This window comes from Lactuca virosa, chromosome 1 (genome assembly GCF_052849685.1).
Source record: "Lactuca virosa cultivar CGN04683 chromosome 1, Lactuca_virosa_CGN04683_v6, whole genome shotgun sequence".
In the NCBI taxonomy this organism is placed as follows: Eukaryota; Viridiplantae; Streptophyta; class Magnoliopsida; order Asterales; family Asteraceae; genus Lactuca; species Lactuca virosa.
The window spans coordinates 137,327,919-137,400,007 of record NC_136426.1 but is presented as its reverse complement, the minus strand read 5'-3'; the positions used below and the strand labels follow the sequence as shown (position 1 = coordinate 137,400,007).

Below are 72,089 nucleotides of genomic sequence, written 5' to 3'. Positions count from 1 at the left end.
TTAACCACACACGCTCCACTAACAGCTTAAACAAAGTGCAAAGTGTAATTTCATGGATTAGCACCTTATTCACATTTTCCTAAGTAACTAAGATTGGGAAATTATAAGTGTTTAGTTACTTAGTATTTATCATTATACTTATAATGAAGGGAGAATTATAGTCCTTGTCCTACCTGTTCAGCTAACGACCCTCCACCGATCAAGGAAGCGGTGAGTGAGAGTGAACACCCATTAAACTGCCATTTTATAGGCAGTAACCTTATACCCCCCTTATAGACCGGCGTCGTGAATGAGGCCTACTAATGGTAAGACGACTTGCTCTTATACATATAATATATTAAACCTTTAATATTATAATATTATAAGGGTGTATTTTAGACATTTAAAATACTTGGTGGTTTAATCTATTAATTAAACTAGACTTTTAATTTAATTAAACTCAAACCATATATTTATGGATTAATAATACTCTTTTAATTAAACGCTTTAATTAACTATTAATAAAGTCCATAAGAGTTAATTTTAACTATTCAACAAAACATCATAATTCCAATTATTAAACTCAAAATTAAAACCATTTAATTAATTGTTTAAGTTATGAACCCAAGAGTTTTAGAATTCAATTCTTTTTTTTTTCATAAAAAACTTTTCTCAAATTCCAAAACTTTAGGGCAAGTTTTGTAATTCTTGAAAACTTTTGGATTCCATAACTTATGGAATTAATGGTGTTTTATGATGAAACTTTCCATGTTCCATAACTTAAGAACAAGTTATGGAATTCTTTAAAACATTAACACCAAATTTTGTAACTCCATAAAAACTTTGAATCAAATTTTTTTTTTTTAAAAAAAAACTTTCATATCCATAACTTATGGAAGTTTCAAAAACCCTTAAGATCACAACTTTAAAAAAAACTTTTGAGCTCCAAAATTTTATGACAAAATATGTAACTCCTTAAAACATTTAGATCAAACTTTTAAAACTAATAAAATAATCATATCATTTTATCTTTTACTAAATTTGACCTAATTCAACTCATATAACAAATGATTCAAATTTTACAAATAATTCGTTTTTCACAAAACAAGTAATTATCTTAAAATTTGACAAACGTTATGTTTTTTTTTTCCTTTTTTTTCCAACTTGAAAATAAAACATTTGCATCAATATAACAGAAAACATAACATGGCTCTGATACCACTGTTGGGTTTTGAGCATTCTAACACTCCTATGGTGTACATGCAACCCTATAAACCTTGGATCTATGTTTTCTCTATTATACATGCAAATATTAACTATTCCAAGGTTTCATCCTAACTAGCATATTATGAAGCACCTATACTACAAAGTTCTAGTTAGATGACATACCTTTTGATGTAGCTTGATGTCTTCAAGCTTTAAGAGCTTAGCCCCAATAGTGTGGAAGCCTCAAATGGAATCACAAATCACCAAAACACCTTGGAAGAACTTGAGAGAATATGTATGCACACTAAAATCGGCCCACTCTTATTTTCACATACTTGTGCCAATTTTGTGAGCCAAGGACCCCTTTATATATTATGGAGGATTAGGGTTACATCCATGTAAACCCTAATACCCATGACCTTTCATTTACATAGGATCCATGGGTTAAAAGCTCCATGGACCATCCATGAAAGCTTAGCCCAACCTAAATGAACTTGGCCCATTCCATATATATAAGAGTCCATATTTAATTAGTTCTTTTTGATCACTTAATTAATTCTAAATTAATTCTTGATCAATACTAATTAAATAATATGATTCCATATTAATATATTAGAACTTATAATATATTAATATAAATCATAAATATACTATTCTCAAAAGACTATCCATATAAATTGTGCCGGTGAAGTGCAACCCAAATGGACCATGCCGAGTCGGGTCAAGTACATACCAAATATAGTTATGGACTTAGACATTAATCCAACACACGTAACTATCTCGATAAAAGTTTTAAAGTTATCTAGAAATGTTGCTAAAACTTTGGTCAGATCCATCCAAATACCAACCCTGCCAGTATGACATGCCAAAATTCTACGCAAATTTAATGTCATGTATGGAAAACTAAACAACGCTGCTCCGACTTCTAAACTTGCAATAACCAAGGATATCTTCCAAACTTGAGTCAAACTTGACGATAGGTTGACACATCTATTACACTTCAACTGGTACAAATTTATACTTCCAAAGAATTTCCGCTATTGATGATGAAAGAAATGACCAACAATCGAGGATGCATTGACAACTAATCCCATGATCGATTATACTACTAAACCAAAGCCCATGTGGAACTAAACACACCAACTCTGAAACTGACTGGCTGATCAGCAATTGCCCAACCTAAACTACAGATACCAATCTATACAACAAGCTAACAAATCCTTCAACAATCGATACTCATCCTGGATGAACCAAATGTCTCTTGACCTATTCCTATGAAACCATAAATCGAACAGATTGTTGATCCTCTAAGCAAAATATCCAAATCTCCCCCACTTAGAGTTCGAACAACCTACAAATGACATTACAAAAAGACTAAAACTCAAACCGGCTCACCCATATGCATAGCATCTCTGGCCCTTGGGATATACAACAAAAAACAAGATGATCTTCCATATTAAGACCAAGCAAACCCAAAGAGATTCTGAATCTCAGATGGAGACCTCGGGATTTCCCATCATAACCACCGATAATATCACAAATCCTATACAGATGCACAAGCAATAATTATGACAGTCCACTCATGGCACCGATTCTCTATCTAGAAACAATGGGTTATCAAATACCTCATCCACAAATCCCCAACCATCAATTCATCACGAGATTCATTCATATATATATATATATATATATATATATATATATATATATATATATATATATATATATATATATATATAGGTAGGTTCAAATGTGGATAAACAAATATTGTGTGCATGTAGGAATTAATTTGGTTCAAGTATTATTTAATTTTAATAAATAATTAATTAAATCATCTACCCTTTAATTTAGGCAAATTATTTTATTTAAAACCCTACTCCCTATTTCATCTACACCCACAAAATCGCCTCCTGCTACCATAGAAGATGTCAAGATCATCGGCACAAAATCGCCTCCCGCTTCCATCGAAGACAGGGCTCGTTCAATCGACACCTACCTCCTAAACCGCCCTACGCCAACGCCGCGTATCTCCAACCCGTTGATCGAGTCCTTCCTTCCGCTTACTTCTCCTCCGATCTGATTAATTTCACAGTTTTCGGAATTTCAATGTGAAAATATATTCGTTTCACAAAGGTAATCTCTCACTCAAATCAATTTCTAATTGCAGGTTTAAGTTTCTTGTTTCTTGTTTCTTTTTCTGAATTGTCTAATAGCAAAACAATCTTGGTTATTCCTTTTCTATGATTCTGATTTCTTCCCTTCGTTCACATCTTTACATAATTTTGAGTTTTGGTGTCCTTAATTTTTTCTTAAATGTACCAGTTGAGTTGATTCTTATATGCGTACACCTAATTCTTATGCATAGCAATTTCTATAGAATGATGTTTTTATGTGGATTTGTTTGTCTGTATATATATATATATACATAATGGTGTTTCTAAGTGTGTAGCTTCTAGTAATTGTGAAGTTTAAGTTTTTCTTAATTCAGCCTTTAAACTTAATTTCTAAACCACACGTTTTCTTGTTATTTCTATAATCTTATTCACATGCTTATTTCTGTTTTTTAATACATGTATTTGTTTACTCGTTAGTTGAAGATCTAAAGTCAAAGGAAATAAATTCCCTCCTAGGAAGAATGATAATGAAGATTCCTTTATGAATGACATTGTATTCTTATAGAATGAAGATTTTTTCAAGAATGACTTACTATAAAGCTTGTATTCTTATAGAACGTGGCAAAAATTCAAAAAATGACATTGTATTTTTATAGAATGTAACAGTAAAAATTGTTTTTTTGTTTATTTTTGGACCTTAGATTCTTCAATGATATTAATAATAGATGATTATTCATTAAGAATGTTGTTATTCTTCAACTCATGGTTCAAAAATTTGTTATTCTTCAAAATGTTCATTTAATATGAGTATGTATTCTTTCAAAATTTGTATTCAATCAGAATATGTATTCTATTAGAATATGTATTTTAAACTCTTGGTCCACATTCATTCCTACATCCACACAATACTTACCATCCATATTATAACCTAGCCACACACACACACACACACACATATATATATATATATATATATATATATATATATACAAAATGCATCACTCTCATAATCAGGATAAATTAAAGACAACAAAAGTTGTCGCTCCCGATTCCCTTCCCTGATCACCTGAAACCATCAACCAGCACCTGACCTTCTTATATCTAAGGAAGTAGACCCTTGGTATCATTATAAGGCATCCATACCACACCAATCCTCCTATGCCTTCCTATGTTGCCATATTGTCGCCAAAAACCACAGCCAACTAGACCCATGTTGGGTTTACATCCCAACTCTAAAAGTCACATGCCTTCTCACTCCTTCCTCCGAACTCGAAAAACTAGAAGGACATAACTCTCGCCATAGCTAGTGACATTCTATTCCATCTGCCAAGAACTCATCCTCTAGCCAAAATCCTCGATCTGATCACGACAATTGCTTCCTTATTGAGTCCTGCGAATTAATTGGCACTACTTGAGCAAGGCTCTCGAGACCTCAAAATCATCTAATTCACCTATGTCTGCACCATTTGAACCCAAACTAACATGGTCACTCAAGCCCAAACAATCACCAGCCTCATCCTTATCTAGAACAACCATAACCAACAGATTGTCAGATATAGTAACACTGTCACAAATCATGGTATCATCAAACTCCTTAGAATCCTCATGATTTCTCTCGATTCGAGTATGGATCTTATGCTTCCAGTAGTACAGGCCTAATAGTACCTTCCACACTTTTCCATACTTTCCTCAAGAATCATCCCGAGTCCTCTAAGTTATCTACCCATAATAATACTCCCACTTCCCGCTAAACAGCGTAGCAACCACACTAAATCACTTCCTAGGCTCTCCTAGGATGCCCCACCTCCCATGTCATCAGCTGCTGAAGAGCCCCTATTAATGTCAGCGAACCACTTCATTAATACAATTACATGCAACAAAAATTAAATAATCTTTCGACTAAAAGACTCAACCCTACAACAGTTAGACTCAGACAAGAGCTGCACAATAGAACCAAATCATTCACTCTAAGATTATTTAACCTTCGTAGCATGTATTTTAATATACTCATTTGATAGTTAACTCACGTCACTATGATTCCCACAAAGCACAAAGCAAGCAACATTCGAGCAGTGGAGTCACCTGGCACTAAGACACAATAAAATTAGGAAGATCCTCATACAAAATGTAACATCCCGTTTCAAATAGAATAATTAAATAATTAGTGGGGTGTTGGTTTCGGGAAGCCAAATGGCAAGAACTGAATCTCCAGGGGTTAAAGTGTAATTTTGGGACTTAATTCGTAAAGATTTTCATAAGTCAAAGGGTGTTTAGTATCTTTTGGATTGATCATGAAAGGATTTATGGGAGCAGGGGTTAAAAAGTAAATTATGGACCTAAGATGAAAGGATTTTGGAAAGGCGGGGTCTAATTGGTAAATTTGGGATTTGTTTTGAAAAGAATTCGTCATGGAGGGGCCATTTTGTAACTTTTGGGCTTGGATTGAAATAAAAAGGGAAAGGAAGGGCCGATAGTGTTATTATGGGAATAAAGCTTTAAGGGAGTCGGGTATATAAACCCGCTACCCTCTCAAACCCTAACCCTAGTATGTTCCATCCGTCACCTCTCCCCCTTATGCCTCCCATCGTCTGCCGTCACCTTCTCCTCTACAGTTTCCGGTGCCGCACCACCTTGTGACTCCCCAACCGCCACCTCCCTTCATCTCGTTTTTTCGATCAGCGAACGGCCAAGAATGACCGCAGGACTGCCGCCACCCTTATACCCCCCTCTCCAGCCGTCGTCGCTGGCCACTGTCGGGAAGGAAGAACCACTTGGGTGTTGGTCGTTGTTACTGCTCTCGGCGACGAATCTCCTCTCCTATCTTCTCCTCTCTGTTCTGTGTTGCTGCTACGCCGCCACTGCCGCTCCAGCCGTTGTTCCGATGTCACCATGTCGTTCAAGCGCCACCTGCCACCGCGAGAGTGACTATGCATTGGGTGGGTGATACCGTGTTATGTGTGTGTGTGTCTCCGTATCCGTGTGTGCTGTTGTTGCTAATTGGTGCATGTCGTGTGGGCATTTCTGTGGGCCGGAAAACCCGAGAAAACCCACCACGGCTGCCAACCGTGGTGGCTGACGCCGCTAGTTCTTTTCTGCCACCCTTAACCACCGTGTATGAGTGGCTGTGAATGTGATTCAGTGTTTGTATGCGTGTGTTTCACTTGTGAGGGATGTAAGATCGTTACTTGGCCAGAGATTTGAAGAAAAACCCTGCTGCCACCACCGTGAGGTGGTGGCTGCCACCATGAACCACCACCGGGCACCACAAGGGCGGCGGTGTGTATGTGTTATTTTATGAGGGTGTGTGTGTTATTTCGATATTATTGTAAATTGTATTGTAATCGGTATAAGAATAATAAAAAGGAAACTCAAAACCACCACCGTGAGGTGGTGGCTGCCGCCTCCTGCCGCCACCGGCCGCCGTGTCGGGTACCGATGTGCTTTGCCTTGTTGTGTTTGATTCGTTCGGGATGCTTGAAACCCTAATGGTCCTAGTGAAACCCTAATGGGCCTAATAAACCTTAATTGATCAAAGGACCTAGCTATTGGGCCTATTGGGCTAAGATGGGGTTGGAAACCCTAATTAGGGTTTAGAAAACCCTAATATTGGATTTATGGGCTTGGACTTATCGGGACCCAAATTTGGGCCATTGGAATGGAACTGTGTATTAAGCCCAATCACACCATATGATTTATTTAGAAGAGTGATGGACTTAATGAATTAAGTCCTTAATGGGTTAAGTGAGAAACAATTAACCCTAATTGTCATTTTATGTGAAACCCTAATTTTGGGATTGATCGGGACCGCACGAGAATTAATTATTAAACCTAAAATAATCATTGGCAAGTTAACCTAAGGCAATATTGGACTTAATGGATTAAGTCCTTAATGGGTTAAATCGTCATTTCATGTGGGAACCCTAATTTGACTTGGTCCTTGAGTTATGTCTTCCTATTGGGCCTTGGTGGTTGGACTATTGATGGGCTATCCAAGAACAAGTAAATAGACCAAAATAATTGGATGAGTTTTAGGGTAAGGCCCATGTGAAGGACTTGGGCCTAATTTGGAAAATTAGGCCATAGATGGGCCATAGTTTGGGCCTTTATGATTATGAAATATTGGGCCATTAGAAATGCCAAATGTTTGGACTGGACTAAATGGTTGGGCCTTTGAATAAGGCCATGTAAGGGCTTGGAACCAATTTGGAAAATTGGGCCATATGTTGGGCTTTGAGCCATAGTTGGACTTTTGGGCATTTGGAGTGTGAGTTGGACCTTAGGCTTGGAACCCAATTATTAATTGGGTGTTGTTTGATGTTGGCAGTTCGGGAATCTGTCAACCAGCAGCTGGAGCTTCATCCGCATGACTTCAACAGTGCCATGTGAGTTATGCTCACTTTATCAACAGGGTCTAAAGCACTAAGGCCGGCCCTTTATGGATTTGTATCCGGATTATTACATGATATGTTTATTGTTTTGCATCCTGGTAGTTAGGATGGTGATATGCTTATGCTTAGTGACCTGGTTTGGTCGGTAACCTGGTTATATGATGATGCTATGTTAGTGACCTGGTTTGGTCGGTATCCTGGTTATAGGATTATGCTATGTTAGTGACCTGGGTAGGTCGGTGTCCTGGTTATAGGATGTTGTTATGCTATTTGATCTGCTAGATCGGTTTGACTGTTATTATGATAGCGTATGATATGTATGTGCACATGTTTGTTTGATTGGGGGTTGGGTTGAGGCGGTCCTGCATTGTGCTGAAGGCCAACATACCCAGGGCGGACTGGATAGACTACAAACCCAAAAGGGTATGGTAGTCAGACCGAAGGCCCAACGAGCGGTCCAGATAGGCTGAAGGCTCATTATGCATGATGTTCTGGATTAGTTATATGATATGGTTATATTTGTATGGCGTTGGTATTTTGGGGGAACTCACTAAGCTTTGTGCTTACGGTTTCAGTTTATTGTTTCAGGTGCTTCAGATGTCTTGGCAGGGCGAAGGCGTGATCGTACACATCCCCGTGTTTTGGACTTATGGTTTCTGGGATACTCTGATATTAAACTATTTTGAAACATTTTGTAACAATTAATGGTTTATGGATCTTTGAAAAGGTTTTAAATTGACTTGATTTTTTTATGGTTGTTACACAAAATTCCTGACCTCTAGCCTAAGCATCTTGGATACACATTCATCTTGTCCTCACTCTCTCAAGAGTGGCTAATCATTCCTCATGCTGATCTTCTATGAATTGCTCCCACTCATGAAACTTCCACCAACCCTGCAACCACTCATGCATGTTAATCATACATAACGCTAGATCTCATAGACAATCAAATACTTGACTCTACCCTAAGCCCTTTATCAGACAAGAACATGAAATAAAGCTAAATAAAACATTCTCAGGTTATAGATGTTGGGTTTTGAGCAGTCTAACACTCCTATGGTGTACATGCAACCCAATAAACCTTGGATCTATGTTTTCTCTATTATACATGCAAATATTAACTATTCCAAGGTTTCATCCTAACTAGCATACTATGAAGCACCTATACTACAAAGTTCTAGTTAGATAACATACCTTTTGATGTAGCTTGATGTCTTCAAGCTTTAAGAGCTTAGCCCCAATAGTGTGGAAGCCTCAAATGGAATCACAAATCACCAAAACACCTTGGAAGAACTTGAGAGAATATGTATGCACACTAAAATCGGCCCACTCTTATTTTCACACACTTGTGCCAATTTTGTGAGCCAAGGACCCATTTATATATTATGGAGGATTAGGGTTACATCCATGTAAACCCTAATACCCATGACCTTTCATTTACATAGGATCCATGGGTTAAAAGCTCCATGGACCATCCATGAAAGCTTAGCCCAACCTAAATGAACTTGGCCCATTCCATATATATATAAGAGTCTATATTTAATTAGTTCTTTTTTATCACTTAATTAATTCTAAATTAATTCTTGATCAATACTAATTAAATAATATGATTCCATATTAATATATTAGAACTTATAATATATTAATATAAATCATAAATATACTATTCTCAAAAGACTATCCATATAAATTGTGTCGGTGAAGTGCAACCCAAATGGACCATGCCGGGTCGGGTCAAGTACATACCAAATATAGTTATGGACTTAGACATTAATCCAACAGTCTCCCACTTGGATAAGTCTAAAACTATTATTGAGTATGACTTCAAAACCTAACTGGCAATCGTAGCTCTTAAAGCCGCTGTCGAACTTTGACCTTGTCAATGACTTGTCCATTAGATAAGGGATCATATATTCCTCCATTCTAGATATCATATGGACTGAGACATGGATTATAATCATTTTCTCTGTCCATTTGTCGTTTTCCGATTTTCGATTTATGATGACTGACTGATTGAACAAATCAAATCAGTCCTGGCTTGGCCAAGCACTCACATGTGTCATCGGTAAATCATCGAGGGGCCCATAGATATCACTTTTATCCCGAAGGTAAAAGGAATGGATAAACTTCGACTCATATGGCTTGTTCTACTACTTGTTGAATCATACACAAAGACACGTTTTATAACATCGAGTTACCAAATGTGTTTTCGTGCAATCAATGTATAACCAACTCATAGTAACAACTCATATCTCTAGGTTTGAAGAATATAAGATATTATCGTCTCATGATCACTCGTGATAAAATCCATGAAGTGATTCAAATGAGCGCGGGTTGAATCCAATACTCAGAACTTATGAGCACTCATGAGTGTTGTAGCACCACTTTGTCCACCAACTTGGACCTCTACAAACCAACCCATGACAATCTTGATTCATATCTACTTCCAACATATGACCGACTGTGGATGGTTTGAATAACTTAATCATTCAGGAAGAGCGACTTAGTTATTCTGGAAGTCAAAACATGCGAAGTGAAACACAAGAATAAATGAATCAAATATGGTATCAAACCCTATGAATATAAATAAACACTTTTATTTATCACCATACTGATTACTCATTATTCATTGTTTCGGTTTTATCAACTTTATACTTGAATTAAAAACACTAGTTGTCCCATGCTCCAAGCATGTACACTATGTTTTTCTTAAACAATAGCTTTGCCATACACCAAGTATGCACTCTATGTTTGTCTATGATCCTTACTTTGTGAACTAGATCGATTGAACATAATTTCAATGATTCTCTTTTCACACTCCCAAATCGTTATCGAAAAAATGTAAGAATTCCAAATTCCTATCATTTATCGAAATCTGTTTAGCTTTTAAACTTATATGCACTGACCCTCTTGTAATGAATGTGTACAAAGTCACAAAACTTGTCAACAATCATTACAGGGCATTCCAGTGAAGATCAACTTCATGGAAATTAAGTCTCATATTCAAAGTACATAGCTTTGAACATGCTTCTTGCATTAAGTTTTTCTAATCTTACACAGATAACTTCCACCTATGGAGACAACTCCATATTCCCATTTTGACTACCCCTTCTGAATAAGAGTTGCCTCTTTTCAGATTAGGTCAATATGGTCCTTCCAAAGTTAACACTATACTTCCAACTGTCCTTGAGCAACCAATCTTTGGTAAAGCCTTAGATTGTCCTCGACAATTGCTTAATCACTTTAGTCATATCCAATTCTAGATATTTTCCTCTTAATGCCCCCGGGCATTTGGAAAATTTAGAAATGATGAATATTATAGCACATGCAATCGTTCCTGTACCCAAAGCAAATGGGACACGATTCATGATGTCTCACATAAAGACATGATTCTAGACCAGTCTTTTGCTACAATATTTTTTATTTGCCATGTTCTCAAGATTTGACTATGAACAGGGATGCCGTAATCATAATCGAATTTTGAGAACGCAATATATAGAATTTCCTTAAGTTGAACCAATCCAACATGAAATTCATATATATATATATATATATATATATATATATATATATATATATATATATATATATATATTCTTGACTAAAGATGATTAAAATCTCAATCTAAGCTTAAAATCTCACTCTAAGCCTTTTAGAATTGACATGAAGTATAATATCCTCTCCCTTAATTATAGCAAAACAACATTTTCAACCCCTGCAACCTCACGAATTGAAACTTTTGTTTTCTATAATTAACATTGCTAACTTGCAATACTTATCATAATTATCATGCTCCCACTAACATGATGATTATTAGCATAACACTCATGCTCCCACTAGCTTTGACATGTATCCAGAAAACAGTTGGACTTCTAGAAGTCAATACTTTATTGACTTTCTTACCAAAGTTCAGATTTCTGATACTAGATTGCTTTGATAAGACTTTATCAAAATCATAAACCTTATTTTAGACAGCTCACAGGTGTGTCTAAACAATTTCAGAACTATGAAAAGGGATGCCGTAATCATAGTCTCAATTGTTTAGATTTTTGCCATTTCTCATAAGTCCATGTTAGTGTGCCGGATAACCATGCACGCTCCACTTAACGACTTTGAGAATGCAAAGATTACAATTGCTATCTTACTTAAAATCTACTTGGTGGAAGTGTTTCCTCACCATCATTTTCATGAATCGGAGAGAAACCTTATGAACCTTAGATTTTATGGTGTATGTGTTCTTATCCACGTGAATTTGTCAAAACCATAATCACAAGACTAGGTTAGTGACAAATCCTAACTCATATGGATTGAACTTGTACAATCTTAACCTCTTGCCACCTGGCAGCACAAGGGCCTGCCATTGCTTCCAAGTAGTTATGCAAACAATTGAGAACATGTAGAACTCAAATGTTATAGCCAACTTAAATGGAATGGGCACAGAAATGTCAACACGATAGGTTATAAACCTCTAGTTGTGTGCTAGTGATGAAATACAAGTTTTATTCTTGATTAGTTCTTGAAATCATTTCAGGATCTTTTAGACTCCCACTGTCTTCTTGACCAATAAGACTTTCTTGCCAAATATTCAAGAAGTAGTGTGGATTCTTAATCAAGACAAACACTTCACACAATTGGCCTTAGTTGGTCTTTGTTTTATCCAAAACATCACAACTTACCAATTTCAAATGTACAAGAGTAGAAAACTTTTACTCTTACATTTGACAAGTGTTATAAACCTTCTTTAAGATGTGTCACTAAAATTACAATCTTGGAGTATGTCTCTAAGATTTGTTTTGGAACGAAGTATGACTCATCTTCTTGATTTGACCACTTCAACAATTCATGACTTCTCTTCTTAGCTATCAGAATGCACTTAGAGGATGAATTGTGATATGGTCTCATAATCTTTAAGATGACCATTAAACATGATACTAAAGTACTCTCCCATCTTTTCAGATTTGAGAAACGTTTATCCTTCTGCCTAATTTGATTCTTGTTATTCGTTCTGCTATACATTGGAACTTTTCCAATGTCTCAGACTTATACTTAAGCTTGTAAGTATAACCATATTTACTAAAATTTAGTAAATCATGACGAGTAGTCTTATCGATCTTTTGTGGTGGACTCTGATCAGTGCACAAGGATGTGTACTTGATCCCTTAGTCCTTCACTTGACTCGCATATACATGTGAACAAGGAACTAGTCTTAAATTTTTCCAAAAATGAAACTTCTCATTCATCATACTATACAACTTGCATGATTCCAAGTTTCGGTCCAATTGAAACTTGGGTGATGAGAATCTTTCCTTACTTGGTAAATTTAGACACTACCACAAATGAAAGAATCAAATTCATTTTTCCAATGTTGCTAGAAACATACAAACATCAAGTTTTCATAAATGCCATTGCAAGGAGATATAAAATAAAGTAAAACTTTTATTTATTTATAAAAATACGGAAAAACTTTTCCTTATAATGCAACTTGAAATGAAGACTATGCTATTACATGTTTCCTAGCAATCTATCATAACTCCTAAGAAGTAGCTCAAGAATCTGATCTTCAACCAAGCGATAGAAATCCATATTCGCGATCAGATTCAACATACTCTTTTCTTTAAGTTTCCTTCCCTTTGCTTGATCCTACTAAATATCAAAATGCAACCGAGTCACATTTTGTATTAAGAATCATCAACTGGTAACTTAATAGAGTTAGATAGTGGACCTACCTGAAGCAGAGTCAAACTGTTGATTCTTCTTTCTTTCAGGTAGCTTGGGCAGCTTCGCTTCCAATGCCCCTTTTCTTCACACTGAAAACATATAGACTCTTTGGGAATGGTACAAAAGGCTATTCCAGACTTAGACTTTCACTTTACCTTTCGGTCAACCGGGTTGACCAAGGCCGAGCCCTTTCCATTGGGAGGAGAAAGCTTTTCTGGACTTCCAATGTTACCATTGTCCATGTCCATGGAAATTTGAGAAATAGACCTTCCATCCATATTTGCTTGACTATTGCACCAAATCATTTCTGATTCAGCAACAATAAGAAAATAAGAAAGATCCATTAGGGTCATGTCGTGATCTGTCACATAGTAGTCTTTCTATATGACTCAGGAAGTGACTGAAACACCCAGTCAATAGCCAACTTCCTTGGGACAACGACACCCAACATTCTCAACCTGTCACTGTGTGACTTCAGTCCTAAGACATGAGTGCACACAGGACTTCCAATTTGATGTTTTATTGTGAGTAGGGATTGAGTGATCTTGAACTTTTCAAGTCTTTAAGCTTGTGGGTCAGAGAGAATAATTGGAGGAGGTGTAGGAAGAGAAGTATGACTTCCATGAGCCAAACTCGGGAAGTCATATTCATTAGGAAAGCTTGGTTTGGGAAGATCATTATTGTCTAAACCAGACATCAACAATGGGAGAAATTCACGTAAAGTTGATTTAAGTCCTTAATATAACACCCAATATGATATATTAAGGCTAGGACCCAACAAACTATTTTATAACTTGGAAGAGGGATGCCGTAATCCAAGCTATAAAATATTTGAAGGTAGGTGAATGACGATTCACCAATTTCCACCAAGATAAACGAAATGTATTATTAGGTTTTAATTGGTTTTGAAACTCCTAGATTCTTTTGAGATTCATTGAACTTTTCAATGGCATGTTTCAATCTCGAGTGTGCCCTTCAGGTTTTGTGACTGGGATGCCGAGGATCATAAAACAAGGTGTGAAATAACCATGCAAATATACTTGGTACCCTTAATATTTACCCCTCAATTGATGTGTCGGTTAACCACACACGCTCCAACGATACTATGATAAACATTAAGTTACCATTTGCCTACCTTGTTAAGTCCAGGTTAGTGTGCCGGTTAACCACACACGCTCCACTAACAGCTTAAACAAAGTGCAAAGTGTAATTTCATGGATTAGCACCTTATTCACATTTTCCTAAGTAACTAAGATTGGGAATTTATAAGTGTTTAGTTACTTAGTATTTATCATTATACTTATAATGAAGGGAGAATTATAGTCCTTGTCCTACCTGTTCGGCTAACAACCCTCCACCGGTCAAGGAAGCGGTGAGTGAGAGTGGACACCCATTAAACTGTCATTTTATAGGCAGTAACCTTATACCCCCCTTATAGACCGGCTTCGTGAATGAGGCCTACTAATGGTAAGACGACTTGCTCTTATACATATAATATATTAAACTTTTAATATTATAATAGTATAAAGGTGTATTTTAGACATTTAAAATACTTGGTGGTTTAATCTATTAATTAAACTAGACTTTTAATTTAATTAAACTCAAACCATATATTTATGGATTTAATAATACTCTTTTAATTAAACGCTTTAATTAACTATTAATAAAGTCCATAAGAGTTAATTTGAACTATTCAACAAAACATCATAATTCCAATTATTAAACTCAAAATTAAAACCATTTAATTAATTGTTTAAGTTATGAACCCAAAAGTTTTAGAATTCACTTCTTTTTTTTCATAAAAAACTTGTCTCAAATTCCAAACTTGAGGGCAAGTTTTGTAATTCTTGAAAACCTTTGGATTCCATAACTTATGGAATTAATGGTGTTTTATGATGAAACTTTCCATGTTCCATAACTTAAGAACAAGTTATGGAATTCTTTAAAACATTAACACCAAATTTTGTAACTCCATAAAAACTTTTAATCAAATTTTTTTTTAAAAAAAAACTTTCATATCCATAACTTATGGAAGTTTCAAAAACCCTTAAGATCACAACTTTAAAAAAAACTTTTGAGCTCCAAAATTTTATGACAAAATTTGTAACTCCTTAAAACATTTAGATCAAACTTTTAAAACTAATAAAATAATCATATCATTTTATCTTTTACTAAATTTGACCTAATTCAACTCATATAACAAATGATTCAAATTTTACAAATAATTAGTTTTTCACAAAACAAGTAATTATCTTAAAATTTGACAAACGTCATGCTTTTTTTTTTCTTTTTTTTTTTCAACTTGAAAATAAAACATTTGCATCAATATAACAGAAAACATAACATGGCTCTGATACCACTGTTGGGTTTTGAGCATTCTAACACTCCTATGGTGTACATGCAACCCTATAAACCTTGGATCTATGTTTTCTCTATTATACATGCAAATATTAACTATTCCAAGGTTTCATCCTAACTAGCATATTATGAAGCACCTATACTACAAAGTTCTAGTTAGATGACATACCTTTTGATGTAGCTTGATGTCTTCAAGCTTTAAGAGCTTAGCCCCAATAGTGTGGAAGCCTCAAATGGATCACAAATCACCAAAACACCTTGGAAGAACTTGAGAGAATATGTATGCACACTAAAATCGGCCTACTCTTATTTTCACACACTTGTGCCAATTTTGTGAGCCAAGGACCCCTTTATATATTATGGAGGATTAGGGTTACATCTATGTAAACCCTAATACCCATGACCTTTCATTTACATAGGATCCATGGGTTAAAAGCTCCATGGACCATCCATGAAAGCTTAGCCCAACCTAAATGAACTTGGCCCATTCCATATATATATATATATATATAAGAGTCCATATTTAATTAGTTCTTTTTGATCACTTAATTAATTCTAAATTAATTCTTGATCAATACTAATTAAATAATATGATTCCATAGTAATATATTAGAACTTATAATATATTAATATAAATCATAAATATACTATTCTCAAAAGACTATCCATATAAATTGTGCCGGCGAAGTGCAACCCAAATGGACCATGCCGGGTCGGGTCAAGTACATACCAAATATAGTTATGGACTTAGACATTAATCCAACAATAGAATCTTTGTTATGTACAACTATGATGCACACACTAAGCAACTACAATAATGATGTCAATTTCATCTAGCATATATGAAGTCTACCTAGGCTATCAAGCATCATACATCAGGAAATTATATCATGCAATTCCTGAAGATCCTTCGCCTATGACTAGCATGCAGTTCTATCATAATCATTATAAACAAGTAATAGTGTGGGTAACTTGGGGTATACTTTCTGCTCCGGCTGATCGTACACATCACATCCTTCACTGGTTACCTTTGAATTTTTTTTTTAAAACAACATTTGAGAACTATTTTGAATTTTTTTTACAGATCCTTAGTTTGAGTTTGGATTCACATGAATGCTCATCCAATTATCTCAAACCAGGGCTCTGATACCAACTTGTAACATCCCCAAAATCACGATAAAATTTTCATTTTTAAATTAAGAGAAACCATTGTTTTCAAACAAAACCCATATCAAAATCAAGTATCAAATACAAATATCCCCACGATCAATGTATCATAAATCTCTAAAACATAACATAGAAGGATGTGTACGATCACGTCTTCGTCTTGCCCGATCATCTGAAGTACCATGAAACATAAACTTAAATCGTAAGCCAAAGCTTAGTGAGTTCCTCTAAAGTACCACACACAACCATACAAAGAACAACATGCATACATGTGCCTTTAGCTTGACTGGACCGCTGCACCGGGCCTACAGATTATCTGGACCACTTTTAGAGCCTTCAGCATGACTGGAACGCCACGTCAAGCCTACAACCTATCTGGACTGCTCTTCGGGACTTCAGCCTGTTTGGACCGCCTCGCAGGCCTTCAACTAATCTGGACCTCCCTGGGTATCTTGGACTTCAGCATAAAGCAGGACCACCTCAACCCAACCGACCATAACACATCAACATATACCATAACAATCAATAGCCAGTAAATACATGTAGTCCTATAGATCTACCAGTCTAAAGCATATCCAACAATACAGGTAATCATAAAGATCTACTAGTCTAACGCGTATCAGTAATCATCAGGTAATCATACAGATCTACCATATATTCAACATAACATCAATCAATATACTAGGATATCAAATCCAGTGGGTCGAGGTACCTTCGACCCATAAGTACAGTGAGGAAAACTCACCTCTCAGTTTGAAACGATCGCTGAACAGGACACTGCTTCGACTATCAGCTCTAGCGGTCACCTATTGATTGGAACATGACCAAACTTAAGATATAATCAAAATACCCTTAGGTCAAAGTTCGTCAAACCCTGGTCAAAGTCAAAAAAGTCAACCGAGTCAACTTAGCTGAGTATGCTGGGCATACTCACCTTGTATGCGGGGGGGGGGGGGGGGGGGTACTCGAGTTTGACCAGGATCGGGGTGCTTACTGCGTACGCGCAACATACCATTTGGTATGCCCAGCATACGCGATTGTCGTCCATCCCTTTTATTAAGAGCTTAATCCTTTAAGATCTTTCGTTTAAATCCCAGATCTAGTCCTCAAATGTCGTGCTTAACCATAAAGTTTCCAGCTTTATGGTCGTGCATGGCTATTAAATGCTCAATACCAAAAACCCTAACTTCTTAACTCATTAAGATATCCTGACTTTTGCATTGAAGGGAACTAATGACCAAGACCACATTTTTACGCTTCTAAACCCTCTAAACGTCTGAAAGGACAACTTATATGAATTAGAGTAACCCATACTCATAATACCAAACTAATGGGACCAAAAGAACACAGATTCATGACCAAACAAGATCTATGCATAGTTTCATCGAGTTCAAAGCTTTTTACCTTCAAAGGGTGCCAAATGATGATGTAGTTCTGGATCCAAAGTGGTCCACTCTTCTAAGATGGTCTCTTTTTCTTTCTTCCTCCTTCAAGTTCACCAAAAACACACACAAATCTCAAAAATGCTTTCAAATGGATTAGGGTTCGCAAAGGTGTCGAAATGGGGTTTGAGGCTGATGAAAGAAAGAAGCCTTGAGAGTTAATGATGTTTAAATAGGGTCCAAACCCTAAAAATTAGGGTTTGGAATTTTGCCACGTACACCATGTGTACGCAATGTAAGACCAACGTACGCACCCTTTGCCCAAAAATTACAAAAATGCCATTGAGACTAAAATGCAAACAATTCTCATACTAAGGGCATAAATGAAAATCGAGATGTTACTATATATATATATATATATATATATATATATATATATATATATATATATATATATATATATATATATATATAATGAGAGTTGACTTATGAATTGAACCACCAATTGAGCCGGTTATTGTTCATTGGTTTATGCTAAAATAAAATCAACCTTCTAGACACCTCATCTCTTCCTTATTCTCTTCATTCTCTATGGAATCTTTACCTCATCGTCGGCAATCATTGTAAATAAAATCAAAATGTAGAAATGAATATTTTCTTTGTTACATAAAGAGGACAAGATAATTACCCAAATTCAAATATAATTGCAAGTCGCTTTATTGTTTAAAAAAGAAAAAATCAAATGATATCAAAATATAAATATATTTTTATATAAGGACTTTAATGTAAGAAAAATTAGGACTTAAATGGTAAATGTTGTCAAAATGTAAGAACATTTCCCAAATAAATATAGTTGAAAGAGGGAAATTGGGCATAAAATCGAAATCCACACTTAACCAACGACGACGAAGAGTGCAGAGCTGCAAAATCTTCTCGTCCTCCGGATCACCTATTCATTGCATTCCGCGAGGTAATCCTGTAATTTTCAACTGTGGTTCGTGTATGTTATAAAACCTAATCGATGCAGCATCTTCTGCGATTTTCTAGATCATGTCGTTTGGTGTTTTGGTTCGGTAAAGTTATTAATTTCGACGTTGATCGTCTTCTATTTGACCGAATGGGCAGTATGATATGCGATCTCGCCGAACTTTTTACTTAATTTTGTATCTCATTGGCTTACAGTAAAAGATCTTGCGAAATACCTTCAATTTTTGGAAATATACAGTTGGATTATATAATAAGTTTTTTAGATCTATGGGATTTTTTTACTGGATAAAATCCATAGGTGAATGATCCTCACGGCGTACTAGTCAATTTCCCATTGCAATTCAAGCAAAATAGCTTTGATGTGTCAACCAGTGTGCCAAATTCTATATGCTTTTCTTGTAAATCTCTAACAAATATATATGTCTTTTTGTTGCTCCAAATAAAGTTCAATTTGATCGAATTTTACTTTTCACAAATGGTTTAACATTGATGTTAATTTCCAAGTTGAAAGTAGCCTGTTAGACCTTAAAACACAAATTTCACCTCTTTAGGGAATAAAGAGGCGTCTTATTTTTGGCATCACTACTGAGATATGAATTTGTGAATCCGAACCAACAAGCTTGTGTCATGAATCATGATTCATGAAGTATATACATGTTGTTAGAGATGAAATTGATTTGTTGTATAGTTTTGACTCCTACCTTGTCTTTGATTTTGATCTTCTTTATGGAGTATATACATTTTCCATGAAATGTTAATACACATTCTCCCTTTTGTTTTCCAGATGCTGATATGCAGAGTTTGAATTAAGAAAAGGAAGAGTCCCATTTCTCCTTTTTTAAGGTGGAGAAGATCTAAACACTGAGATATAACAGGAATCATAAGAGATGTTTTCCCTGTTTTATGGACTTTGGAAATATCTTGTCAGCAAGACTGAGTTTCATGTACTGATTCTTGGAATCGACAAGGCTGGAAAAACAGTAATTTTTCACTATTCTTTCATTGATTACATACTTTAAAGAAAGTTATGCATTTAACATGTCTATTTACAATTTACAAATGATTAATACTTCATGTGTAGACATTACTGGAGAAATTGAAGACACAATATTCAAGTTTAGAAGGCCTTCCCCCTGATCGAATTGTTCCTACTGTTGGGCTCAATATTGGTCGAATAGAAACTTCAAATACAAAACTTGTCTTTTGGGACCTTGGAGGTCAGGTATTTACAATATAATCCTTACTCATGATGGAATTTACCAGTTAGGTCCCTTTTATCTCATACCTTAAAACACACAAAGTTTATTATTATTGCAATTCAAAATAATTGCTGTTCTTGTGACTGATGCTTGAGTTTTTATATATTCATAGTCTGGTCTTCGCTCAATTTGGGAGAAATATTATGAAGAGGCACATGCTGTTATCTTTGTAGTTGATGCTTCTTGTCCATCACGTTTTGAAGATTCCAAATCTGCCCTTGGTAAATATTCTTCTTTTGTATTTACCTGTTACCCTTTTGTGGAAAAACTAATGTTTGCTCTTTTTGTAACTTGAAATTTGTCGATGCCAGAAAAGGTGCTTAGGCATGAAGATCTGCAAGGTGCCCCTCTTCTAATACTAGCCAATAAGCAGGTAAATACACAATAAACAAAAATATATTAAATATTAATATTTATAATTTACAAATAAATTTATTTTTAGGATCTTGCTGATGCTGTATCAGCAGAAGAACTTGCTCAGTATTTGGACCTGAAGAAATTAGATGAAAGAGCTTATACATTTGAAGCTGTTTCAGGCTACGATGGGTAAGTAAAGTCAGCAATATTTTTATCTTTTTATTATAATTCAAATAATTTTTTATTTGTAAAATTAGAATAAATGTATTTTGTTTTTAAAATTTTATTGCAGGACTGGAATAACGGAAACTGTGAACTGGCTAGTAGATGTTATGGAAAGAAGTAAGCGGACTGAGATGTTGAGAGTTCGTGCAGGTGTTGCAAACAGCAGTGGTGCTTAGACAAGTTATACTTTTTTTAACTTTAAAATTTATGAAATGATTTATTTTGTGTAAAAAAGAAGTGATAACTTTGTTAGAATAGTGATATTTTGGGGGAAAAAAAAAACTAGAAATGATTTGAATCAAAAAGATAATAGGTTTGAATCTTTAATATTAAAAGTGGAGTTTTGTTTGGGATGGAGACTCTCCATAAACTTGAGTTGGATTGCTTGTTTATATATGAGAAAATGTCACTGTAACATATTAAAGTTATGTTTTTGGCTCGATTGGGTCAATATTTATTTGCACTACTGGTTATTTAAGTTACAAAATACCTCAAGTCATTTTTAACAATTTAAAAGGTTTAGTCGATAACAGATCTGACCTGGCATATGACATGGAAGGGAAGACTGTTAAATGAGGTCATGTCTACTCCACGTCAACTCATGATCTCCATCTACAAAATAGATCAAACCCTTGTTTGGACTACTATCGCTTTCCTTCTTACCAATTTTTGGTGAAGCTTTCAACCCTTATTCCCTCGACTTCACTTCACAAAACAATGTTGTCTTTGTTTTCATCCTCACAAAACTCTCTACTAGAGTTGTATAACTTCTGAGAATCCAACGGGGTGAAGACTCGCTGGTGCTATAAGCATGCAAAGGAACGAACCAATTGGAAATATGAAAATTCAGGGCGGAGATTTTGGAACTACCGCAATAGTTTGGTGATCACAATCTTCCTCCTTTGGTGTTATTCTGCAAGAAATATTAGATATTGTATGTTTTCTTTGTTTCGATAACCCTAACAAAACCCTTGGTGTGTAACATGGATTGAAAGAGATGATCTTGACATTAAAAATACAAACAAAGTTTTAAATAAATCAAAATCATAAAATACATACGTGTACATAGTGTCTAGTATTATTACAATGGTTTTGGTTGATGATTGTGTAATGTGTATAATATGGGTGAATATCGTTTTATAGTGGTTTTGGTTAGTGTCTAGTATTATTACAGTGGTTTTGGTTGATGATTGTGTAATGTGTATAATATGGGTGAATATCGTTTTATAGTAGTTTTGGTTGATGATGGTGTAATGTTATTATTATTATTATTTTACATTGTAGACTACCTTGAGAAAATGTGGGTATTTTCTGTGGAAATATGAGGAGCTAGAGGAAGGGTACTACAAAAGCTTAATCAGGACATTAAAGCAAAAGCTAGGACAGCAAGGAGGACATGTCTGAGTTAGTTGAAGATGTCGAAAACCCTATGGGACCCTGATCCCGCAGGACTCCATTTCTGTGTGGTGGTGTGTTTATAATGCTTTGGGGGTTCAGGGGTGGGTTTTACCCCTCGTTTAGTTTAAGGGCTGAGAGTTGCGCCCTGAATAGCTCGTGAGGCCTCCAAAATAATTACCACAAATCTAACTATTTTATTTAGACAAAATTGCAAAAATGGTCTCTGTGATATGTAAATTATTGGGGTATTTTAGTCTAAATCCTGATTTTTTTGGATTCATGGTCTTTTTGGAGTGGTTTGTATGTGAAAATAGTCAATCTGAAAATTGAAATGACTATAATACCCTTGGTATTTATTTTTCATTTTTCTTTCATTTTTTTTTTAAATTTACTATTTATTTATTTATTTTAACAATTAAAAAAATAATAGAGGACCCACCTCTCTCTCTTACACACCTAGTCGTCCATCGGCACCGAATGTAATTTCAGCCACCGCCACCATCAGTGGCAACCGCTCATCTGCCACTATCCACCATAGCAAAAGCCTAAACTTTCCAAAATCAAGAACCTACACAAGCTTCTCATAACTAAACTTCTGTTGAACATATACTACAACAGCAAGAAGAATTGCAGTTACAGGAATCCCAATATCCCCAAACTTTATATAAAAATCAAGATGCACGTTCACAAATTCATAATCCTCAGAAAAATATGGGTTCGAGATTGGGATTCAAATATAATCATAAACATGAGGAAAAAGTCGAATCACGGTTAACTCGATAAAAACTCAGAGCTTTCGAAACCCAAAACTTGAAAAAACCTTCCTCATCGCCTCCACCGCTATCTATCCTCTTGTCCCCTTCCCCAACGACTTACCCATTAACGCCACCACTCTTTCCATTGTTTCAACCTCTTTCTCAATCAAACCTTCTCTGCATTTACCCCCGACTGGAAAAAGCCAAAATCACAAGAAAAAAACCTACATAAAAAACAGAGAGAATTGAGAAGGGAGATGTGGTGGTCGAAGTGAATGTCAGTAGGGCTGTAGTTGGGTGACGGTTAAAGTTAAACTAAACAACACCGATTTAGGTTCTCATTGCGTTTCTGGATGAACCCGATTTGGGGTTTTTTTTACCCAATTCAAAACAGAAAGAAATGAGAAGTGAGATGTGGTGGTGGCCGGCAATCTCTTAACAGGAGGTGTAAATGGTGGTAGATAAACTTCCAATAGCAGTTTTTGATTGCATTCTTGGCTCTCAATCTTTACTTGAGCAACAAACAGTCAAGTAGTAGAGAAAAAAATTTGGGCCTTCAACAATTTTGTGAGAAGATGGTGGTCACATGTTGTTTTTGTGATGAACAGGAGGTGTAAATAGTTTGGCTTCAAAGTTGATGATCAGTGATGTAAATGGTTTGGCTTCAAAGTTGATGATCAGTGATGTTGATTTTATGATGATCAGTGATGTTGATTTTATGTAGATGGAGATGGGTTTGTTATACGCATCGTCTTCAATATGTGTGTGTGAGACTTATGTGTAAGTTTAAGTTGTGTGTCTTTTGTACAGAGAGAGAGATTGGGGTTGGGGGGGGGGGGGGGGGGGGGTTAATTGTTAAAATAAATAAATAAATATTAAATTTTAAAAAAAATAAAAGAAAAATAAAAAATAAATACCCAATGGTATTATAGTCATTTCAATTTTCAGAGAGACTATCACATACAAACCACTCCAAAAAGACCATAAATCCAAAAAACTCGGGGTTTGAACTAAAACCTCAAAAATTTACATACCACAAGGATCATTTTTGCAATTTTGTCTTTTATTTATAAAAATAAGGGTTTTTGTCATAGAGACCCTACTAACTTTTACAGTTGGTTTTAAAAGCCCATTATTATTTGATTTGGCCTTTATAGACCCCCAAATTCGAAATTTACCTGTCACTTTTACCACTAACATAAATATTTGACCTACTACTGGTTATAATGAATTGATAGTGTATAGGTGGACAATGTTGTCCACGTAGATTCACAGCTGGCAGCTGACGAATCAGCTTCATTAAGAAGCTAGTATGCATCCCCTAAAGGAAGACAACATCTACAAGATCGTATCCCATTTTTAACATATCTTTGTCTGCTCTCGAACCCTTAAGAAGCGATTCATCTTCATCTTCGATGACATACTCAGCCGGATCAAGCTCTACGAACGACACTGTTGTAGCTACTAGGAATCGTGATAACAACTTTTGTAATTGTCGTCATCCTCCAAAGGTCACCGTAGAAAGGATGTCGATGTTTGATAAGAATCCAGCTCGCAGATTTCGCAACTGTGTTGACTCTTTGGTAAGCATCTTCTTCTTTAGGGTTTGTTGCCTACAATGTGGAGTTATGGGTTATGAAATCTTGTGCGATAATGTCGAGGTTAGGGTTTATTGTTGTTGATACAATCGATAGTGGAAATGGGGGTGTTTTGGTTTGTGTAACTAGGTATGTATTTTTTGTAGGTGGAGATGGTGGCTGAGAAGTGTAAATACTTCAAGTGGATCGATGGTGAGCTGACACCACACTACAAGCATGCCTTTAACAATCTCAAGTATGAGTTGCAACTTATGAAAGACACCAGTTACACTGGCAGACTGGAGAGAAGGGTAGCTATGTTGAAGAACCTGAATGCTGAAATCATTGTTGCTAAAGACATTATAGATGGTGAATTTGCCATGACAGTTGAAGATAACAAACAGTTGAGTGGTGAATTTGAAGTTCAGGATTGCTATGATGGTGCTTGTGCTTCTTTTTGGTGTGTTGCTGATGCAGAAATCAAATGTGTTGGGATAGGGATGGTATTGTGATGGGGGATTTTTGGTAGTTTTTGGTGGTTTAGATGCTCTCCCTTTATGTAAACATTGTTTGGGAATAGGGATAGAAGACAACTGACTTTTGGTGGTTTGGATAGTTGTTGGTATTTGTAGGGATGTAAATTCCCATGTATTTTAACATACTTTTGCATGCCCACGTGCTTTTGTATTTAATGGAAACAAGCATCTTTCTGGTACTATACTTTTCATGCAGTGCATTACCTTTTACATATTCCAATTCACATGTGCACACCAGACAAACATAAAAGGTACCCTTGGTTAAAGTGGACCACATAAAAAAATGAACATAAAGGATCCACCACATGGCCGGATTTAAAGTGATTGGTAGTTTCGAAAGTACCATGACAATTGAATACTGCTAAGAAAGTACCATGGCATGTGATCTTACAACAATTACCCATAATGACAAAATACATATGCTGCATTCATGTGAAATTGTTAAAGGTTCAAAAGACACAAATATTCCCCATGAAGCAACCAACTTAACCTAGTACATAGAGGTTTAAAACACAACACATGTTCAAAATACACAAATCCCAATCCTAATCTATATCCATTGGATTTGTTGTTGAGCTGCCTTCACCATTCTTTCCACACACTGCTTTTGCAAGTTTGGTCTTCAAAATTCTCTCAGAAGGCTTTCTTGTTCTAACAGCACAACCCACGCCCCTTGAATTAACCTATACTACACAAAATTACCATATTACCCTTCAACTAAGATATTACTTAAAAGTGTATAAAGCATGGTGCAAAACATACCTTTTTTTACGACCATTCACTCCACCGCCTGACATTGGAACATCATGCAGTCCACTACCTTCACCTCCTACACCTCCATGCAGTCCATCACCTTCACCACCTACACCTCCATTCACTCATCATGCACCTCTTTCACCTAAAGAATCTTGTACAAGATCACATGTCAACTATTGCTTTGCTCAAATAACATCATTACAATTTACCTGGTTAGTCTTGCTTTTTTCACTTTGAGCCTAGTTGGCTTATTTGTTGATTTGCAAGTCACCTTGTTATGGCCAGGCATATCACAAGCACTACACACAATGGGTTTACCCTTCTTTGATACGTTGTGCTTCCCCATCCTCTCTGAGACATCTATCTTCCTTTTAACAACAGGTCTTCCAATCATCCTTCTTATTTGGGGAGGTAATGGTGGGGTAAATGATGTCTCTGGCCATATGTTACTACCATTCATAGGCAAGATATTATTCATAATTGTTTTATTGTAATTTGCCCTATAGAATATAGGATCGACAAAAGTCTTAACATCCCTATTAAGAAATAAGATTGTAGCAACTGAATGTGCACACCCATATCCATTCAGTTGTCATAACCTACAATAACATGTTCTGTTGTCAAGATCCACATCATAAGTTTGACCTTCATTTCAAGTCTCAAACTTGTTTAACCCACTTGGGAGCACTTGCCAGTACGTAGCTTCAATCTTTAAACCATTCAGCAACCGCCTAATGGCAGGATTTACCTCATTTGACCATTTTTTGTGTTTCAAGTTATACATCCTCTCCATGATATATAACCTCAGCTCCTCCAAAAAAGTGATAATAGGTTTCCTTCTAGCTTCCACAACTACTGCATTAAAGCTCTCTGAAAGACCATTCTACACTGCAGCACAAGCCCTGCCGACCTCATCAAATGCCCTTGACCAAGTCTTTGGATCCTTTTCCATCAAATAGTTATGGGCTTCTGGGCTTAGTTTTTCCATTTCTTTCATGAACACATTGAAAGACTGTGGTGTTGTTGCATTACAAGCCTTCCAAAAAAGGTTCTCAAATATATCCCCTACAAACATTTTCTTAAAGTTTGCAATAATGTGCCTGACACATTGTCTATGCTCAACACAAGGAAGCACCACCTTAACTGCCTCAATAAGACCCTTGTGTTGGTCAGACATTAATGTGAAACCATTGCTCATACCTAGTTCAAGATCATATTAAAGCAACTCCAAAAACCACATCCAATTTTCTTTATTCTTAACACACACTATTGCCCATGCAACTGGAAAGATGTGGTTGTTAGAATCTCTGCCCACGACACATAGTAACTCCCCAGTGCATACACCCTTAAGGAAACACCCATCTATCCCCAACACCTTTCTACACCCTTCTAACCAACCAGATTTCACATTAGCAAAACACACATAGAACTTATTGAAGTAATTCAAACCATCAGGCATGCATTGGACATCAATTTTTACTCTTGAACCTAGATTAGTTCTTCTAATTTCTTCCCCATAAGACCATAATTTTGCTTAATGCTCAGTTAGGGTCCCTTCAATAAGACTTATTGCATGTGCCTTTTTCCTTCTACATTGAATTAAACTTACCTGTATTCCAAACTTCCTTATGACCTCCAATCTCAATTGTCTAATAGTGATCTTCTATCTGTGCAAAATTTCCTTAGTATAATGTTCTCCTATCCATGAGTATGTGACAATAGAACCCAGTTTGTAGTTTCTAGCACAATTATGTTCAATATTCAATATATCGATTTGAAATAACACCTCCTGACTCATCTACGTAGCCCATAATATGAATGGGCAAGCTCCTTTACAACAACCCACCAACAACCTTTTACTGTCATTCTTCTTGAAACATAGTTGGTATCTATTCGCCACAGATTAGTTACATAACATATTTTTCAGTTGATTTGGACTTTCAAACTTCATCCCTAGAACAGGTACTTGCCCCTTCCATTTCAAATCAGGTTTGAAAATGGAATGGATCTCAACATCTTCTTTTTCAACTTCATTGTCACCAGTATCTCCTTCAGGAGGACATAAATTATTAAGAAAATTATGCCCACTTGTCTTTTTTAAGGGTGTGTTGTTATGGTCAATGACTTCATCTTCAAGACCTACATTGGGATGGGTTCCATCATAGACAATGTTTCCTTCATTTGTAGCTCCACCCTCATCTTCAAGGCCACTTTCATCTTCACTAACAACTAGATTCATGTCATCATCCCACCATTCCTCTATACCATTCCCATTATGATCAACATAAATTGAAATTTCCCCATACTCATACTCGGTATCTATAAATTGGGCATAATCCAAGTCATCTACAATGGGAGGAATCCCTCTAGATTAAGGATTGTTAGGTATGCAATAGTAAAGGTTTTCAAACTCTTCCCATTTATCTCTTTCAAGAAAAGAAAAACAATCCCTTACATCCATACCTTCCCAATCAACGCCAGTAAAGAGGAAGTGACTCCCACCAACATATCCAGAAGGATGTCGCACAAATACACCATTGTAGTGTAGATGGACTCTTAGATAGACAACTTCATTTTCGTTCTCAGCGATGCAAGAGTGTAATAGAACTCAGAGAGTATAATATCTTCGACAACAGCAATGTAATCTAAATAGTGGCTAAGATGGTTAAAACCCCTAGTTCGATATCTTCCTTCCTCTTATAATATACCACATACATACCAGGTAAAGAAAATAAAATTAAACATTTTGATGATTATACACTCTGGAATAACACACCTGCCACTATTTACAGTTGACTACCAAAGTCAAAGGCCACGTCATTTGTTTAACTGGCTAAATTAATTCAAATATCAATAATGGCAAAAGTGATAGGTAAATTTCGAATTTAGGGGTCTATAAAGGCCAAATAAGATAATAACGGGCTTTTAAAGCCAACCGTAAAAGTTAGTAGGGTCTCTATGACAAAAACCCTAAAAATAAATATTAGACTTAGAGTAACCATTATATATTGTATGTTTTGTATTTAATTAACTAGTGTAATATGTAAGCTTAACTGAATTCGGGGGCGGGACGAAAGAGGCTATTTTCACCCCTTTTTGGACCTATTGACATCCCTTGAGTTAGTAAGCCTGAGGAAAAAGGTTATGGAGATGGAGTTTCTCCTTTAAAAGGAAAATGCATAGGTTTAGAAGAAATTGGAGAAGCTTGTGAAGAAATTGGATGATTCCATGCATGAAGCTTTCAGGTTGAAGATTGTCATTGTGTGTATTGTGGTGGGTGTAGGTGTGTTATTTAGGTACTATAAGTTTAATCATTCAAGTTATAGTGTCGGGGGCGGGGTTGTAACAATGTGATTTTTCACCCAAAAGTTTTCTTTTATTTTAATTCATTTTTTATCAGAAAACGTTAGCGGAAGTCTTATAAATACATCATCAATAATAAATTAGAAAATCTTTTAAAAACAACCCATTAAAGTCCAATGTTGTAGAAATCCAACCAAAACAAATGTCAAAACCAAGTTAAAATGAAACATCACATGAAGTCTCAAACTGGTATCATCATCACTAACCAAAGAACTAAAACTACCCAAAGTTCCCAACCTCACCAGGCCATCAATATCAAGTTATTTGTACCAATGTAAAAGCCGCAACAACATGCAATCTCAAGCATATAAGCATGGAAACAAAAAAACACATACACCATGTCAAGTCACGTACTCACATCAATCCATGCAACATACATCGATAATTATTAACATATATGTATATACATTAATTAAGACATACTTTCATCGCAATTATTATTAATTAATTTTCTTCGCTTTAATTACTATTAATGTCCCTCGCTAACTAGGGTCTATTACATTGCTAACACTCTCCAAGAAAAGAACTTGTTTGCTACTAACATGACCTAGAGACCCAATGCACCAAGTAGGGTGCGACTCCCACCCGTAACACTGTCCCTGTGTAACATCCCAAAAATACTAAATAATTTTTTTTTAAGTCAACCAAAACCACCAATCATTCAATTCAAACCATCAAAAGTATGACAATGTGGAAAAATAGTTATCAAAGTACAATCCCAAAATCATAAAATGCTAAACAACGGTGGATGTGATGCAATCATGTCGGGCCCTTCCCTTTTGAACCAAAAGTACTTGGAAAAAATTTAAACATAAACCGTAAGCGCTAAACTTAGTGAGTTCCCCAAAATACCACATACCATACATACACATCATACATATCATCCTAAAGCTGTAACGGGTCTATTTCACCCATGAGTCCCTTCCGACTCCCTCAGTATCTTTCAACCGCTATGAGTCTATTTCACCCCTAAAACTAAGAATACAGTCATACTATGAAGAGTTACAAAGACAACAAACACATACATGCATATCAGTAGGTATCACAAAGACAACTATTATCCTACAACAAAATCTTGTAGGATGGCATTGGTGTCTTCAACCCACAAGTACAGTGAAGAGACTCACCTCAATCTGATGATAAACAAATCTCACACTCGAGCTGCTGCTACCACGACTCATCACACTGAACTTTACAAAAAGCAACCTTTATTAATAATTAGGGTAATAACCCATAACCAATGGTCAAAATCATATTCTATCTTACTAAGGGTAAAAGACCATTTTACCCCTCCCAAACTTGACCTAACTAATCATGGCCTAAAACCCATAATGAACCAAGGCCCAAAAATGGCCCAATAGACTTATGGGAGTACGCCATGCGTACCTCCCCATTACGCCTTGTGTACTAGGCTTCAAAAGAAAGGGAACTCCAGCTAAACCTGTTACGCCTTGCTTACCAAGAGGGTGCACCTGACATACACCTCTGTTGCCCAAAACTCACCATTAATCTCTTAATGCTTAAAGACCATACGCCCAACTCAAAAGATCTTAATCTTGGGAAGGTCTTAACTGATAAAGTCGACAACTTTAAGTTTTTTCATGGCTTAATAGAGCCCAAAACCAAACCCTAGGTCCATAAGTTCACTAAATGACCAACAATTCATGCATGTGTGGACCAGAACCCTCAAGATCCGATTTTTATGACTTAAAAACCTTAGAAATGGCTAGAAATGATGCTCAAAGGTTCTAGAGTAGCTTATGCTCACAATATCTAAAGCCATGGGACCAAAAACACATAAAGATTCACCAACAACCAAGATCTAGCAAATAAACCATCAAGGTAAGAGCTTTATACCTCTTAAAGCTTGCAAAGGTGAAGGAAAATATGGATCTACAAGCTCCAATCCCAACAATATTCTATAGTGTGCTTCTGCTTCTTACACAATGCTCCAAGAACACTTTAAAAGTCCAAAACAAGCTCTAGAAGGTTAGGGTTTTGAAATGACAGAAAGAGGGAGAGTAGAGGCTGGTTATGAATAGGCCTTCAGGTATTAAGGTGTTTAAATAGGGTCCAAACCCTAAAAATTAGGGGTTGGGACCTGCATGAGTACGCCCTGCATACTCAAAGGAATCCACAACCCATATTAAATGAGCTACGCCCAGTGTACTCATCAAGTATCCCCTACGTATGGACCAATTTGCAAAGAATTTATAATTTAAGCCATTAAGAAAAATAACTGGAACACGGGTGTTACAATTCTTCCCCACTTGAATCAGACTTCATCCTCGAAGTCCGCCGTGACAAACAACCCATGGTAATACCCCCTTATCTCCTCCTTAGGTTCCTATGTCCACTCAGAGCCCTTATGGTGTTGCCATTGCACCATCTCTAATCCCACCTCCTTTTTCTCAGGGTCTTGGTCTTCCTATCGAGGAATGCAACCAGTCTCTCTATGTAGTTCAAGCGCTCATCCACCTAAATATCCTCCAATGGCACCACTACGTAATCATTGGCCAAACACTTCCGTATCTGAGAGACGTGAAAATTTCTATGAATCTGACTGAGCTCCTCAGGTAACTCGAAACGATAAGCAACCCTGTCCGCCCAGGAAATAACCCAAAAAGGACCAATATATATATGGGGCCCAGTTTTCCCCGCTTCCTGAATCGGATGACACCTTTCCAAGGTGACACCTTTAGGAGTACCATGTCCCCGGCCTGAAACTCCAAATCCGATTGAAGCCTATCAACATAACTCTTCTGCCGGCTTTGTGCGGTCTGCAACCTCCTGCGCACCTACTGGATCAATTCGGTAGTACGATGGACCACCTCTGTGCTACCCATGACCCACTGACTTACCTCGCCCAAACAAATTGGGGTCCAACACTTCCTCCCGTAGAGCATCTTAAAAAGAGGTCGATCAATAGTAGAGTGGTAGATTTTGTTGTAAGAAAACTCAGCCAATAGGAGGTATGTATCCCAACTACCGCCAAAATCCAGCTCACATGCCCTAAGCATATCCTCCAAGGTCTGAATAGTCTGCTCACTCTACCCATCCGTTTGCGGATGAAAATCCATGTTGAAAAGCTGACGAATACCCAACTCCTCATAGAATCTCTTCCAGAACTTGGAAGTGAACCGAACATCCTGATCCGAAACCACCGATAATGGAACCCCATGCTGTGCCACAACCTCCCAAATATAAAAATTTACCAACTTTTCCACATAGATGCTCTCCTGAATAGGAATGAAATGTGCACTCTTGGTCAATAGATCTATAGACCCAAAATCGAATCCACCCTGGCACGGTCCGTGGTAGCTTCGTGATAAAATCCATCGTAATCTTTTCCTATTTCCAAACGGGAACACCCAACGACTGCATCTTGACGTGAGGCCGCTGATGCCCGACCTTGAATTTCTTGCAAGTCAAGCACCTCTCTACATACCAGGCCTATATCTCGCTTCATGAAGGGCCACCAATAATCAATCCGAAGGTCTTTATACATCTTTGTCGCACCCAGATGAAGATAAAACTTTGACTTATGCGCCTCTTCCATAACAATCTGTCGTGTACCCCCAAAATATGGTACCCAAAACTCTCTGATGAGGGGTCAACATTCCCCAACTATCATAATCAGAAGAGGAAACCTGACCCACTATATGCTCACTCTTCCGGTGCTCCTTTTCATAGCCTCAACCTGAGCCTCACGAATCTACTCCAAGAGTGGGGCAATCAATGTCATCCTCAAACATACATCCATAATAGGAATACCAGCCGCCGAGGTTAAAAGCATCAACCATCACATTGGCCTTCCCAAGGTGATAAAGGATCTCACGATCACAATCATTCACCACATCGAGCCACCTGCACCGCCTCATATTCAGATTTAACCGATCCATCAAATACGTCAAACACTTGCGCCCCCGGTAGTTTGATCGGGAAAAGACGATTAAACTGGAAAAATATACAAAAGAACTAAACATAAAAACTAGATAAATACAACGGAAATGATGGAATCAGAACTCTAAAGATGGCGGCTAACAAATACTGCTTGTCAGAGAAGAAGAGAGAAGAAGTGGCATCCAGAGGCGGTTATGTTGTAGAAGAAGAGAACAGCGGCTGCGACGACGATCATGGAATTGATAGAAGAGGAATGTGGAGAAAGGCAGCAAGAAAGAAAGAGGGATTGATCTGCAGAGGACGGGGCTGATTCTAGCGAGAACGACGACTACAATGTTAATAGAGAGAGACGACTGCAAATCATAGGTTAACTCGGAAAAGTGATCCGAAGAAGAAGTGGCCAGCCGAGGAGGAGATAAAAGGCTTGGAGGTAGGGGCTATTTGAGGAAAAGGCAATAGACGAATCCATGTTTGGTTCCAACGACTGTTTTATTATTTTGGAGGAGGAGAGAAGAAAGTAAACAATATGAAACATAATGAAGGCACCTCCGGTGACTATTAGAGAATGGTCACCGGAGGTGGAGAGCAGCGGTTGGGGGTTGTGATCAGTAGGGTTTTAACCTAGAGCTTTGATACCATGTGAGATAATAGATTGCTTTTGATCCTTCAAAAGACAATTATATAATATATAAAGAATAATCAAACCCTAATGACTAAACCCTAAAGGGCTTGAGCATAGACCTTAATCACTAACAACCATAACCGTCCAACCTATAACATCCTTTCTAACAGTAATTTCCTTCCCTAAACCACAATAATTACTATTTAATAATAAGTTCCAATTCCAACTTATCTTTCAACACCTACCTTAAGCTAGACATAACAAACACTTAGTTTAGACCTCAATTCATGAAATCTCCAACCATCAAACCATCATTTCATCACATTTTTTAGTAAATTCCAGGGAAAGCATTGTCCATATCTACAAACATATTGTGGTTTTCTGTCAAATTGTTCCAAAAAAAAAATCCATCACAAGTTTATAAATCTCAAATGTCATAAACTTTGTTTCGACATCCTTAGACTCATTTTCATTCATAAACTTTGCATCCCCAATATAATCTTCTTTCTTTTTTTCTATAATAGTTCATTGTATGCCCATACTTACAATAATAGAAGCATTGAACTTTTTGGACGGATGTTGAACTATTGATCCTTATGAATATTAATAACGAGTATTCATCAGTCAATATGACTTAGTCATTAAGTCCTATTCTTTAGGATCTATTATTCATCGGGAAAATTACCCATTATGGCGCACCACCATTATTTCAGCCCTTGAGTGCTTTGATCTGGACTCGTTCGTCCTTAATCCTTCACCACTACCTGAGACTGTTGCCCCTACTGTCAACGATGAGGAAGAAGCAGAAGGTGTAATTCTTGCCAATGAAATCCACATTATATGATCGTATACTTACTACTATTGTTCAATCCACATCCTCCCATCAAGCATGGACAATTCTTGAACGCACTTTCTAAGAACAAAATCATGCTCAACGCATGGAAATGAAGAACCAATTATAAAGTCTTTCAAAAGGATCTTTATCCATGCTTGACTACCTTGAAAGAAAGCACCAAATAATTGATTCTCTTGCTGAGAATTTAACCCCTGTTGTTAATGGAGATCTCATTGTGTATATTCTGAATGGACTCGATTCATCATATAACTCCTTTGCCACTGCTTTTCTTATGAATTATGAAACAAGTAATGTGGATGATCTTATTGGCTTACTGTTACAAGAAAAAGCTAGACTCGATCAAGACCTTGCTCGACAAGCCATCACTCAACTTCCTCAACCAGTGTCCACTCATCCATCTAGCTTTTCGATGGCTAATCAAGTCTCTCTAAGCCAAAACAATAGTCGCTCTTCTCCCTCCTATCATGGTAATAAATCCAACTAAAAAGGATCTGACAATCGGAGGCGACATTTTCAATGCCAAAGGTGCAATAAACCAGGCCATTAGGCCAATAATTGTTGGCAAAGAGATAGCCACACTGATTATCCATCTCATCGTCCACCTCCTCGAGATAAGCCACGTCAAGCTCACATAGCTAACACTCACAATCCCTATGCTTTTATGGATCCATCATGGTATTTTCATACTAGTGCAACTGACCATGTGAATCCTGATGTCACCAAGCTCCAAATCGCAGATCCATATCCCAGTGATGACAAATTACAAGTTAGGAATGGTAAAAACTTACTTATTACTCATTTTGGCTCATCTTCTTTAACTTTATTGCACTTACCAAAAGTTTTTGTTGTTCCTCGATTAACTAAAAATCTCTTAAGTGTTTCTCAGCTAACTAGAGACAAGAATGTTTTCATGGAGTTTTAGCCTAATCATTTCCTTGTTAAGACATTATAGGGTCAACTAATTCTCAAAGGCTACATTGACAATGACCTGTATCATTTGGATCCTCCACCAAATAAATCATCGACCACCATGGCTCTCTCTTGTGCTCGTACTTCCATGACAGGATGGAATAACAGACTTGCTCACCCACATGAATCCATTATCAGACGACTAATTTCTACATTTCATCTTCCTGTTTCAACAAATAAATTGTCACCTGTTTGTGAATCATAACAGTTAGGCAAAAGTCACAGATTGCATCTTTCATCTACTCATGTTTCATGTTCCAAACGATTTGAATTGATGTACTCCGATGTTTGGGGTCCATCTTCTTTGTTATCAATAAAGTGCAGTCAATATTTTGTCTTATTTATTGATGATTTCTTAAAATTTGTTTGGATTTATTTCCTGTCTAGTAAATCTCAAGTATTGAAAACCATTATTAATTTTAAACAGATGATCAAAACTCAGTTTGATTATGAAATAAAGAGCTTTCAATCACACTGGGGTGGTGAATATTGAAATGTGTGCATTTATCTTCATTCTTGTGGTATCAAACATCGCATTTCATGTCCATACACATCTGAACAAAATGGAGTTATGGAACATAAAAATCGAATTATTGTTGAAAAGGGCCTGTCATTACTTTCCCAATCCTCTCTTCCTTATGAGTATTGGGAACATGCGTTCAAAATAGCAACATATGTTTATAATTAAACTATTATACCAACTCTAAACTATACCTATCCTTATTACACCTTGTACCAAAATAAACCTGATTATAACTTTCTTCGTACCTTTGGTTGTTTGTGTTACCCATTCCTCTGTCCATACCACTCTCACAAAATGGATTTTGTTTCTTTACCTTGTGTGTTTTTAAGTTACAGTGCATCCCATAAAGGTTACCTATGTCTCCTTCCATTTTTGTCTCATCGTCCAACATCTCGTATCTACATCTCTAGACATGTAGTATTCGATTAAGACATCTTTCCCTATGTTATTCCCTCTACATCTTCACCTTTACCTTCGCCTACTCAATTACTAGATACAACTTCATCAACCAGTATTCTTACTCATGCCCACTTCTTTTCACTAATATTAAACGAACCAACTATCTCACCTTCCACTTCTGTCTCATCGTCATCCTCCGATACTTCTTTAGCCCCTTCCTCCCCACCTTCTTCCAATCCAGCCACACCTTCATGCCCCTCGAAACCAAAAGCCTTTGTTACGAACCAACAATCAACACACAATGGTGACCCAGACACGTCTAACTCACTAAAACCAAAAGCCTTTCTTACGGATATGTCATCTCCACCAACAGCTGAACCTCTAAACCTTCCTCAAGCCCTCCATAATCCTTTTTGGTTCAATGCAATGAAAACTAAATTTGATGCTTTAATGCATAATAAGACATGGACACTTGTTTCTCGTCCCAAAAATACTAATATTGTTGGTTGTAAGTGGATTTTCAGAATTAAACAACACTCGGATGGCACGATTGAAAGGTATAAGGCCAGACTTGTTGCCAAAGGCTTCAGTCAAGAAGGAGTTGATTTTTTTCAAGACTTTTAGTCCAATAAACAAAGGAACTACCATAGGAATGGTCATAATCATTGCTCTTTCAAAAGGTTGGATTATTCGCCAACTAGATATCAATAATGTGTTCTTAAATGGTGTGCTAACGGATGATGTTTACATGGAACAAACTCGTGGTTTCAAACATCCTAATCATCCACAAGCTGTCTGCAAACTTACCAAAGCATTGTATGGACTAAAACACGAGCCTAGAGCCTGGTTTAATCAACTCAAACAACATCTTGTCACTCATGGTTTTCGAGCATGTTACTCTGATACATCACTTTTTTTTCACGCATCACATGTTGCTACCATCTATATCCTAGTATATGTTGATGACTTAATTATTACAGTCACCAAATCACAACTTATACAAAAAATCATCCAATATCTCAATCAAACTTTTGCTCTAAAAGATCTTGGCACGCTTACATATTTTTTTGGTGTCTAGATTACAAAGTCAACCACAAATGTTCATCTTTCGTAGCAACAATACATCAAATACATTATGACTTGAAATAAGATGCATGATTCAAAACTAGTGGCTGCACCAGCAAACCCATGATCACCCCTTCAACTTCATGGTGACCCTTTTTCATATCCAAAGTTATATAGGCAAACTGTTGGATCACTTCAATATGCTACTATAACTAGACCAAACATTGCGTTTGCTATAAATCGTGTTTGTCAGTTCATGCATGCTCCTACCACTCATCATTGGCAAGATGTTAAACGCATCTTAAGGTATCTGAAAGGCACCTTGTAAACAGTCTATCCACTTTACACCACAGAAAGCTTCCAATCTCCTAGCATAATCTAGTTCTGGATCGATGTCTGACAAGGATGACAGTCACTCTCAATATGGATTTGCTATCTTTCATGGTCCAAACTTAATTAGTTGGACATCAAGAAAGAAATGTTTTGTTGCTAGATCAAGCACAGAGGCGAAATATTGAGCATTAGTCTATACTTCAACAGAGCTATTATGTATTAAACATCTACTTCACGACTTGCACATCAACCTTTCCAACCCACTTGTTATCCTATCCTCTGTGACAATGTAGGTGCAACATTCATACGCAAAAATCCTATTGTAACATCCATAAAATCGCAATAATTTTAAACTTTTAAAAACAACCCATAGTCATAAAATGTTTACAAAATCATTATTTCCAAATTGTTTATCCATATCAGAGTATCCCAAAATCATAAAGCCATAAACAGATGATGTGTACGGTCACGCCTTTGTCTTCCCGCGATCATCAAAAGTACCTGAAACAACAAACTAAAACTGTAAGCCAAAGCTTAGTGAGTTTCCCCAAACTACTAACACACAAACAAATAACATATACAACATGTCGGGTCCAATCAAGCATTGGGTTGGAATACCCCAGGACCAGTCAACCTCCGAGTCCAGTCATCCTCGAGATGGAATACCTCAGGTTGGAATGCCAATATACAACGGGTCCAGTCATCCTTGGGATGGAATACCCTCGGGCCTAATGAACCATCGAGTTGGAATGCCCCGGTCTGTTGGCTCACGCACAAAGAAGTAAAGCCTCAACCACAACTCAAAATACGTCGACATATACATAAACGATAAACATATAATCAGCCAACAGACAAACAGGTAGATCTATAGATCACTACCGCATAGCAACACCCTAGACACTAGGATATAGATCTAACAGATCACTACAGCATAGCAACATATGGTAAACCAGGATATCAATCCAATGGGTCGGCCTTGGTGCCTTCGACCCGTAAGTACAGTGAGGAAGACTCACCTCACAGTATGAACAGTAGCTGATAATGTCTTGACTCCGAATCTCAGCTCTAACCGTCACCTGTCCAACCAAACGACATATTCTTAACCATAATCCAAAATACCCTTAAGTCAAACTTGGTCAAAGTCAAAGTTAAACTGGTCAAAACCAATAAGTCAACTGAGTCAACCCAGCCGAGTCAACTCAGCCGAGTCGACACAGAATGTGTACGCCGGGCGTACTCCAAAGGTACGCGGGGCATACCCAAACCTTGACCGCAGAGGGGAGAGTTCACCTCGTACGCGCTATGTACTCAAGTTATGCAGGTTGTACGCCCGAACTTCTCAAAACTTCATTAACGGATTAATGCCTTAAGCTCTTACGGCCAACTTTCAGATCCAAGGCTAAATCATCCTCAAGAGTCATAAATTTTCCAAATTTATGACTTTGCATGTCCATTAAATGCTTAACTCAACATCTTAATACCTTAAGACCTTCTAAAGAATGCATGGAGCAAAACCAACCATTAAGACCCCATTTTTATGACTCAAGACCCTTCCTAAGGTCTGAAAGGATGACTTAATGGGTCAAGAACATGTCATGCTCAAGAATCACCATTTTGGGGCCAATAAGTGTCTTAAAAGAACAAAAATCTAGATCTATAAGATGGAGTGGTAAAATTGCAATCTTTATACCTCATGGAGCTTGCAATCAAGGTAGAAATCACGGATCCAAGGTGCTTCCCAACTCCAAGCTCTTCACCTTCAATAACTCCTCTAACCATTCCAATGGGATCCAAAAAGGCACTCTTTCACTCAGGGTTTGCTTGGGGATCGTTCTCATAGAGGGTGGCTGAAGAAGGAAGGGGACGTGAGGTTATAATGATGTTTATATAGAGCCAAAACCCTATAAATTAGGGTTTGCATGATCTTCCCGTACGCCCTGCGTACGAGGTGTACGCCCTGCCTACGAGGTGTACGCCCAGCGTACTAAGGCGCTCCCTAGTACACTTAGAGTACACACGTACACTCAGTGTACTCCCCAAAGTCCGAATTTATCAAATTGACACTATGGACCCCTTTTGCACTCTTTCTTTTACTTAGGGACGAAAATGCAATATAATTCAATTATAGGGTCAGAATTAGAAGTACCTCATCATTGGGATGTTACACCTGTTCCAAGCACTCGATTTACACATATATCTCTTGATTTCCATTTTGTAAGAGAAAAATTTGACAGTGGTGATCTTCGAGTCTGCCAAGATTCTTCAGCTGACCAACTTGCCGATATTTTCACTAAGCTTCTAGACAAAGAACATATTGCTACACTTTCTTCCAAGCTTCAAGTTCGTTCCCCACTTGAGCTTGCTAGGGGGGTAAAAATGAGTATTCATTAGTCAATATGTGTAACATTCCGTTTTTAAAAAAAATAAATATATAAATAAATAATAACCCCTAGAACCCTGAGACGTATTTTTATGTATTGCATTTTAGCCCTAAGTCATACTAATTAACAGGGTGTATACAATTGGGGTGTTAAAGGCTATATTATTGAGGGTTAAATGGTAACTGTCGGACTTATATTGTAATGAATTATTAAAGATGGGGATTGTTTGGTAAGTATTGGACTTAATATGAATAAAAAAATTAGGGGCCAAACATGGAAAATGGAACATAAGTTTGGATGAAGGCACGAGATTGAACCCGACGCTTCTTCCTTCTCTTTTGCTGGAACAACCCTAAACCTAGAGGTGCTTTTCAACAGCCGCCACCACAATGTGATCCCTCTCAGCCGCCGCCATAGTTTCGTGTCCGTCCGTCGCCTGCTGCCTCGCCGTTGAGCACCACCGCAACAGCCTTGTTGTCGGAGACGTAAGAGAAGCCGAAAGAGCCACCGAGACCAACGAAGGAAGCTGTGAACGCCGCTGCTTGAGTCATGAACGACCGGAAGGCTCTCGGTAAGAATACTCGCCACCCACCTTCCCTCTTCTTCATTCGTTTCTATTGGTAGAACATTGTGCGCATTGCTGCCGCCGGTTGCTTTGGCCACTGTTTTCATATTTTTCCGGTGATGTCAGTCGCATGGGAAGTGGCTGAGTGCGTATGTGTTATCTTTTATAAATAGGTTGCGAAGTTTGCGGTGTAGTGTGTGTGTTATTTGGCCAGAAAACCACTGCCACCACCATGAGGTGGTGGCTGCCACCGTTTACGGCAGCCTGCCACCGCGTGGGTGGTTGTGTGTATCAATAGGTGTGTGTGAGTTTGTTTACTCCTTGTTGAGATGTTGATTGGGTGTTTTGGGCGGGAGAAAATCTAAGGAAAATCCCCACCACCACCGTGAGGTGGTGGTTGCCACCGTCGACCACCACTGCTCGAGTTGGCAGTGGGTGGTGATCGACATAGTGAAACCCTAATTGGCCCAATAGCTTAATCTTGGACTTAGTTGGCTTGTGATTGGGTTGGAAACCCTAATTAGGGTTTAGAAAACCCTACTTTTGGAAATGTTAGTTTGGGATTTGCCGGGACCTGCGTTTGGACTGTTAGATTGGAATTTTGAATTATGTCTGACTACATTGTATGAATGACCTAGTGGAGTGATGGACTTAATGGATTAAGTCCTTAATGGTTTAAGTAAGAACACTTAACCCTAATTGTCATTTCATGTGAAAACCCTAATTATGTTTGGGATTCAGTTTGGGCCTTTCTTTTGGGCTTAGGTGTTTGGATTCATGTTGGGCCATCTGAGAACAAGTGTATGGACTGGATTATTTGGATGGGCTTTAGGGTAAGGATCATGCAAGGGGTTTGGGCCCAATTTGGAAAATTGGGCCATAGTTGGGTCTTGCTTGATTATTTGACTTTTGGGCCTTCAGAGTGTGAGTGTAGGCCTTGGTCTTGGACCAAGTTAGGTTATGGGTAAAATGGTCTTTTTACCCCAAATATGGACTTATGGTTATGTATTGGAACCCGATTATTAATTGGGTGTTGTTTTGATGTTGACAGTTCGGGAATCTGTCATCCAGCAGCTAGAGTTTTATCCGCGGGACTTCAGCAGAACAAGGTGAGTCTCCTCACTGTGTTTAACGGTCGAAGGCACCAATGCTGGCCCATGGTTATTATGTTAGGATGTTAGTTGTCTGCGTGACCTTGGCATGTGTACGTATTGATATGTATGTTGGGCGGGGCTCGATGATTATTTTATATGCTAGTATCAGGTTATGCATATATGACTTGTATGTGGGTGGGGCCCGTTGATTGTGTTGTATGCTATTATCTTTGTGATTTTCGCATGTGTTGGAATGTTTATATGATTACATGTATGTGAATGTGGGCGGGGCCTGTATCTCATCATTATTCGAGTGTGGGAGGGGCTCGTATCTCATCATTAGCTGAGTGTGGGCGGGGCCCGTATCTCATCATTACTTGTGTGTGGTTATTGGTATGTTTGTAAGGTTGTGTAATTGTTGTCTGTATGATACTTGTATGTATTTGTTTATGTATGTGAGTGTGGGCAGGGCCCATATCTCATTATTATTTGAGTGTGGGCGGGGCCCGTATCTCATGATTAGCTGAGTGTGGGCGGGGCCCGTATCTCACAGAGTGTGGGCGGGGCCAGTATCTCTTAGTTAGCTGAGTGTGGGCGGGTCCCGTATCTCACAGAGTGTGGGTGGGGCTCGTATCTCTTAGTTAGCTGAGTGTGGGCGGGGCCCGTTATCCGAGTATGGACGGGGCCCGTATCTCCTAGTTGCATGTTATGTGTATGGTATGTGGTAGTTTGGGGGAAACTTAGTAAGCTTCGTGATTACAGTTTTCACTTTTGGTTTCAGGTACTTCGGTTTTCAAAAGGAAGAGCTCGGGATGATTGCAGGGCACACACCATATGTTTCCGCCTTGGATGCTTTACTCTGATTTTACAGAAATTAATACAAAGATTTTTATGTATATGTTTGAATGTCATTGATAAATTCTGTTTTATCTATTATTAAAAATGAAATTTTTGGGACCATATTTATGGATGTTACAATATGACTTAGTCATTAAGTCCTATTCTTTAGGATCTATTATTCACATGTATATAGTTTCGTAATTGTATGGAAGTAGGTTAGGCAGCTGTGATTAATTGTGTATATCTTCTGTATATATACACATGTATCTCTCGTTCATTGAATACACAACAAACTTCAATTCATAAGCTTTACTTATAAATATGGATGAGAACTTTGCTTGTAGCTGGTCAATTCGAAAACATATGGGCACATTTTCATCAGACCATTTCCAGTTGGAGAAACATTGAAGACAAAGGATATAATAGAAGAAACTCTTGAGCAACAAAACAATATTTTATTATTAATCACAATAATAACACTATTAACATTAGACTACAACATATATATAGCCTAAAATGGTTGCTTCTTAACCATTTAAGAGAACCCGTGCAACTCTTGGAGTATAACCACATGCAACTTGTAACTGTCATCAATAACTACCATCTTGTAATTGCCATTAACAAGAAGTACCGTCACTCTCTATCAAGGCTAGCTTATATCTTCAACATTTTCGAGGGTCTATTGTACAACTCTGTTTCATCCTTTATCAATAAAGAATATTGATCACTACAATTTGATTGTGTATGAATTTTATTTATGTGATGAGAAATGTATGGGTGTCAAAAAGTATACCTCATGTACGCCACCAACTATGTTAGACTTCTTTACAGAAAAAACTCTGAAACGCACTTGGTTTTCTGATGAAAACAGATAAAAAGTAATAGGTTCATTATCATTCACGTACATCTACTTGGACCAAGTAATTGTAGCTAAGCTTCTCAATGAGTGGTGTTTTGATCAATTGATCCAACAAATCGACTCATTTAGGCACAAATTAATATTGGGTTGATCAATTTAAAATTAAAAGTTCATTCTATTTATAAAAATAGCCTTACTTTAGAGGTCAATAAAATAGTAAATCATGATCCATCTATTTAAGATAAACAAGTCATGATCCACTCTTTTTCAAGTGGTAAGGTCATAAAGGTATATAGTTATAGCATATATAAACTTAAGGAGACAAGTATTTTTCTTTCACATAATCCCTGATTAATATTACTTGTGTGATAATATGTAATAAAAGTGATATTATACCTTTATAATAGGGTTTGTCTCCAATGTATGGAAGATAGTATGGAAATACTACACGGCCAGATGACAAAAACCGAGTGCTATTCAGGATGTATTCGCCTGTTGTTGTTTGAAATCCTAAAAGGTCTCCACCAATGATATGATTCCAAGACTTGTAATAGCCCAATGCATCTTCTTCATCTGTGTTTCCATCATCATACATAAAACCAACTCCAACCTCTTCTGTAAGTCCAAGGTTCTGTGTTGTAGCAATAGTAACTTCGTCACCACCTTCCATCTCATTCATCCCAAACATCCAATGGCTTAACAATATTGCACAATCCCCAGCTACACGGACTCTGTAAATATAATGATGGTATATCCAGGTGTGTTTTTTGGTTATATTACTAATTATGATCATTGGCAAATCAAGGACCTGAACATGCTCTACAATTCCAAGCCTCTCATTCAGAAATGGAGATGTCAGCACATAGCAAAAATTCAGTCCTCTGAACTGTTTAGGAGATGATGGGATGGTAAATGATATTGATGGCCCCTTGCTTCTATCCGTAATCCAATCCGGAATCTCTTTGCCAACGTAAATTGTACTGAATATTCCAAATTCATAATACATCTGCCAAATACAACCACCATATTTAAATAACCATATCATGATTATATACGTAGATATTCACACAATCACACAAAATTAAGACAGATAATTAACTAGAGCAAACCTGTGTTTTAGATTCCTCTCTTCCTTTAGATACAGGCTCTGCTACCAGACGTCTTTCATTTAGGAAGTCGAGCTCAGTCCAGCCCAAACTAAGTAATATTTTTTTCTCAATGCTTGCCAGTGGTTGGATTTTGATCAATCCTTCAAATTCAAATGAAGAAGCTGCTAACACCGTCCAGTCTATTGAGAACTTCAATGGGGACGACACATTTGGATCAAATAAAATTTTACGTAGCATAGCCTTTTTTGAACCAAAAAATAGGTCCAGATATGTTAGTGTACGTGGAGGACACTCAACTGATGTCAACTTTTTACAGTTTTTCATACTAAGTAACTCGAGCCTAGGAAGGCTTCTCACACATACGGGCATGGAAATCATTGGATTTTCATCTAAATTTAAATCCTTTAACATGGATAGGCAACCAAAGCTCGTGGGAAAGGATTCAATGGACAAGTCATTATTTGCAAGTGACAACTGTACCAAAGAACTCGGCAATGAAATTGATAATAGCTTAAGATCTCTTGGTATAATCAACGATTCTGGGGATTTTGTGTGTATGCCAATGTTGTTGACCTTAGGCATTCCAGGTGAAACCATATCCCTAATCTGGATTCTGGATTTACTAGAGTTAAAACCAACTAGCAATAGTGTTTCAACCTTCTTTAACTTGTGTATGGTTCTTGGAAAATGATCAAGGTTGTTGCAGTAGCTCATATCAATGAAGACAAGTTCAACACAGTGCTCTATTGAATCACAAACCTCAAGCAAGCCAATGCAATTTGTAAGTATTAACATCTCAAGTGAAGGTATTTCTTCAAAGCTGCCCAAACTACGAAGCTGTTCACAGAAACTTAAATTAAGAATCTTCAGGGACCCAAGCAACCTTTTGTCTTTTGAGCACGATTCGATCAGCTGCTGAAATGGAGATAAGTTAGATTAGTGAATTTTATCAACTCAATTGGAAGAATGACAAATGGAGATAAGTTACCTTTTGCCTACTCTCATGTCGTTGTGGATTACTATAACAAATGCCAAGTGATTCAATATTGCTATATGACATGTCAAGAGCAACCAAATTCTCCATTGGTAAGTCTGAAGGTATAGACTTTAAAGGGAACCCATGCATACACAACCATCTTAATTTTTCTGGAAAATTCTCATAAGACCCACTAAATTGCACATAATTGAGCTGTAGTAGCATTAGATTTTCCATGTTACTCAATACATCTGTTTTCAGCTTAAAAGATGAATACGTAAGCATCCGCATGTCAAGGGCAAGGCCTAGAAGACTCCCCTTACCCTAAGAAAAAAAGAAGGGAAAAAAGTAAATATATATTAATACAAAAATACTTTGAACATGCGTACTAGTAACAACTATACAAGGTCTCTTACTTTGTTTTGTTTCAACACTTGGAATGACTCCTCATGACGCCATAATCGACTTCGCTTCCATGGCTTCTTCGGTGATTCTTGATGTACTAAGAATCTTCCCATCTTTTGAAGCAACTGATGCATCATGAATTCCTTATTATCTCCGATACTAAGAAGACATCTGTCCACGAGATTCGTGATCCCTGATGTTGTGTTTAAATGACATGCCTTTAATATTGTTTCACTAACATATCTATTTGTTCCAACAAAATAACAAGCAATATGCTTAAACAATTCTTTATCATTTTCTGATGACAAAGAGTCCAAGCTCATTCTCAAGACATTATCTATAGGAGAACCAGTTTCTTTCTCTAGCCGTTCTAGATAATCTTTCCAGTAAGCTACTTTTCGATTATATAGAGACTTTCCCAAAACTTCGAGAGCCAATGGATGTCCTTCACAATACTTCACAAACTTATTTGACACCTCTTTATAATCTGCCTTGGGATGGTTTGACTTGAATGCATGAAAACACAAAAGTTCTCGTGAGTCATTCTCTTGTAAGACTTTAAGTAAGTGCGTTGTATGATTGGGTGTAAGTTTCTTTTTGAATAGTGCACAACTCTCTGTCAACCATCCATCCTTTGTTGTAACAATAATTTTGCTCCCCCGATAAAACCTTTCGCTTCCAAGCATTGAATCCAACTGGGCGAGATTATCAATGTCATCAAGAACTAGAAACACCTTTTTACGGGACACAACATTCTCTATCTTTGAGGTGTATATAGAAACATCGTGAACTTCAATTGAACTTGTTCTTGAAATGTCATCATAGAGTTGTTTTTGTAGACCGAGCAATCCAATAAAACTTTCCTCACATCTCCTACTGATATTTCCAATATAGCTGCTTCTTTTAAATTTACGACAATGTAAACCATAGACATATTTGGCTAAAGACGTCTTCCCGATCCCACCCATACCCAAAATGGTGAGTACGTCTGTTGTATATGAGGATTCATCTAACCATGAAGTGACGAATTTAATGGAATGGTCCATCCCAATAAGTAGTGGTAGAGGATTGCGTAAGGGTACTTGTAATCTATAGTAGACATCCTTGACAATTTCTTCAATGAATTCCGTCTCTAGCCTGAAACTTGATTTTAATAAGTACAAAACAAAATCCACGAAAATAAGCTAGATTTGGAGATTCATTTTTTCCAAAGATCCAAATCAAAATTATATCACATTAAGGTATTATTTTTAATTAAGTTTATATATCAAATTAAACGATACTACCTACGTCCCAAATTGATAGTCCACTTTTGACTTTTGAAGTCTTTTTTTCTTCAATTTTGACCTTAAATAATTTTATTTTTATAGATAATATTTGATGCAAAATATATGAATGGATTGTATTTTAAATGTTTTTTAATTGTTATATGTTTTATCAAGTAATATATAACACAAATAAAAATATTTAAAGTCAAAGTTGAAGAAAAAAGACTTAAAAAATAAAAAATGAATTATCAATTTAGGAGAGAGGGAGTAATATATTTTCACTTCTAAGCATCTGCGGATGGTCATAACTCTTATGTATGATAAGACCAGACCCATAATTGATAAGATTTCACTAATCGGCCACCAAATTTCATTATGTTTGTACAATACAACTAAGCTTGAATGTCGACGTGATTTTGCATGAATCTAAACAAAACTTACGTCCTGGATAGATATTTATTGTTATAAAACACGATATAATTTGAAGGTACTATGATATAATTGTAGTAGATGTAGCAAACCGTTCATAAATTGGTTTCTACAAGAAAGCATATAAATTGATTTAAGAGATCACATAAAAATTAGGGTTATAATAAAATAATAGCGTACTAAATATGTCGATGTTTAGCAGGATGGTTATTCTACCTATATGAATTAGTTTCAGCGATCAGATAATTGAAAAATTAGATTCAATTGTATGCATTCAGTCATCCTATTTTTATGCATCAGAAATTATGACGATTCAATGATAAAGAAGAAACTTATTAAAATGTACAGAGATAAGATGATATTGACATTTCACGAGTTCATCAAACAAGCATGAAGGAGTATGGTAATATGGGTACAAAAGTGTTACCTCCCATTGACGTTATTGCCTTTTAAACCAGCAACTTCTGTAAGTGCTTTATTCCACCGGTCCATCTTTTCAGCCCATTTACTTCTTTTATTTGCATCGTTCTCCGCCTCAATCATCTTTCTATGTTCAGACATTGCATTTCCGAAGCTGTCCTGTTGCTTCCGAACATGGGTAGGCTCAACATGATAAAAGATAGGGAAAACAATATGATTGGATATCATACGTTGCTCAAGGATCAACACCAGCTCATCAAGGCACCAGGTTGAATTAGCATAATTCTTAGACAATACGATAATAGAAGCCCTAGATGCTTTTATAGCACTCTCCAATTCTGGTTTTAGATCTTCCCCAACTTTAATCGCTTCATTATCCAAGAATGTAGTGATATTGGCATCCGTGAGAGCTTCATGTAGGTAAGCGATGAAACTATCACGAGTGTCGATACCTCTGAAACTTAAAAATATGTCATATATGTGACCATGAATTGATGATAAAGATGAAGATCCTTCTGAAAGTTGGGAGAGAACAACCATTGTGAGTTATGGGAATGTATGGATGATTTGATACTAGATCAATATATAATCAAATTAAGAGTAATTGAATATGCACCAAGTAGTGGTTTCCTTCCAAGTAAACTACGAGATTTTATAAATGACAAGAAATTGTCAGATCAATGATTGAGATATACAAGTTATATCTGATGGGTGTGTAATGAATAATATTATATACAATATTCGATCATTTATTGAGAAAAACAATTAGTTATCTCTGATGGGAGAGCAATGAATATTATTGACAAAACATATAAAAAGTAGGCCAAAATTAATAGAACATTATTTCGTTGACAATAATTGTTCTATCAGTCTTGAGTTATTACAGTCATATATTGTTGGGTTCGGTCTAATAGGTGCTAAATTAGGAATATTTGAGACGAGACTCTTTTTAAGAGACATGAAAACGCTGGTTATTAACCATATATTTTGAAGTAAAAAAAAAATTAAAAAATTAAAAAAATTATACCATAATTTTCATCACTTTTATTTCAAAAAAAATTTAAAAAAAAAATAAAAGACAAATCTTTACAAATGATCCCATAGTTTCTCGAAAATCCGAAATATCAAGTTTGGTCTCATATGTGTTTTCAAATTGTATCGTGATTGGTCGTTCAAATAAAAACAGTTTTATACATTTTTTAATTTATTTTATGTTTTTATTCCTGGTTAATTGAGAATTTATATTATTAATATTATTAAATAATAAACAACTTCCACCATTATAACCGGCATGCACCACCGTTACTAGTACCATCCACCATTACCCCCACCATCCACCACCACTTTAACTGTCTATTGCCAAAAAACAACGTTACCATTCACCTTTTTCCCTCCCCTTCTTCCACCATTGCCGACGTTCTTGTTATTTCCTTCAGCATCAAATGAACAAACACGGAATAAAAGTGGTCGATCCTCTATTCTTTCCTTTCTTTATTAGATCAAACCTACAAATCCAAGACCTAGCAGAAACAATATTGTGATTGTCATTTCCTTTTAGAGTAAATTACACGATTCGTCCTTTGTCCAAATGTCACATTGCTCGTTTAGTCTCTATTTTCAATTATTAACTCGGACCGTCTTTTATACCGTTAAAAATTGCATGTTTCGTCTCTTAAATCACTTACCAGACATAAAATGTCTATTTTATCCTTATTCTTTTATTTATTAATAATTTTTAGATTGTTATTATTATTAATTATAATTTTAAAGAAATCATTAAATAATTGGGCCTCACCTTCTTATATCCTTCTCCTTCTTCTTTTCTTTCATGAACCACCACCCCACCACCCACCTGCATCACCGTCGGTGCTCCACCACCACTACATCACCATCGGTGCTCCATCACCACCACATCATTGTTGTTCCTGTTGGGTTTTACTATACTACAACATCCTATGGCGCACATACAACCTTAAATACCTTGGATCTATGTTTTCTCTATTATACATGCAAATATGAAGTTTCAAAGATATTACCCTATACTAGCATACAAATATCATATACTTGGGTAATAAAATAGATAGAATACATACCTTTTTTGATGTAACTTGTCTTCATGAAGCTTGAGTGCCTAGTGCCCCAAGTGTGACACCTCAAATGGTTCACACAACACCATGAACACTTGGAATAACCTTGAGAATAAGGATACTTTGGTTCTCTCTAGTGAAATCGGCCTTGCCCTTTTGTGTACACATACTAGTTCCAATTTCACCAACCAAGGACATATTTATATAGTGTGGAGATTAGGGTTACACCCTAATACCCATGACCTTTCATTTCATATGATCCATGGGTTAAACACTCCATGGACTATCCATGAAAGCTTAGCCCAACCTAAATGAACTTGGCCCATCACACACATATATCTTAGAGTCCATATTTAATTAGTTCCTTTTGATCACTTAATTAATTATAAATTAATTCTTGATCAATACTAATTAAATAATATGATTATATATTAATATATTAGAACTTATAATATATTAATATAAATCACTAGTATCCTTTTTCCTCATCTTGTCTATCCAATTGTCCCGATGCCATGCAACCCAAATGGACCATGCCGGGTCGGGTCAAGTCTTACCAATTATAGTTATGGACTTAGACATTAATCCAACAGTCTCCCACTTGGATAAGTCTAAAACTATTATTGAGTATGACTTCAAACCCCGACTAGCAATCGTAGCTCTCAAAAGCTTATGTCGAACTCTGACCTTGCCGATGAACTCTGACCTTTGTCAATGACTTGTCCATTAGATAAGGGATCATATATTCCTCCATTCTAGATATCATATGGACTGAGACATGGATTATAAATCATTCTCTCTGTCCATTTGTTGTTTCCCGATTACCGATTCATGACGATTGACTGATTGAACAGATCAAATCAGTCCTGGCTTGGCCAAGCACTCACATATGTCATCATTAAATCATCGAGGGGCCCACAGATATCGCTTTTATCCCGAAGGTAAAAGGAATGGATAAACTTCGACTCATATGGCTTGTTCTACTACTTGTTGAATCATACACAAAGGCACGTTTTATAACATCGAGTTACCAATGCGGTTTCATGCAATCAATGTACAACCAACTCATAGTAACAACTCATATCTCTAGGTTTGAAGAATATAAGATATTATCGTCTCATGATCACTCGTGATAAAATCCATGAAGTGATTCAAATGAGCGCGGGTTGAATCCAATACTCAGAACTTATGAGCACTCATGAGTGTTGTAGCACAACTTTGTCCACCAACTTGGACCTCTACAATCCAACCCATGACAGCCTTGATTCATATCTACTTCCAACATATGACCGACTGTGGATGGTTTTGAATAACTTAGTCATTCCGGAAGAATAACCTAGTTATTATGGAAGTCAAAACATGCAAAGTGAAACACAAGAATAAATGAATCTAATATGGTATCAAAACCTATGAATATAAATAAAACACTTTCTATTTATCACCATACTGATTACTCATTATTCATTGTTTCGGTTTTATCAACTTTATACTTGAATTAAAACACTAGGTGTCCCATGCTCCAAGCATGTACACTATGTTTTTTAAACAATAGCTTTGTCATACACCAAGTATGCACTCTATGTTTGTCTATGATCCTTACTTTTGTGAAATAAACCAATTGACCAAACTTTCAATGATTCTAATTTCACACTCCCGAATCGAAATATGTTAGATTTTAAACTTAAATGCACTACCCTCTTGCAATAAATGTGTACAAAGTCACAAAGAGTTGTCAACAACCATTACAGGGTATTCCAATGAAGACCTACTCCATGGACACAAAGCCTTATGTTCAAAGTATGCATTGCTTTGAACATGCTTCTTGCACTAAGTTTTTTCTAATCTTACACAGATTGCTTCCATCTATGGAGACAACTCTATATTCCCATTTTGACTACCACTTCTGAACAAGAGTTGCCTCTTTTCAGACTATGTCAATATGGTCCTTCCAATATTAACAGTATACTTCCAACTGTCCTTGAGCAACCAATCTTTGGTAAACCTTAGATTGTCCTCGAAAATTGCTTAATCACTTTAGTCATATCCAATTCTAGACATTGTTCCCCTTAATGCCCCAAGGCATTTGGAAAATTCAGAAAGGATAAATATTATAGCACATGTAATCGATCTTGTACCCAAAGTAAATGAGACACGATTCATGATGTTTCACATAAAGACATGGTTCTAGACCAGTCTTTTGCCATAATAATTTTTTGTTTGCTATATTCTCAAAATTTGACTATGAAAAGGGATGTCGTAATCATAATCAAATTTTGAGAACGCAATATATAGAATTTTCTTAAGTTGAACCAATCCAACATGAAATTCATATATATATTCTTGACTAAAGGTGATTAAAATCTCAATATAAGCTCTTTAGAATGATTATAAACTCAATCTAAGCTTTTTAGAATTGAAATGAAGTATAATTTCCTCTCCCTTAATTATAGCAAAACAACTTTTTCAACCCCTCCAACCTCACAAATTGAAACTTTTGTTTTCTATAATTAACCTTGCTAACTTGCAATACTTATCATAATTATCATGCTCCCACTAACATGATGATTATTAGCATAACACTTATGCTCCCACTAGCTTTGACATGTATCCAGAAAACAGCTGGACCTCTAGAAGTCAATACTTTATTGACATTCTTACCAAAGTTCAGATTTCTGATACTAGATTGCTTTGATAAGACTTTATCAAAATCATACACCTTATCTTAGATAGATCACATGTGTGTCTAAACAATTTTAGAACTATGAAAAGGGATGCCGTAATTATAGTCTCAATTGTTTAGACCATTGCCATTTCTCATAAGTCCATGTTAGTGTGCCGGTTAACCACGCACGCTCCACTAACGACTTTGAAACTGCAAATATCACAATTGCTATCTACTTAAAATCTACTTAGTGAAAGAATTTCCTCACCATCACTTCCATGAATCGGAGAGAAACCTTATGACACTTAGATTTTATGGTGTATGTGTTCTTATCCATGTGAATTTGTCAAACCATAATCACAAGACTAGGTTAGTGACAAATCCTAACTCATATGGATTGAACTTGTGCAATCTTAACCTCTTGCCTCCTGGTAGCACAAGGGCCTGCCATTGCTTCCAAGTAGTTATACAAACAATTGAGAACATGTAGAACTCAAATATATATAGCCAACTTAACTGGAATGGGCACAGAAATGTCAACACGATAGGTTATAAACCTCTAGTTGTGTGCTAGTGATGAAATACATGTTTTATTCTTGATTACTTCTTGAAACCCTTTCAGGATCTTTTAGACTCCCACTGCCTCCTTGACCTATAAGACTTTCTTGCCAAATATTCAAGAGATAGTGTGGATTCTAATCAAGACAAACACTTAACACAATTGGCCTAAGTTGGTCTCTGTTTTATCCAAAACATCACAACTTACCAAATTCAAATGTACAAGAGTAGAAAACCTTTTACTCTTACATTTCACTAGTGTTAATAAACCTTCTTTAAGATGTGTCACTCAAGTTACATTTGTGGTGGGCTTGATCAGTGCACAAGAATGTGTACTCGATCCCTTAGTCCTTTACTTGACTCACACATCCATGTGAACAAGTAATTAGTCTTAATTTTCCAATGCTTGAAAGTTCTCATTCATCATACTATACAACTTGCATGATTCCAAGTTTCGGTCCAATTGAAACTTGGGTGATGAGAAACTTTCTTTATTTGGTAAATTTAGACACTACCACAAATGAAAGAATCAAAACCATTTTCCTATATTACTAGCAATGGAATCATATAAACAACAATTTTTTTCACAAATGCCATTGTAAGGATACTTAAAATAAATAAAATCAAAAATTTCCTTTTATTTTAAAAACTTTGCGGAAAAAGTTATCCTTACAATCCATATGAAAACCTTGTTGTTATATATTCCTAAGCAATGTGTCATAACTCCTAAGTAACAGCTTCAAAATTCTGATGCGATCGAAGTCCATCTTCGCGATCAGAAGCAGCATATACTTCCTTTAAGCTTTCTCTCTTTTCTTTGATTCTTATAACATCACCATGTGACTCAGTCACATTATGTAATAAGAATCTCCAAATAGGAGCTTAACAGAGTTAGACAATGGACTTTACCTGAAGTAGAGTGAAACTTATTGACTTTAACATCCTTAGGTAAATTTGGCAGCTTCGCAAACAGTGCCCCTTCCTTTGGCAATTTTAACAAATGGACCCTTTGGTAATGGTACATGGGACTATCACAGACTTAGCTTTTCTCTTTACCATTTGGTCAACCGAGTTGACTATGGCCGATCCCTTCCATTGGGAAGAGAATGCTTTTTTTGGATTTCCAGTGTCATCATTGTCAATGTCCATAAAGTTTTGGGAAGTCGATCTTCTAATCAAATTTGCTTTACTAGCCTTCCAAATCATAGCTGATTCAGCAGTACCAAACAAATAGATAAGATCATTAAGGGTCTTGTCATAATCTGTTTCATAGGAGTCCCAAAGGAACTCACTATGTGACTTAGAAAGTGATTGAACCACCAACTTTCTCAAGACTTTGACACCCAACTCTCCCGGCTTGTCAATATGTGACTTCATCTCCAAGATGTGATCACACCTAGACCTTGCCTTGCCAATAGGGCTTGAGTGACCATGAACTTGTGGGTTAGGGAGAATAATTGGAGGAGGTGGAGGAAGTGAAGTTCCAAGAGATTTGGGAAGATCATAGATGTCTGAACTAGACATCTTTTGGGAGATATTCAAGTTTAGTTGATTTAAAGTCCTTAATATAACACCCAATATGAAATATTAAGGCTAGGACCCAACAACCTATTTATAACTGGAAGAGGGATGCCGTAATCCAAGTTATAAAATAGTTGAAGGTAGGTAAATGACGATTTACCAATTTCCACCATGAAAAACGAAAGAATTTAATTAGGTTTTACTTGGATTTGAAACTCCTAGATCTTTTGAGATTCATTGAACTTTTCAATGGCATGTTTCAATCTCGAGTGTGCCCTTCAGGTTTTGTGACTGGGATGCCGAGGATCACAAAACAAGGTGTGAAGTAACCATGCAAATATACTTGGTACCCTTAATATTTACCCCTCAATCGATGTGCCGGTTAACCACACGAGCTCCACCGATACTATGATAAATATTAAGTTACCCTTTGACTACCTTGTTAAATCTAGGTTAGTGTGTCGGTTAACCACACACGCTCCACTAACGGTTTAAACAAAGTGCAAAGTGTAATTTCATGGATTAGCACCTTATTCACATTTTTCTAAGTAACTAAGATTGGGAATTAATAAAAGGTTTAGTTACTTAGTATTTATCATTAATACTTTTAATGAAGGGAGAATTATAGTCCTTGTCCTACCTGTTCGGCTAACGACCCTCCACCAGTCAAGGAAGCGGTGGGTGAGACTGGACACCCATTAAGCTGCTATTTTATAGGCAACAACCTTATACCCCCTTATAGACCGGCTTCGTGAATGAGGCCTACTAATGGTAAGACTGACTTGCTCTTATACACATATATATATTATTAACTTATAATATTATAAAGTATAAGGGTTGAATTTTAACTTTTAAAATTCTAAGGGCTTAACTTGGAATTAAAGCATTAGAGATAACTTTTCAAATTCCAAAACTTGAGGGCAAGTTTTGAAACTATTCAAAACTCTTGGATTTTCATAACTTATGAGTTTTAAGTAAAGCTTTAAAACCTTTAATGAAGAGACTCTTGGACATCCATAACTTGAGGACAAGTTATGGAGCCATAAAAACTATTTATAAGAAAAGACTCTTCATTTTTTTTGTAACCTAAGGCATATTTATGAGTTTTTAAGATTCATAAATGTGACTTTTCATATAACTTGAGGACAAGTTACAAAAAAAACACATTTTATGAACAACTTTTAGATTAATTAGGATTGAAAACAACTAAAACACAAATTTTTTTTCCATTAATCTAAACTAACTCATAAATCAAGGAAACATAGAACTTTTGGTAATCCATAACTTATGGAGTTAAATGCTTGTTTTATGATGAAACTTTTCATGTTCCATAACTTAAGAATAAGTTATGGAATTCTTTAAAACATTAACACCAAATTTTGTAACTCCATAAAAACTTTGAATCAATTTTTTTTAAAACATTTTCATATCCATAACTTATGGAGGTTTCAAAACACATAAGATCACAACTTTAAAAAAAACTTTTTGAGCTCCAAAATTTTATGAGAAAATTTGTAACTCCTTAAAACATTTAGATCAAACTTTTAAAACTAATAAAATAATCATATCATTTTATCTTTTACTAAATTTGACCTAATTCAACTCATATAGCAAATGATTCAAAATTTACAAATAATTAGTTTTTCACAAAACAAGTAATTATCTTAAAATTTGACAAACTTCATGTTTTTTTTTCTTTTTTTTTTCAACTTTGAAAATCAAACATTTGCATGAATATAACAGAAAACAACCCATGGCTCTGATACCACTATTGGGTTTTAGTATACTACAACATCCTATGGTGCACATACAACCCTAAATACCTTGGATCTATGTTTTCTCTATTATACATGCAAATATGAAGTTTCCAAGATATTACCCTATACTAGCATACAAATATCATATACTTGGGTAATAAAATAGATATAATACATACCTTTTTTGATGTAACTTGTCTTCATGAAGCTTGAGTGCCTAGTGCCCCAAGTGTGACACCTCAAATGGTTCACACAACACCATGAACACTTGGAATAACCTTGAGAATAAGGATACTTTGGTTCTCTCTAGTGAAATCAGTCTTGCCCTTTTGTGTACACATACTAGTTCCAATTTCACCAACCAAGGACATCTTTATATAGTGTGGAGATTAGGGTTACACCCTAATACCCATGACCTTTCATTTCATATGATCCATGGGTTAAACACTCCATGGACTATCCATGAAAGCTTAGCCCAACCTAAATGAACTTGGCCCATCACACACATATATCTTAGAGTCCATATTTAATTAGTTCCTTTTGATCACTTAATTAATTATAAATTAATTCTTGATCAATACTAATTAAATAATATGATTATATATTAATATATTAGAACTTATAATATATTAATATAAATCACTAGTATCCTTTTTCCTCATCTTGTCTATCCAATTGTCCCGATGCCATGCAACCCAAATGGACCATGCCGGGTCGGGTCAAGTATTACCAATTATAGTTATGGACTTAGACATTAATCCAACAGTTACGCAACCAATAAAGACACCATCTGGCGCTGTATCCCTATTTCTCACCCACTCCCGATAGGAATCCAAAACCCTAGCCAACCAACGACGTCGCCGACCTTCCTTTCCTACCTCCTTCACCCTAGAACGTTGGCGATACCACCTCCGACCTCCTTCACCTATATCATCACAAAACACCGCCTCAGATCTGCAAGTAATCGTCACCTTCAAGCCTTTGTACGCTATTGTTTCGTCACATTTGTGCCGACATCTCTGTCGGCTAGGGTTTGGATCTCACCAGTAAAGGATCTGTAGAAACCACATGAAATAACCATCCATCTCCACCGAATCTGTTGGGTTACCACCGAGTACGTTGGGTTGTGCATTAGTGAAGATGGATTTAGGTGAAGAAGATGAAGCCACCTCCGACAACCACCACCTGGAATCTAGATTTGCGAACAGGTAACGATGGCGGCTCTATCTCAGTCTCTCTTGCTCTCTCTTTATCTGTATTGCATCAGTAAACACAAAAAATGTATTTTTGTGTTCCTCTGCTCCACCTAGTGTTTCTACAAACCTGGTGGTCGACGGTGGTGGCTTAAGGACTAACCGGGAAGAAGAACGAGGGAAGAAAGGGTAGTCGACTGTGTTTCTGAAATATAAAGAGGAAGTGGTCCGGTGGTGTTGTGCGGTGGTCCGACAGTGTTGCACTGTGGTCCGATGGTGTTGTACGGTGGTCCGGCGACAGAAGATGAACTCATGAAGATCAACTGATGATAAATGGTTGAAGAGTGTGAGTGGAGTTAGTGTAGATGATAAGTGTTTGTAGTGGTGGGCCCTTTTTTGTTTTTCCTTATTTTTTATTTTTCTTTTAAATTTTTAATAACAAACAAATCAAATATATATCAAAAAAGAAAGAGAAAGGGTAAAATAGTCATTTTATGTTTGTCAGGGATCGTCCGAGTGAGAAACAAACATTACAGGGACGGTCCGAGTTAATTTTTGAAAATAGGGACTAAACGAGCAATTTGACACCTGGACGAGGGACGAATCGTGTAATTTACTCATCCTTTTATCTATTAAATATCCCCAAATCCAAAGACATGAATACAAATCTTGATACAATTAATTTTATCATCAACAAAATGAAAAATAAAAAGATTATAGAGAAAAAAGTGTTTCAATTGTGAAAGATAGATCAACGATGCTTTGGCTTTGGCCCTCATCACATTCAAACTTTCCTGGAATACAATTATTCTTCCCACAAACCATTTTCAATTAAAGAAAAAAACAGTACTTTAAAGTAGGGGTGAGCAAAAATGTAACATCCCAAAATTCAAGACCAAAAAACTTCATTTTTAATTAAGTTATTATAAAACCAATTAGTATAGAAGCATCCATAATAACATCCCATGTCAAAACCAAAGTAGAAATATTCAAAACATGTTATCATAAAACAATATCAGAGTGTAATCCCCAAGATCTCAACTGCGGAAATATAGTGTGATGCGTTGCGATCGAGCCGGCTCCTTTCCTTTGAAAACGAAGTACCTGAAATCAAAACTGAAAACCGTAAGCACAAAGCTTAGTGAGTTCCCCCATCATACCACATACCATACAGTAACACACATAGCCAAGCATATCTGGGTGCCTGCCTCCCCTTCGGTTTATTTCAACCGGATAGCTGCCTAGCATATCTGGGTGTTGGCCTCCCCTTCGGTCTCTTTCAACCGGATAATTGTCTAGCATATCTGGGTGATGGCCTCCATTCGGTCTGTTTCAACCGGATAATGGGGACTATTTCACCCCTACCCCTACCACATAATAACATAGCATATCATACATAAATATACTGTCAAGCATATCTGGGTGCCCGACCTACCCCTTCGGTATCTGTCACACCCCCAAACCGGAACGGCGGAAACGTTCGGGGGCGGATGACTTCATGTAGTATCATAACAGTTGAGTATTTGTAAAGAAAGTAAACACAACCATCATAAATATAAATTTAAAAGGTTACATCATTGCAAAATACATGTTTCCAAATAAATTACATATGATGCCAAAATTGTTCAAAAGAAATCTACGCCTAAGCGTCTTGCCTTCAAAAATCTTGTGCTTACCTGTATTACGGAATACCTGAGAATACAAGTTGTTTTTGAAAGAGTATCAGCATTAAAGCTGGTGAGTTCATAAGCAGTTTATGAATGAAAAATGAATGATGTTCTTTGAAGTTTGTTACAAGTTTGTTTCCAGAAAATCCAATATTTTCTAAAGGTTTGTTGTTAGCCTTAACTGAACCAAGACTTAGTATAGGTAAGTAAATCGTCATACTTATGTGTGGTTTTATATTTAAATAAAACTCCTTTTTGTGAAATCCTTAAATTCCCGTGAACTGTGTGCTTTGTTAATTTCCCATGTGAGATGTTATAACCATACTAAACTCGAAGACCCCGTACTCGACGTTCTTCAGGCGTCGGAATGTTATGACACTTGTCACCACAGACCTGCCGGTCTAGCTGTTGCAAGCAGCTTAGGTGCGGGTTTGTCAGACCCAATATAGATATATACACAACTATCACGCCCTCCCTCCAGGAGGTTCTGATTATAACTACAGGACTTTACTGTGGTACTTAAGAGTACCCCGAAGTAGAATGTCTCACAAATTTATTTATTAACAAGTTCACGTAGTATGTAATAAATATTCGTTTTGTAAATCGATATTGTTATTGTTTTTCTTTGTTAAATGAAGTGTTCAAAACTATACCTATTATAGTTTATCAAAAGTGTTATATGATGGTATGAACCCTTATTACTCATGTATATGTATTTCAAATAAATGACATTGGAAATACTAAGTGTAAATCTTACACACCTTGCTCAACAGGTTACAAGGTGTGAATAACTCTTAAATATGTATTTGACAGTTTTGTAAAAATGTTAAGTTTAGGTTTGGTAAAATAGCCTGTGAACAGACCACAACCTTGCTGTTGTAAGCTGTTCAACTAAGTTTCAAATATGTTTTGGTGTTTTGGAATTGTATTTCCCCCCTGAAAAACATGAAAAACTCGGAAAAGCGTAGGGGTATGAACTCACCTGGAAAGTGTGGTGATTTGAAGAAAACGAGATTTTCTCGGGCGGCACTTCGACCGGAAAGTGGTAAGTTTCTCGGGATTCTCGGGGCTTCGGAACTTCGTCGGAACTTGGATATGTAACCGGGGGGTCGGGGTCGCCTCGGGATGCTAAACGCAGATTAGAAGTGAGAGAGAAGAGGGAAATGAGCAAGGGAAGTTGGAACCCTCGCATCTTATTTATAGGGTGAACTTTCGGGACTCACGTCGTAAGCATGGGATGGCTCACGTCGTGAGTTTGGTCCGTAGACGTGATGCCTGGTGGTCTAGCTCTGGCACACATCAGTCATAGGCTCACGTCGTGAGTCTTCGGATAAGGTTGGTTTGCGTGCCCCGAACTTCAGAAATTCATATCTCTCACGTACGGGCTCCGATTTTGAAGTTCGTTATATCCACGCGTAGGTGACATTATGCTTTACAACTTCCATTTAGACTCCGTCGGCTAATTTTGACTTAAGTTTTTAATATTATATTTTTAGCAGGCCGGGACAGGATAATTCCGTTAAAAATTCATAACTTCTTCATCTGATGTCGGTTTTCGTCTGTCTTTTTACCGTTGCACTACTATCGTCGAGATCTTTAATTCTCGTTTAGGTTGTGTCGGCTAAAAATCGCTCGATCTTAAATTCGAATTTTTAGATGTCTACTGTTGTCCTGAAACTTAGAAAAATCATAACTTCCTCATACGAAGTCAGATTTGGGCGTTCTTTTTATGTACGCTCACGGTTTAACATAATCTACGACTTTCGTTTAGATACTTAGGGATAAAAAGTATTTTATTGAAATCTCACTTTTTACGCTTAACAGTGTTTTACCGGCTTTGTCGTGAATTTTTGATTAGTCATAACTTCTTCATTATAACTCGGATTTGAGTATTCTTTATATTTCTGAAAACCTTGTTACAATATCTATCACTTTTTGCATCCCAATTGAGACTTTAGAACACTTCCTTTTTGACGCTATTTTTATTGATCCAAAATAGTTCATAATATTTGACTTTCCGAACATTACATTGACTTGAAATATTGGGTTGTTACATCATCCCCCCGATAGAGGGAATTTCGTCCCGAAATTTTAATCTAAGACAGAGTTTATGGACTAGGAAAAAGATGCGGGTACTTATGTTTCATCTGATCCTCACGTTCCCAGGTGAATTCAGGTCCTGGTTTGGCGTTCCACCTGACCTTTACGATGGGAATGCGGCTTTGTTTCGTCGACTTCACCTCTCGGTCCATGATTTCAACAGGTTCCTCTACGAAGTGGTGGTTCTCGTTGATCTCAATTTCTTCCAAGGGAATGACAAGGGTCTCATCAGACAAGCATTTCTTCAGGTTTGACACATGAAAGGTAGGATGAACGTGGTTGAGTTCCTGCGGTAATCGAAGCTTGAATGCTACCGGGCTGATCCTAGCAAGGATCTCGAATGGTCCGATATGTCTTGGATTTAGTTTCCCAAGCCTTAACAACATCGATCCCGCAAGCTCTTAGCATATCTTCTAAGGTTTGAATGGTTCTTTCGCTCTGGCCGTCAGTTGTGGGTGGTAAGCTGTACTTATGTCTTAGCTTAGTTCCCAGAGATTTTTGTAACGATTGCCAGAAACGAGGGGGGTGAATCTGCTATCTCGGACTGAGATAATAGATATTGGTACACCGTGCAGTCTAAAAATCTCTTTGAGGTAAGTTCTTGTTAGCTTCTCTATCTTGTCGGTTTCTTTTATTGGTAGAAAGTGTGGATTTGGTCAATCTATCGACAATCACCCCAAATGGCATCATAACCAACCGTCGGCTTGGGTAACATGGTTATGAAAGTCATTACATGGATTATGCCTAATTCATCTAATACAGTTCTATGTATACGAGTCGTATATAGTTAAGATTGAAAAGGCAGTCGAATAAATGATTCATCTCTAAGCCCACGTCCAGACAAGGAAAAGGAGTCAAAGTGGAATCATCAATTCTAAGCCTATAGAATCTTAATTACGTACTACTCTTATGTATACATTTGATAGTATTAGATCAATCGCATAAATTTTTGGGGTCTTTGTTGGTGAACTTGACTTTCTGTGCGAGTAGTATTCCTGGAAACCCTGTTGGCAGTACTTAAGCAAAGTTATAGAAAATTTGGTGCTCCTTACGTGACTATTTCGTTGGAGGTTTTTGTTGGTTTCCTTGATTGTCATTAGGGTTCGGAGTGTCGACCCTGTTTTCATTTTCTTTTGTGTCCTTAGGGTTGAATTGCGTCGTGACAACTGTCACTGCTACCGATACAGCGGCTTGGAACGTAACGGAGTCTATGTGTAGGATCAGGGTTTTGTCGGTTGGTTGATCAAATTAGTCATCTACACGAGGTAGTGGGTTACTATTCTCAATGGTATGCTTGATCAGTTCTCGATAGTCGATGTACATACGAAACGATCCGTCTTTCTTCTTGACGAACCAGACCGGTGCTCCTTATGGGGAGAAGCTTGGTCTAATAAATCCTTTACTGAGAGGTTCGTTAAGTTGACCGGAGCATTCCTGCATCTCTGTTGTAGCTGGACAGTAAAGCGATTTAGCTACAGGGGTAGTTCTTGGGATTAAGTCGATTCGAAACTCGACTTGACGTTGCGGTGGAAACCCTGATCGTCCTTCTGGAAAGGTGTCGGGAAGGTCGCGTACTTCTGGGATATTATTTGGTGTTCTCCGTTTTAGTCTAAAAACTATTGGGTAGGTTAGAAGGGCGTGGTACCCCTCGCATGGGTACTTCTGAAGGTTTTTTTTTTTGCGTTATGGGTCGGAAAAATTTCATCTGACGGTTGTTTAAGGGAAGAGTTCTTTTCATCTAGTACATAAACTCTCCATGGTAAGAACTAAGCCAAACCATGTCGGATGATGATGACGTAACTTCTTAATGATTTTAATGTTATGTTGGTCTGGAAGCAGAAATGATTACTAGGATGAAGAACTAACCTTGGTATTAATACTACGAACCCTATTATATCACAAATTACAAGTACAAACTAAACGAGGGTTCTGATAATTTGAAATAATGACTTTCGTGGAGTAATCCCTACTAGGTTTTTCTATTATCGTACGGTGTGTGCAAGAAGGTATAATTATAACGTAACGTGTAAAATTTTGTAAAATTTCAGGGGTCTAATTATTGAGGTTTAGATATGCACCGGAACTTCCTAGTAGAGTTCCTTGTTGCTTTTTCATGTTTCGTTGTTACACTCCCCCTGTTCTCCGTCATTCCTCTCCGTTGGGTAGTCCCTCTTGAAGTGTCCTATTTCACCACAAAGGTGGCATATTAGACTGGTGCCCACCATGGTGGTTGAAGTGATGAGCTCGACCGGGGTCCTACAGCAACGGGCCGTGTGCCCCTTCCTGTTGCACCTATTGCAATGCAGCACTCGGCAGACTCCATAATGATGGTAGTTGCACTTACTGCAGTGTGGGAGGTTTCCTAGGTACGGTGTGGTCGATGTTGGGATAGCAGGGTTGATGGGGATATTGACTGCCCCAACTTGATACTCTTCTGAAGGCCCTTGAGTTGAACTGGTCCCTTTCTCGCTCTCGAACTTTCGTTTCAGGATATTAGGTTTTTGGCCTCGAGTGTCTTTACAAACAGGAACTTGTTGTTGTACTTGGTTATCACCGTGATTGGGGTTGTTGATAATATTTCCACTAACATTTGCGTTGTTAGCATTTAGGTGAGTCATGATAGCTGTGACCGCAGCTTGAAAAGTAGCAAAATCTATCTGAAGAGTTGGTGCTTTGCCAGTGGTTTGGTTACGTTTCTTCGGAGGCATGATTCTGTTATATGATAAGAAAATGAGTTTGTGAGCGATTATGGTTGGCTCTAGATGTATTCTGATCATTCATGCGAATGTAAGTTTTTCATTTTGTTATACTGTTCTCGATGGTTCGACCTACATCCCTATGATACAGTCCTGGTAAAGAGTAGGAGTAAGTTTCTAAAATGGTTACAAGACGAGTGTTTATCCAACTAAATCATCTTTGATTGGAGGTATAATGCCTTCCACTTTCGGAAATATTTGAAAGTGATACATGATGGAGTCTACACAAGGTAGACTTATGAGTTTGAGAATTATTCACTCTTGACTGGAATCTCATGATCCGATATATTGCTATTAGTCATAACGGAAAGACGATAAGCTTAAAACCTAACGCGATAAATGTAATCACTAAATCACTAGGTGGCATGAATAGTCATTACTATGACGAAGGGGGCATTCATGCACTTCGTATGGAACACGCGTGGTTTTTCCTTGGTTCTATGATTTAATCCGAGCGGTAATGGTTCATTCTCCCTTGGTATCTACATGGTGTCCTTCTCCCCTGTAGGTACATGGAATTTTTGTGTCGTCTTACTTCTTATTCTAACACTGATCCCCATTACTTCATAACGGAGAGTTCGAATCCCGAAAGTTCACGCGAATTTTTCCTCGGTGTTTTTAACAAAGTAACGGCATGTTGTGGTTTCTATAGTTTTCTCTTGGTTGCGAGTACATACGGTGTTAATTTCAGAGGCAGCATCTATCAACTAAGTTTGCGAAGATGAAGATAATGGTAAGAATTCAAGAGTGAGAATAACGAAAGTGATCCATGAACTCAATCACCATAGTTTAACCATTACATGAGGGTATGATTTTGGTAGAGTTCTAACAATAGAAGGATGAAAGTATTTGGAAAAAGATTTCCCTAGGAGATTAGACGTTTCCGATGTCATTGGTAGCAAATACGTGATAAGTTCGGGAAAAATTGACCTTGGAGTAGGTCTTACATTATACCAAAATTGAGAAAATTTTGGCATTACTTAGACCTAACTGTTTGAAGGTTCAAGGTCTTAACATAAGCATGAAATTAATACTAGAGTCTATACATAGACCTATTTTATATCCAAAAGAGAGAGTAGAGTAGACTCTACTTGCGGCGAGAACCGCTCGAATGAGTCCTTGATTCTGCCAGACGACGTTCCATGTCCAACATGCGTCTTTCAAACGTTACCTGGTGACCTCGAAGTTCCCTGACTTCAGCTTGGGTTGTAGTTAGTTCTCTCCGCAAGGTCATATTCTGGTTCAAGGTTCTTCTGTGAGCAGCCTCTAGATGGCGAATGCGAACTGTATTGACTCCCTCATCGGCATCAACCTCCATGACCCGGTTGATGGCTATCCTTCCCTGTTCCTCATTACGAGCAACCCTGCGAACCAGAACAGGCAGAATTCTGTCTGCTGAGCCTCCCTCGCTCAGATTGTAGAAGCTTCGGTCTCCGTTTGTAGGGTAAGGGTTGACCTTGCTCGTGACTCCATCTGTTCAAGTTTGCTGCCCACAGGGACATGGGGCCTTGAAATCCTGGTCGAGGATTAGGATTTGGGATAGGAGCCACCAGGGGTAGATTATTGGCTTCTAGCTCGGAGTCAGAATCTTCTGGGAAATTTTCTGCGAAATCGTCATCCAATGGAATTGCATGATTCTCTTCTGGCTCCGCATCGGTCCGTCCACCATTATCTTGGTTGGGAAAGTACGGATCGCCGGGGAGATGGGGTCCAGTCATGAAATCTAAGCGAGAAAAGGGGTGTAAGAAATATCTAATAGACGTATAACTTAGATAATTTTAGGATGATCCTTACTAGTACTTCAATACTTGCGTAGTGCATACCGACCATATGTAATCAAGATAGAATAGACCTTCGAATAAGTGACCTTAACTCTAAATCCACAACCAAACAAGGAACAGGAAGTAAAGCAAAGATCACAAATTCTGAGTCTATGACACCCTAGTCACATATAACCTTAGCGTATCCACTCAGCAACTATTGACCTACTAATAAAGACCTTTTTGTTCTTAAATAAGTAATTATAGCAACACAAAATACTCCTATAGTATTTTAAATTTGTAAGTTTGAGTCTAGCGTTTTCTTTGGTAAGTTTTCGACTTGTTGCTCACTATGACTATTCCTCAACATATGTTGGTCACATCTCGGATAGATATAGTTGATCAGGCTATATTTATCCCAGATCTGATTACATATTCCGAGGCCTAATCATAGTGTCCAACTTGTCTTAATACTTTTGTATAGTTTTCACTATGATACTAAACCGTTGTGCATGCATGTACTTATACTTTTATAAAACTAGCATTTTAATTTTAAAAGTATAGTTTGTGCGAAAACGTTTAGTTAGAGAGTTTTAGCCCCTTTGCATTTATAGTTTGTATATCTTATGCGGTTCGATATACTTAGTTCACTATAAACAATGCTCCGATACCAATCTGTCACACCCCCAAACCGGAACGGCGGAAACGTTCGGGGGCGGATGACTTCATGTAGTATCATAACAGTTGAGTATTTGTAAAGAAAGTAAACACAACCATCATAAATATAAATTTAAAAGGTTACATCGTTGCAAAATACATGTTTCCAAATAAATTACATATGATGCCAAAATTGTTCAAAAGAAATCTACGCCTAAGCGTCTTGCCTTCAAAAATCTTGTGCTTACCTGTATTACGGAATACCTGAGAATACAAGTTGTTTTTGAAAGAGTATCAGCATTAAAGCTGGTGAGTTCATAAGCAGTTTATGAATGAAAAATGAATGATGTTCTTTGAAGTTTGTTACAAGTTTGTTTCCAGAAAATCCAATATTTTCTAAAGGTTTGTTGTTAGCCTTAACTGAACCAAGACTTAGTATAGGTAAGTAAATCGTCATACTTATGTGTGGTTTTATATTTAAATAAAACTCCTTTTTGTGAAATCCTTAAATTCCCGTGAACTGTGTGTTTTGTTAATTTCCCATGTGAGATGTTATAACCATACTAAACTCGAAGACCTCGTACTCGACGTTCTTCAGGCGTCGGAATGTTATGACACTTGTCACCACAGACCTGCCGGTCTAGCTGTTGCAAGCAGCTTAGGTGCGGGTTTGTCAGACCCAATATAGATCTATACACAACTATCACGCCCTCCCTCCAAGAGGTTCTGATTATAACTACAGGATTTTACTGTGGTACTTAAGAGTACCCCGAAGTAGAATGTCTCACAAATTTATTTATTAACAAGTTCACGTAGTATGTAATGAAATATTCGTTTTGTAAATCGATATTGTTATTGTTTTTCTTTGTTAAATGAAGTGTTCAAAAATATACCTATTATAGTTTATCAAAAGTGTTATATGATGGTATGAACCCTTGTTACGCATGTATATGTATTTCAAATAAATGACATTGGAAATACTAAGTGTAAATCTTACACACCTTGCTCAACAGGTTACAAGGTGTGAATAACTCTTAAATATGTATTTGACAGTTTTGTAAAAATGTTAAGTTTAGGTTTGGTAAAATAGCCTGTGAACAGACCACAACCTTGCTGTTGTAAGCTGTTCAACTAAGTTTCAAATATGTTTTGGTGTTTTGGACTTGTATTTCCCCCTGAAAAACATGAAAAACTCGGAAAAGCGTAGGGGTATGAACTCACCTGGAAAGTGTGGTGATTTGAAGAAAACGAGATTTTCTCGGGCGGCACTTCGACCGGAAAGTGGTAAGTTTCTCGGGATTCTCGAGGCTTCGGAACTTGGATATGTAACCGGGGGGTCGGGGTCGCCTCGGGATGCTAAACGCAGATTAGAAGTGAGAGAGAATAGGGAAATGAGCAAGGGAAGTTGGAACCCTCACATCTTATTTATAGGGTGAACTTTCGGGACTCACGTCATGAGCATGGGATGGCTCACGTCGTGAGTTTGGTCCGTAGACGCGACGCCTGGTGTTCTAGCTCTGGCACACATCAGTCATAGGCTCACGTCGTGAGCCTTTTGCTCACATCGTGAGTCTTCGGATAAGGTTGGTTTGCGTGCCCCGAACTTCAGAAATTCATATCTCTCGCGTACGGGCTCCGATTTCGACGTTCGTTATATCCACGCGTAGGTGAGATTATGCTCTACAACTTCCGTTTAGACTCCATCGGCTAATTTTGATTTAAGTTTTTAATATTATATTTTTAGCAGGCCGGGACAGGATAATTCCGTTAAAAATCCATAACTTCTTCATCCGATGTCGGTTTTCGTCTGTGTTTTTATCGTTGCACTACTATCGTCGAGATCTTCAATTCTCGTTTAGGTTGCGTCGGCTAAAAATCGCTCGATCTTAAATTCGAATTTTTAGCTGTCTACTGCTGTCTTGAAACTTAGAAAAATCATAACTTCCTCATACGAAGTCAGATTTGGGCGTTCTTTTTATGTACGCTCAAGGTTTAACATAATCTACTACTTTCGTTTAGATACTTAGGGATAAAAAGTATTTTATTGAAATCTCACTTTTTACGCTTAACAGTGTTTTACCGGCTTTGTCGTGAATTTTTGATTAGTCATAACTTCTTCGTTATAACTCGGATTTGAGTATTCTTTATATTTCTGAAAACCTTGTTACAATATCTATCACTTTTTGCATCCCAATTGAGACTTTAGAACACTTCATTTTTAACGCTATTTTTATTGATCCAAAATAGTTCATAATATTTGACTTTCCGAACATTACATTGACTTGAAATATCGGGTTGTCACAGTATCTTTCAACCGGTATCCGGGGACTATTTCACCCCAACTACTACTATCACATATATCATAGCATCCTAGCACATAAAGCATATCAGATAGTAGCAACCTAGACAATTATCACAAAGACAATCATCTCAAACATAATCACCTACTGGTGGGTCGGCATTGGTGCCTTATACCCACCTCTACTGGAAGGTAACTCACCTCGAATGCTGAAGCTCGCTGCCCGAACTCCCTAGCTGCTGCCCTGACGGCTTCCCAAACTGAGAATTTCCAGCACAATATCCAATTAGCACTAAGTTCTAAACCATGAACCATATTCCAATCTCGGGGTAAAATGACCATTTACTCCTGGCCCAAGTCCAAAACCACTAATGTCCAAAACCATAAGATCCCTAAAAGCCCAATATATGGCCCAATTTCCAATTGGGCTCAAACCCTTACATGGGACTACCTTTTCTGAATCCATTTACTTTTTCTGAATAATTACCCATGTCCATAGCTAGTCCAACGAAATCGATGTACTTACAAACCCATAAGAAAGCTCGAATCTGAAATGGCCCACAAGGCCCAAAAAGGCCCAAATCCATCTTGGACCTAACCCAAGAAGGCCCAATCTCCAAAAAGGCCTGAAATACTAAATGGGCTACCCTAACCAACTCCTGGTCCATGGTCCAAGGCCCAAAAAGGTCAACAAAACAAAGTGAGTCAACCAGGCTGAGTACGCCCTACGTACCCAGATGGTACGCCCAGTGTACACCACTTTGGGCCAGTGCGTCCGATGTACTCCTCTGAAGTCCAACTCTCTCCAAATAAGCACATAATCACTTCATCCCTTGCTCCAACTCTCCAGTCTGACCCCTATAGGTGACTTTTCAAGTAAAGTTGGCAACTTTACTAACATGCATGGCTTAATGGGACTCTAAAGCTCAAAATAGCTTAATGGATGGTCTTAACTCATGCTTGGAGTCAAACACTTCACAAAGCTTGCACCTTTATGAGAGAGGGGACCTTAGAATGTCCAGATCTACAAGTTTGAGTCCCCAAAACGACTCTAGCTCACCAAGACCAAGCAAAATGCTAAAAATGGCCAAAAACCAACCCAAAAGAGGATCTATGAAATGGAAGGTCAAGATCATAGCTTTTTACCTCAAATGGGTTGAAAAATATGAGAACTTTCTGGATCTACAAGCTCCCTTCCAAGATCAACACTTGAACACCACCTTCTCTTCTTGTACACACACTAAAAGTCTTCTTTCAAGCTCCAAGCTTCATCCAAGGTCATTTAGGGTTTCATGGTCGTGAAAAGGGGTGGAGGCTGATCTGAAATGACCTAAGGAAGGATATAATGTGGCTTATATAAGGCATAAGTAGAGGAATTGGGGTTTTGGACTGAAGGGAGTACGGCCCGCGTACCTCCTTGTACGTTCGGCATACTCAAGAACCACCTACGACAATACTCTTTTATACATTGGGCGTACCCAGCCAACCACGTGCATGCCTCCTTGCATTCATGGGACTGATGCGACACATCTTTCCATTAGGGGCTAATTCTGCCAAAACCTTCAAAGTGTCATAACTCACTCGTCATAAGTCTGTTTCCAACGAACATTATATCCACGAAAAGGTGGCGAGAAGCCCTACGCTCCTAGCATCACACCCCAGCCTTAAAACCTTCTGAATAAAGCCTAAAATTCATAACAGGCCGAAATATCAATTTACAGTCATACCCTTGGCTCCTGAAGACACAATCGAATACATGATCACTTGAATCATAGCAACTACATCCGAAATGGGCTAAATCCTTCCTTTCCCAAAGCTCTAATCCCCATGACAACTAATGATTGAGCCGCAGCCCCAATTAATAAGGCAAATCTGAAACCGGGTGTTACAACTCTCCCCCAGTTAAATTAGATTTCGTCCTCGAAATCGCTCCTTACTAATACCCATCTTAAAACAACCATCTGAGGAATACAAATGGGACCCCCAAACCGAAACTTTCATCCTGGAGATATCGCTCGATCCTTCAACCCTTGCAAGCTACTTCTACCTTCTCAGACCTGAAACCTATCATAACCTCGCTTCCCGACAGCTCGCCCGTGCTGAAACAACTGGAAACAACTCTCCGTCAATCCCTCAACTGTTAGCCAAAAAATCACAACCCTTCCAACTTTGTTCTTTTATCGGCCTATCCCGATCTACTAAAACCATCCTCAGAGTAATTCTTCAAACTCAGTGAAGAATGACTCCTCGATCTCTCAAGTAAAACCAATCTGACTTTCCCTGGAGTCTAAACCCTAAGGTCTCAGTGGTCCGACTCCCTGTCAGACCTCTCAGACCAAACTGTCACCCGTCACGCTGCTACTGAAAAGGGAGCAAGTCACCGTCCATAAACGGCTACAGAACACTTACACCTAACAGAAGGGTCAGATAATCCTTCGAGTAGAAGATTCATCCCTGCAACGGTTAGACTTATACGATAGCTGCGCAACAGAGTCAAATCAACTACTATGAGATTATTTAATCCCACGACG

General features: G+C 37.2%; 2 protein-coding genes across 3 annotated transcripts; one reads left to right on the top strand and one right to left on the bottom strand.

Annotated features, from left to right (window-relative positions):
• The first annotated feature begins 19,161 nt into the window (after positions 1-19,161).
• GB1 (GTP-binding protein 1) lies at positions 19,162-21,493 on the top strand. Its single transcript, XM_079077507.1, has 7 exons — positions 19,162-19,282; positions 20,084-20,279; positions 20,381-20,521; positions 20,671-20,779; positions 20,870-20,931; positions 21,001-21,104; positions 21,208-21,493. The coding sequence occupies exons 2-7, from the start codon at positions 20,187-20,189 to the stop codon at positions 21,314-21,316; spliced, it is 618 nt and encodes a 205-aa protein (XP_078933633.1). The 5' UTR covers positions 19,162-19,282; positions 20,084-20,186; the 3' UTR covers positions 21,317-21,493.
• Positions 21,494-43,510: 22,017 nt separating this feature from the next.
• On the bottom strand, positions 43,511-49,104 carry LOC145158633 (disease resistance protein RML1B-like). 2 transcript variants are annotated; one of them, XM_079077501.1, is made up of 7 exons: positions 48,549-49,104; positions 46,436-47,561; positions 46,032-46,343; positions 45,044-45,958; positions 44,331-44,940; positions 43,869-43,933; positions 43,511-43,777 (listed from the first exon to the last, which is right to left on the bottom strand). In XM_079077501.1, the coding sequence occupies exons 1-7, from the start codon at positions 49,079-49,081 to the stop codon at positions 43,730-43,732; spliced, it is 3,609 nt and encodes a 1,202-aa protein (XP_078933627.1). In that variant the 5' UTR covers positions 49,082-49,104; the 3' UTR covers positions 43,511-43,729. The 2 variants fall into 2 exon arrangements, with proteins under 2 accessions (XP_078933627.1, XP_078933629.1); XM_079077503.1 differs by having other exon boundaries at positions 45,044-45,955; positions 48,549-49,103.
• Between the last annotated feature and the right edge of the window lie 22,985 nt (positions 49,105-72,089).

What these genes read in the sequence shown, in the direction of transcription:
- GB1 (XM_079077507.1), top strand. Translation starts at nt 20,187, where the DNA reads ATGTTTTCCCTGTTTTATGGACTTTGGAAATATCTTGTCAGCAAGACT. An exon ending in TTTGGGACCTTGGAGGTCAG is followed by an intron (nt 20,522 to 20,670) that starts GTATTTACAATA and finishes ATATATTCATAG; the next exon opens with TCTGGTCTTCGCTCAATTTG. An exon ending in TAATACTAGCCAATAAGCAG is followed by an intron (nt 20,932 to 21,000) that starts GTAAATACACAA and finishes ATTTATTTTTAG; the next exon opens with GATCTTGCTGATGCTGTATC.
- LOC145158633 (XM_079077501.1), bottom strand. Translation starts at nt 49,081, where the DNA reads ATGGTTGTTCTCTCCCAACTTTCAGAAGGATCTTCATCTTTATCATCA. An exon ending in AAGTGTTGAAACAAAACAAA is followed by an intron (nt 46,344 to 46,435) that starts GTAAGAGACCTT and finishes TTTTTTTCTTAG; the next exon opens with GGTAAGGGGAGTCTTCTAGG. An exon ending in TAGTTGGTGGCGTACATGAG is followed by an intron (nt 43,778 to 43,868) that starts GTATACTTTTTG and finishes TTATTGATAAAG; the next exon opens with GATGAAACAGAGTTGTACAA.